This window comes from Sinohyriopsis cumingii, chromosome 11 (genome assembly GCF_028554795.1).
Source record: "Sinohyriopsis cumingii isolate HCF-2022 chromosome 11, ASM2855479v2, whole genome shotgun sequence".
Taxonomy (NCBI): Eukaryota; Metazoa; Mollusca; class Bivalvia; order Unionida; family Unionidae; genus Sinohyriopsis; species Sinohyriopsis cumingii.
Window position 1 is genome coordinate 63,528,632 of NC_142971.1, and position 72,089 is coordinate 63,600,720.

Consider the following 72,089-nt stretch of genomic DNA (forward strand, 5'->3'; position numbering starts at 1 on the left):
TTTGGTCATGCAAGGCATGATCCATGATCCTTTCCAGGAAAATGTTGAAGAGTGTATGTGACAGTATACATCCCTGTCTGACCTGATCTGTTGTTTGAAACCAATCTCCTCTGCTGACATTGATGAGGACAGCACCGGTGGCTTTGACATAGAGGTGCTCAACAACCTGCTCCAGGTCTGAGATGATGTTTAACTTCCTCATAGTTGCCCATAAGGCTGCATGCCATACCCTATCAAAGGCCTTTTTGATATCTATAAAGACGGGGTATAGATTTTGCTGATGCTGAAGATATTTCTCGCACAGGAATCTGAGATTGAAGATTTGTTATGTGGTGTTCCTTCCTGCTCGGAAGCCTGTCTGCTCTTCAGCAATAATTTGTTTCTGCTTGAGGCTTTAATCTGTTGAGAAATATCTTCAGCATGACTTTGCTCGTGTGATTGATCAGACTCAAGGTTCTGTAGTTTTGGCATAGCTGTAGGTTCCATTTCTTGGGGAGCAAGATGACCAAGGATTGAGTCCATGTGGTGGGTTATTATGCCATATCTTGTTGCAGATAGTTATCAGTACTGTGGCTATCTCTTCTCCTCCTGCTTGAATTAGCTCTGCTGGTATGTTTTCAACGCCAGCTGACTTTCCTTTCTTTAAGGATCTAACTGCAATTTCTACGTCTTTACGAAGAATGGCGTTATCATCAATTTCTTCTGCCTGAGTGCAATTTAGTACTGCTGGATCTTCTTAGGTCTTATGATTGTACAATTCTGAGCATCATCCTGTACATCGCTTGTGGATCTCTTGATCTTCTGTGAGGCATTGGCCTGATTTGACTAAGATGGTGGTCACAGTTTTCCATTCTTTATGGGTTGTGAGATCTTTCACCAGTTGATATGCCATTTTGTTACCATCTCTACTGAAACTGTCTTCGATTTTTCAGCATTGTCTTTCTATCCAGGATTATTTTGCCTTGTTCATGCTTTTCCTGATCATGTTATTTGTCTCTCTGTATTTTCTAGCTCCTTCATGATCTTTTATTTCCATTATTCAGTTCTCTTCATAGATCACTGACATCTGTTGTGACCCAAGGTTTCTATGCCATTTTGCTATCATTTCTACTGAGACTGTCTTCAATTTTGCAGCATTGTCTGTATCATGCTTTTCCTGATCATGTTGTTTATCTCTCTGTATTTTCTAGCTCCTTCATGGTCTATTTTTCCTTTTTACAGTTCTCTTCTTTTGTTGCATAATTCAAGGACATCTGTTGTGACCCAAGGTTTCTTTGTTCGATGATATTTGCCAATGATCTCTCTAGCTGTGCTAGACACAGCTGTGTTGAATGTGGTTGTTAAGGACTCGAGGTCGGTGTCTTGGCTGTCCAGGGTTATCAAAGGTGCACATTTACCAAATATCATTGCTTAGAAGTCTTCCTAGACTTCTTTTGAATTTTTTCAATTTTGCAAGGTCAAATCTGATTATTGGGTTGTTAAGCTTTTTGATAATTTTCAGATGGTTCCGAAACGTTGTCATTAATAAATCATGGTCACTTCCAATATCTGCTCCTGGGAAACTTCATGTTCTGGCGATATTCAGTTCTGTGCAGAATCGTTTTTTCACCAAGATGATGTCCATCTGATTGTAATGTTTCTATCTGGACTACGCCAGGTCCATCTTCTAAATGCTTTGTAAGGGCAGAATGTGTCTGATAGCATAGATTGTTGTAGGCAGCAAATTCCAACAGTATGAGTCCTCTTTGAATTTTTTGCATTGCAGAAAAATGCACATGTTCTTTGCCAGTTTGTGGATAAACTCACACCTTTGCATTCCAGTCTCCTTGTCCAAACATAATGTCTTTCTTGGGTGAGTTGTGAATGACATCTTGCAGTTGGTTTTAAAATTTCTCCAGTTTGTTGTCATCATATGTAGATGTGGTTGCATAGGTCTGTAATATTGTGATGTTGACTGGAGTCGTTAGACTTTTACTGGAGTCCAGTAGAACCACAACTGCCAAAACGGCGGATCTCACCCCTATTTATAGGTTTTGGGAACACACTCGGGAAATTCATGACAAAGTTTTCACGAATATGACTAAATATGGAAGAATTCGGAAAGATCAACCTGAGCACCTCCTAGTGGAAATCCGAGCGCCCAATACACACAGTAGTAAAAATGGCGCCCGATTTCAAATGACAAAAATGGTAATTATTTCACGATAAATTATTCAAAGATTCAATACTGATGATGAACAGTTTCATCACACTGGTGACTAAAAATTATGAACTTACATGAGTCTTACCTTAATCCTGGAGAAAAATGGATACAATTGCCTATTTCTCTCTCGAAATAGAAGGTAAGTTATAACAGTTTACAATCCTGTCAAGTACACACTGGACTTCAAAGATCTTTACCCACATTATACATATTTAAACAAATCATTGTTGTATGATTTACATATTGTATCAAATTACTTTTCCTTTGTGCAAGTGTCATCGATCAAAAACTGTTCCTACATTTAATGTTATTTGCAGACAAACAGAGGTACGACTTTCCAACATGAAGGGAATGTAAACAATAAATGGAGATTATAAATTATCTGCAACATTAATGATATGTGCAAATGCACTTTATAAGAATACAAGTTGACAGGTAGTCAGGATTGTTTCAATAAATTGATGTTGAATGGAGTCGCCCTCACGTGGATGGTAATGAGACAGATTGACACTGGGCAGCAGCCCATAATGCTGTTCACAATGCCCTTGTGGACAAGAAAACCAACGCATGGACTGTGTTTATTTCCTCCTCCGCTGAAGTAGAGTTTATGCCCTTCATCTGATGTTATTTTGCGCGCACTTCGTATACGCCAAAAATGTTCCAATTGTTCCACTCCAATTCATGTGTAAGTTCTTTCAACTTACCCACTACCCTCAGTGTTCTAACGTTCCATGTATCGATGATGATGTTGTCACTCCCATGGATCTTGGTAGTGGGGGCACCAGTAGCATAATTGTCACTTCCGTTCTGGTGTTGAGCGGAAGACGCGGTCATTGTTGACCCGGGCTGCGACCGATCCGGTATGGAAGAATTGTTAGTTGTCTTCATGTCAAAGGCAAAATACTACCTGACGGAGCCCATCCCTCTCCAGACTGGATGATCACCGCCGAATTCCACTGATATAATGTGACACGCCCTGGCCCTGAGCACATGGTCGTTGGGAAGTATCCTTTAATTCCTCAAAGACTGAATCCCTGACAAATCTAAAACAATTAACAAACCATTACTCTGCGTCTGTATGTCTAATCGTTAATGAGAAGAGGTAGATTCGCCTAAACTTCCTGGAGTTTTCCTTTTCAGTAACTGCACAAGTACAAAGCCTAGAGACTAAGTAAAGGAGACATTTTGGTCACGAATAAATGTAAACATATATTTCAGCTATAGAGACAATCCTTTAAATCATATACACAACTTTTATAAGCAGTATTTCAATATACGGAAATGTGGTTTGGGATAACTGCACACAATATGAAAGAGTGAACCCGACAATATTCAAAATGAAGGAACCAGAATCGTGAGCAGTGCCAACTAACTAATGTCCAGTTTCACCAGAACACTTGAATGACCTTGTAAATTCAAATGAACATAAACCTGCGTACCGCAGCAAACAGTGAGTTTGAGAAGGACTATTTCAAATTCATGAAGAACAAAATGCAAGTTAAAAGTGTAACTGTATTCGATCTTGGTCGGACCACAGAGTGGTCTCGCCTTCCAAAAGAATAAAGAAGGCAAAAAGAGTTACATGCGCGTTTGTGCAAAAGGGTGTTCGGAACAGAATGCATGTAGAATGTTTGCATCAACAACGCCATTTCTCACACTCAGCAAATTTGATCCGGTAGCCATAGCGCTTGTTTGTGTAACGTTTACTCGAGCAATTCCTTGGGTGACTTTTTCCGCAACCGCTAACGTGTCAATGGCACCTTCACTTTTCCAATACTGGCGGAAACTGTTGTAGGTTGTATCGATGTTTATTACATCAGACATCAGTATGCTAACTTTATCCATGAGTTGCCTCCTAGTGCAATATTTGTCTTCATACCTCCGGTGACTATCCATCTGACAATTAAATCTCTTATAAGCGAAGAAGCACAGCTCTCTAATCGCATTTAAGTCATGAAGGAGATCTATATCAGCACGTTGGCACACACGGTCACCACTGATGCTTGGTACGCGAGTACATCCAGCATCAACACGATTTTTAGGCGCTTCTCCAAGCTTTTGGTTGGATTTTAAACTGAAGTTTGGGACCATGGTGTGCCATTCCCGACTCGATGCCAGCTTACAATTATTACATTAGAATCTGAATACACCAGACAACAAGAGACGTCGCTGTTAGTCGTAAAATCAACCAAAGACTCTTTCAAGAATCATGAAGTGAAATTCACCGCTGAATTTACTGAAATTATATTTTTACATTTCTCCACAACTATGTTCAGCATACATTGACTCAACAAATAAGAGAAAGATGTTAAGAAAGACGGTCTTGTCCGCATTTAAGCTCTCTTAGATGAAAATGATCATTTGAAGTAAAATGCAATGCGTATTTCTAAATGAATGTGGTGTCAGACCCAAGACGCACAATTAAGTATTCATCCAGGAGATGTGTATATGATTGTATGACGGTTGTACAGGTAAGAGAAACTGCTTGGTTGGATGTGTATACACATATTACCACTGAACATGGTCAACATATTGAGTATTTAGTCTCCATGATGACAATTTTAATAGACAAACTAATATAGACCCTCAAAGCTACCGACTCGAGAAAACGATCGAAGAAGAACGACATCTGCGAGATGAAATCGACAAGAGAACCGCGATACTTGTAAAATATAAACGCGTGTTTGTGGTCGTATAATCTATATGCAGAATCGCCCCGGAAAAGACCGTTGACAATGGTATGGCGGGAATATTGTCATCGTTAAATATTACAGGCACACCAAGCAGAATTGTTGCTGGAGCCGTATCAAAAGAAACCTGGTGGCACCGGTAAAATAATGTTGGTATGGTTGCATTTGGTAATACGTGTCTGTTAGGAACATCTCGTGGCTGCACAAATCAGTCTCAATAAGATTAATAAGCTTTACCCCATGTTAACTGAGGATAAAGCGATTACGGCTGAGTTCGACACCATGTTGTCGGAAATGGAAAATTACCGGCAATCTCCGAACTCGGATAAGGATGTGGATTTCTGGGCAGTAAAAGTAGAGTAATATCCTTTTGACACACACACACACACACACACACACACACACACCTGAAACTTTAGATTATTGCGGAAATACAACGCCTGTTTGGTTCTATATCAGATGTGGAATGCTCTCGGCCATATGTAAAAATATATGGTATCAATCAGAAAGATTTATAGCCTATGATTCATAAGACAATACTCAAGGCTTTGATTTGATGATATCTAAGGCTTTGATTTGATGATATCTAAGGCTTGGATTTGATGATATCTGAGGCTTGGATTGATGATATCTAAGGCTTGGAATTGATGATACTGAACTAAAACTATCAGATCTAGATTAAGGAATATCATAAAATGGAAGACTGTCTTTCAGAGCCATTAAATAATCTAGCAAAACTTGCGAACATTTCAGCAGTATACCGACGTTGTATTGAAAAACGCATAGTATTTTATATAACAAAGATATGGAAAGGATGGCAAACAGATATCAAGAGACGTTGTAAATGAAATCCAGGAAGAGAAGGAATTTGAAGAGCCAAGTCAATGACTGGTCAATCCAACAATTGTATTCTGCCGAGTCTTTGTGTCTGTAATACAATTCCAAAACTATCAGTTCGTTTACCTCGCGATCTCTGATGTAAATGATGGCAATTATCTGTGGATGTACTCGCGTTGTATCTGCGCTGCCTCTACGCTTGTATTTGTACTAGTGCATTATACTTCTGCAACCGCAAAAAGTACTTGTCACATCGACGGATAATCTCAGAGACATGAGTAGTATGATATCAGTTGTTTTGTTCGTTACTGTATCAAGGTTGAAGTCTTCTACCCTGCATGATTATCCTCTTGTATAGGTGCCTCAGGGTACCGTACGCGGATTACAAATATTAATTTAAATAAGACACAAATCATGTGATAAATGATGATAGAAATTAGTTTTTCTTGTGTGCGAGTTCGGATGTTGTAGTACTTTACATAGCGATTGCTATGGAACTTATATCTTGTTAGAAAGATGTACTTGCCAATAACTTGTCAACACAATGGCTAGACGAAGGAGGTGCAGGACAAGTTTTACCCCTAAACACTTTCAAACAACGGTGGTTGTGAAAAACATTTTGTTCCTAATGTCAGCTGTCAAACCCAGTTGTGAGAGCATACTCTGGAATCACATTTGGTTCATTACTGAATTTGTTGAGACAAAACGAAAGAAAACAAAAACATAAATCCATTTGTACCCAAATGCCATCGAAAGAGTCAATCATAATCTTTTTATTTTACAGCGGTACGGATTAATATACCATTTAACATCTTGCTGAATTTATATTATGCATTATTCAATAATTTGAGGACTGGCTTTTTTATTACTATCACTTGTACTATGACAACATTACATGTGTTATTATAAAAGTTTTCCTATGCCAACTACATGTTCAATTATACTATTTTGGAAAACCTAATTTATCATACTTTAATAGTTATCAACCTTAATTTTATATAGCAGAAAAGCAAATTTATATCGAGTTTCATTCAGATTGTTTCCTATTGATTCTCATACCTTGTTTTGTAATCGGAACGTCCTCGACCCTATCTTTCACATAATAAACAAATATCAGATGTGATTACTGGCTATTTTAACTGCCATCACGCATGAGGTTGCCATTACACCATAATTACTTGGTGATGTGTAATTACTACCAGTAAGGTAGCAATATTTTCAGGCTATTAAAACCTAATGATTTCATAATTTTACATTTCATTCAAAAAAGATGCAGGAATGAGATTAATTTTAAGTGCAAGTATTTCATGGATTGTCGCTGATGTCTTGTGTTTCACGCGCCGTTTCAGCACATGATAAGTTATACATAGAGGCCAGTATATCTGGTGGAGAAGAAATCCGAACGAATCCGGGAAGAGCCATGGACTAACGGGAAGATACTGGCAAAATTTCTCACATCGATACTCTGGCCGAGCCTGAGATTAGAACGCACACAGACCGAGGTGTGATGTCGGTGATCTGTAAAGGCGGGAGAATTAGACCATTCGGCCACCCGATGCCCTCATTCATTGCTGAAACCTCGGCGAGTATCTTTTATTTTAAGTACCTGTTCTTCGCACATGTAACTGGATGTTCGTCCGTTAAAACTTACAAATCTAGGAAGTATCAATACAATTACTTTCAAGTATCTTTCAGAAAGTCGAAGTTAATCGACTCGCACAGTAGAGAGAGAATTATCCATTTTCTTTATTTGATTGTTTACAACATTTTACATGGAAAAAAGATGTTAATTATTTGTGGCATAAAGATAAATGGACGAAGTGAATAAAAGGTGCAACGCCAAAATTCAACATTAATGTCGTTCTGTCTTTCGATGACCTCTCCTTCAACTACAAAATAAACAAAAATATATCAGGCAACAACGTCGTTGTCCCACATAGACAAGACTTGTTGATACGCAACAACTTATGTGGTAGGGTTCAAGACTGATTCATGTTGTTGTTCATCTTTGTCAACCAGGTGCAACACTACAACGTTTGTATCATCAGAGCTAGAACGGAACGTTTCGTCAGGCAACACTACAACGTTTGTATCGTCAGTGATACAACGGAACGTTTCATCCGGCAACACTACAGCGCTTGTATTGTCAGTGCTACAAAAGAACGTTTCATCAGGCAACACTACAACGTTTATAACGTCAGTGCTACAACGGGACGTTTTGTCAGGCAAAACTACAACGCTTGTATCGTCAGTGCAACAACGGAACGTTTCATCAGGCAACACTACAAAGCTTGTATCGTCAGTGCTACAACGGAACGTTTCATCAGGCAACACTACAAAGCTTGTATCGTCAGTGCTACAACGTAACGTTTCATCAGGCAACATTACAACGCTTGTATTGTCAGTGCTACAACGGAACGTTTCATCAGGCAACATTACAACCCTTGTATCGTCAGTGCTACAACGGAACGTTTCATCAGGCAACACTCTAATGGTACTTAGTTACTTCAGATAAACAACAGGAACAGTTAATTTAAAAAGTCATCAAAATTTAACTTCAAGGTTCGTCCTATTCTTAAACCTACAATTTTTGTACAACATCATACTGTCAGACACAATGAAACCTGGATAGGATTGTACATATTTTGAATGAGGCTACGTTCATATTTAACGAGATCCGTTATGTCGGTGACTAAAGCTGCGCATTAATACAGTTAACCCTCGAACTTCAAGTGACTATATTATATGAACATCAAATGTTATAATTTCCATGTTCGGACAGAAGGTGGGTGGGTTGGTTCATTCAGTGGGATAGTACACATTTTTTGTCCTTTAATTTTGTCTCTTTCGTCTAGAATGCAGCCTTTTCCAAACTGGTTTCAAAATAGAATATTGCCTACAAGTGTATTTTGAAAGTTCTATTACTATTATTGCCGCTACGAGCAGTCGTTTTTCAAATTTTACTGAATGTGTCAATAACCATTCTTCCCAGACTATGTGTGCATATTTCAGAATGGCCATGATATAAGTCAATCACAGTTTAGATAAATATTTGTCTACTAAGTTTGTCTTTTAGTTTTAGAAGGTTGACTGTTAGGACGTTATCGATATATAGACCATCCAAAATTTTATGAAAGTATCAGTCTAAGATAACAACTACAATTCACACACTTAAGATCAATATTGTCAGCAAATTCGGGAACATTTTCGTGCTTATTTTGTTTCTTTTGTGCGGGTTGGGTTGGCGGATTGGGTTGTTATTATTAAACCTTAAGAGTAATTGCTTGGACCATTTATGCAGTTTAGTTAGATCATTAGTCATGAGTAATTCTATTTGAGTACAATAAGGTCATGAAAAAGGCATATAAGAATTATCTGCACAGATAATTGGGAGAGCACTCGTATAGGTAGATTAGAAACAAGAGGCCCAAGATCCCAAAGCTTTTGTATTTTCACTCAACATATACATGTTGCCGATTGCAGGGTCATATGTTTTGTGTGCGGCCCGGAAAAAGGATACATATAACAACACACGAAAACGTGGTTGCAAGGTGAAATTCGATACTGATATACTGTTGCGACCAGACAGCTGAACTTCGTTCAACACTGCTGAGCACTCATTTTTGTATCTAAGAAATTTTAACTTCTTTTCATGTATTAACTTAAATAACTAGTTTATAACCAATTCAAGTCTGTGTAAATATATGTCTCTTTTTCTCTTTCCAAAAGTTAAAATTTTGATTGTTTTTATTATTTGTAAAATGTATTCAAACCGAATTTGCACTTGCAAGAAACTTCTAACTGAATCTGGGAAACCATTTGCCATTTTTCATTTAAACGTATTTTATTTCATAATTTTCAATTTTGAGATCACAAGAAGGACAATATGGACTGTACTAGATTAGAACCAAAACCAAATAGCTTATAGTGCTTAAATAAAATCTTTGTGAGGTTTGAATACGAATATTTGCTTCAAATGAAAAATTTGCATCACCAATGGTTTTTGTTTTACCGAATTGTTGCAAGTCATAGACAAGTAAAGAAGATTTTGAAAATGGTGTTGGCATGCTTAAACTTAAAAAAAAATGAAAAACAACGATCTAGAAAGCACATGGATATAACAGTGGGAGGTGCTTGGTTTGCATAATTATTAGATGTAGTGCTAAATAGATAATAATTTTTGAAATACCCAAAACAGTTTTCCCATCATGCATCTGGCCAAGTAGGTATAATACAAAACCAGAAATGTTCATCCCAATTTTTTCTTTCCCTGTCGTTAGTGAACGGAATTAATGAAAAGAGAATGTTTCTGAAGACACATTCAATATTCGTGCCGACATATGCTGCACATATAATTTTATTAAAGATTTGTCTACATTTAATGTTAGACTCATGAAAAGAAATTAATATGACATGCCTTTTAAAGTGTTGGTGTAATCCAAACTGATACACCTTTACTACCGGTATTTCAATGGTGATTCAGTGTTGGTGTAATCCAAACTGATATAACTTTACTACTGGAATTTCATCTCTCTCTCTCTCTCTCTCTCATGCCATAAGGGATAACCTTACGTGGACCTCTTTGGAGGTACAGAGATAAAAGAAATTTGAGATATAAAGGTATCTGTATGAGATGTTTCTACACCTTAGCTAATGATACAAAGTAACTGTAGACTCTCAAGATTAAATGGTCGTGCTGTGAATATTTAGACTATTGTTGATTTTTAAATAATAACACGTCTGAAGGTCTCCATAATGTTTTAATTATGAGTGTGCCCTGTCAAGATCCCATTGATGTATAGTCAGGCATAGTAGACCAATTTATAAGTCATTTTTTATATGCAATAATCGAATTAGACTTCCTTTTTCAAACAAGGCAGCAACATATTAACGTTTTAAGTGAAACTTGAACTACGATAGTTTAAGTGGATGCATGGATTTTATATATGGTATCACGGTACCAATTGTTTATCCATATACCTCAATGATAATGTTTTGTGAAATAAATATACTTTCTGTCCTACTTGGGCATGCATGTCACACACTGTCATATAGAACAATGCTAGATTGTCAATTTGACAATGACGTTTGCTAGATTGTCAATTTGACAATGACGTATCCAGGTAATCCATTGCATTTAAGAGAGATAACTCTACTGGAACTAGACAGGGGTAAGAGTTATCTAGTCACAACAAGCACATTTTCAGCCATGTGTACCATATTTTAAAAAAATCATAAAAAATACAAAATATGATCTAGATAGAAATTAACAGAAACTCACATGTTGCCAAGAGGCTCAACTTTTTTTTAAGCCAAACAGAAAGTACAACTCTTACATAATGCACCAATCACAGCTAGTGTTGTTCTTTAATTCTGAATACAATGTTCCATACACCTTAAGCTCCGCCCACCTGGACTTGAGCAATTGGTACCGTTATACCATATAGTTAGAAAGAATGGTTCATGTACACAGCATTTGAAACGTGGAGAATAACCTCGTTGTTACTTCATTTTCAAAACTTCCTGGTACATTTATCCAAGTACTTCTTTTCAAAAACTTCCTGGTACATTTATAAATGTGCACCAATCCGAAATTACAGGTAGAGCTTTCAGGTCATTAACTCACAATTTGTGCAGAAAATATTCATGATTCATACGTATTCTCTCGCCAAGGTTTTTGTTTTAGTTTGTTTGTTTGGAGACGGGTTAACATCCTAGTGTGGACAATAATGACGTAAAACATCTGCGATTACTTGGACCTACGCGTACGTTTGTCGAGTCTCAAATACTAGCTACACGCAAGGTTTATTGTCGTCTGGTTGAAAGATCAATCAACTGTAAATACCGCCCTTTGATTTTGAAAACATAAGTTGAATAATAAGAAACCGTAACTATCCATCTCGTGTTTTTCTACAATAACTAAAAGAAATATTAATAACACAACTATACGTACATTGATGGTTTTATGTCAGTCCCTCCACACCCACCTCTCTCTCTCTCTCTCTCTCTCTCTCTCTCTCTCTCTCTCTCTGGGGCCCTGAGTGGCCGAGTGGTCTAAAGCGCTCTCCGTTACGGATCACTGCCATCTCACCTCTGTCTGCATGGGTTCGAGTCTCAGATTCAGCCAGTGTGGGTATGTGAGAAAGCTTGCCAGTAGCTTCTCGTGGGTCGGTGGTTCTTTCTGGGGTTTTCCCGGGTTCTTCCTCCACCATTAATACTGGCCGCCATGTATAGCCTATCGTGTGCTGAAAAATGGCGTTAAACCCTACAACAACAACAACAACTCTCTCTCTCTCTCTCTCTTTCTCTCTCTCTTGGTTGGTCAGCAAGCATGTCACTTGTACCCCCAATGAATTAGATCACTCTCTCTCCATCGATCGCTATGTCGCAAGCCACTGGCTATAATCTGTGAAAATAGATCATAGCGGATTTTTGGTCGTGGCATGCGATGATGCCTCTGGACCTGTGAAGTTAAATCTCAATGGCAAACTGAAAATGAGAGGGTGACAGACAGACAGACAGACATATACTGAAATACAAAGGGAGACAGACATGGCTACATGTACAACATTTCTATTCGTCAGGAGAATGTGGTTGTCTTCAGTTTTCAATGAAGCATATGAAATCGTCATTGAGAGAGTATTTTACCAGACCGCTTTGCCTTTTACCCGATTTGTCAGTAATGACATGCTTAGTCATCATGGAGAAAACTACGTTTTTAAAACCCCTTTTTGTCTTGTACGCAGTTTGTCAGAAACGCTTATGTTTTCATCATTAACAGAGTAATTTTTGAGTTCGCGTCGTCACTGACAGAGTAATTGACCGTTATACTTTGTATCGGATTTACATCAAGAATGGAGTGAATTGCAACTTGGTTGACATGCGGGCTCCATGTTATATACACAAGTGACCATTGTCCATATTAACACATTTGCAAAAATTAAAAAAATAAAAGCACACACATTCGTATATATTAGAACTGAAGAATGAATGCGATATTCATATTTATATTTCAGACATGATGGGCTTTTTGATGCATGCATTTTCAAATGTATAGCTTATATATCACGCACGCATGGAGAAGACACGGTGTTTCATTCACGTTTGAATAACCTGCCTATTCACATACCTGAGATAATTGAATATGTTTATGTGAGACGACAATTTTAAAGGGTAAATCGACGATGAATGAGTAACCTCTATTATTATGGAGAAAGAGTGTCTCAGAGAGAGAGAGAGAGAGAGAGAGAGAGAGAGAGAACTACGAGGGTTCAGAGACCTGCCACTTCATGAGGATACACTTTTGACATGTATATAGAATTCAAGCTTATTAACCAAATTGACAAGTGCGTGTAAAATCACCAAATTTCTTTCTATTTGTATAACATGGACTCAGTCAACGAAATATGTGCTATCATTTGGTGAATTTTGTTATTTCTTCTCCACAGTAACAAAATACAATGAACACGATTTTAAATATGCACTATTGTTAATTTCAGAGAGGAGATTTGATTGAAATGAGTGAATAACGGATATTTTTCATCGAGTGGGTAAGAAACTCATTGATTTCACGAGTGCGAACTTAAGTTTTTCACCCACGAAACTTATTGGCTAGCACTATGTATAACAAATTGAAGTAATATATTTCTTACTGGATCCCGCGCGATGTCAGCGAGTGATTGTTTATGTTCTGCTGTGTTTTGTAATTATTCGCAAAGAAAATGTTAACTATAAGATGATTCTCCTTCACAATTCATAAAAGTAGCACATGACGTAAAAATAAAATCTGCGCCTTCCTGCAGTTGAAGTCGGTTCGTCTTTAATTTAAAGAGGTCTTACTTGCATATCAACCATATAAGAATAACCTCAAATTTCTTGTTGACAATTGTATTGGTGTCTATTGATGGGCAGTGAGAACAAATATAATATTATGCCATTCTGGGGAAATTAACAAGACTATTTCCCTCAGTAAATCAAGTGTATAACGGCCTAGCAGAATTACAAATATATGTCTAATGAAAAATAAATGAATTTATATAAATAATAGCATTCATTATTAAACTAAGGATCACTCATTTTGTTATTCCTCATGTCTCCCGTAATCCTGCTGATCGTAGGGGCGCCACTGATAACTTTGCGACAATCTCTCTCCATTTATCCCTGTCTACAATGCTCTTTGGGACTTGCCTAGTCCAGGCCTGTGCACTCTTTGATGTTATTTTCCCATATATTCTGCCTGTCCAATTTTCACTTTCTTCTCACTGTGATCAGTAGGATTCTCTTTGACAGGCCGAATGAGCATGAAACGTGACCATCTTAGCATGCATTTCTTTACGGTGGGGAGCAGATCTTCATATGGTCTAATTACACCTTGAATTCTAAGGTTCCTCTTATCGTTAAAGACAAGGTTTAAGTATGAATTTTCAGGATCCCTCGAAAAATATCTCGGTTATAAAGCATGGATTCTTCACTCTAGGTCTGCTATCAGGGTCTATGTCTCACATGCATACAGGAACATGGACATGACGAAGGAATGCATTAGCTTTATCTTTGACCCAAGCGTAATGCTTCTGTTCTTCCGAATAAGCTTGCTCGTAGCCAGGACAGATGTCTACGCTATCCTAAACTGAACCTCAGGTTGTAGACCTTTATCAGAGGCGATAGCACCTCGATTATTGAAGCTTGTTACTGTGCCAAGCTACTGTCCATTCTTATTTCCTTTTGGATTTCACTCAGTTCGTTTGTCATTAGCTTGGTCCTTTCAGCGCTGATCTCCATCCCATACCTTAGTGATGCCTGATTGAAACGGTTCACTAAGGTTTCCAGTTTTTGTTCATCTCCTGCTAAGCCATCGATATCATCAGCGGAAGCGCCGGCTTATGAATATTCAGCCTCAAACACTAACATTGCCCTCGTGGTCTTTCAAGGCATCGGAACTTCTGCTGTTATATTTTCTACCCCAGATGACATCTCTTTCTTAAAGTAGCATGACTTTACCGTCACTCTAGTTAAGGCTTTCCTTGATTTCCTTACACTGTTTCTCTAAAATTCTTTCCTTCACTCTCTTTAGGAACTTGTTAACAACCCAGCTGTTAATCTCTCTGCATTTGACTACTATTTCAAGGTCTCCCCGCTTCCTCCTGAGTCTTCTCCTCACATCACAGAGGTCGAGGATATCTTTAGGGCTTCTTTATCCTACGATTCTGGCAAAGGATCTCGCTGGCTGTGCCTATTACTGCCATGTTAAAGGTGGTGATCAAGGTGTCTAGGTTTATGTCTTCAGCACCCAGAATTGTGAGTAGTGCAACTTTTCCGCCTAATGATGCCTCATATGTTTGTGCCATTAATGAATCTTTAAGTTTTTCAAGTTCAAACCTGATCTTCTAACTTGTCTTGACTTCGTGGTTTCGCTCAGACGAAGTTTGAGTCATCATCAGCAAGTCATGGTTATTTCAAATGTCAGCTCCTTGGAAGCTACGTGTTCTGGCAGTGCTGACCCGGATCGGAAGCGCATCCTTACCAAGATGTAGTCAGAATGATCACGATGTTTACAGGCTGAACAATGGAAAGTCCACCTTCTAGATGGTTTGTGGGGAGCCAATGGTGTTCTTCAGCACTAGGTTATTGTAGGTGGCGATGTCCAGGAGCCTCTCTCATTGGTATGCTCATTAGATTATAGACCATAGACTTCCCACCAGTCTCCCTGTGCGTCTTCTCCTACTTTGGCATATTCCAGTCTCTTGAATAAACAGAATATCCTTCTTGGATGTCTGGTCAATGAGAGTTTGAAGCTGGTCGTAGCACGCATTCACATCTTTGTCAGCATGGTTAGATGCTGTGGCATAAACCTTTATGATTGTGATGTTGAACGGACATGCCCATAAACGGATGGTAATCATCCTGTTAGACACTGGTCTGCACTCACTCACAATGTCCTTATGTACAATAAATCAGACTTTTCTACCAGACCGTTATACATGGAATGGTATGGTGTCGTATTCTTTTGTTTTATGGATAACAGCATACTAACTTCAACCATGAAGTCGGAAGTGAATTGGCTCCGCAAGCCATTAAAAAACTTTCTGGCACTCCTACCCTACTGAATATATCCACTAGCGCTTCGGCTGCCCTCTATGTTTCGATATTAGGCAGTACTACGGCTTCAGGGTACCTGGTAGCATAATCCACGAGTGTAAGGATATACCTGTTTTTCGGTTATAGATTGTATGGGCCCGACAACATCCATCGCCATTCGTTTGAAAGGTGTGTCGATCAAGTGCATTTGGCCTAGAGGAACTCGTGAAACTCTCGCCTTAGACAGTTTTCTGACATTCTGACATTCGTCACGCGAGATTCCTTCAATTCGGGGACAATTAACTTCCGAAACATCCACTTCTCCCGCCGAGATTGCTCTCGCGTTTCAACGGCTAGAGCTGGGGGTGTTTGAAAATCTTACATAGTCGGCAGACGAAAACTTCAACGTTGCCGATTTCAAGTCGTAAATTGGATTATCCATACAGAGCGCATCAACTGTTCCGGTCAAGAAAAGAGTTTTAATCTTGACTTTTGAAACAGGTACGCGATCGATCGTCTGATCGAGTAGAATGCAGGGAGTCTCTATCCCCAGCATTTGGTTACCCTTCACGAGACTACGTTTGATAACCACACCTGTGCAACCAGTATCACGTAAAACTGTGCACCCCTGAACGTTAACAGTACCGTTCGCTGTTGGTACCCGCGCTACACGTACCGAATAAAGGAATATCGTCATGAACCGATTGATCGGAACCGTTTTTGTTATGTATTGCTACGGCTGCCTTATGTATGGGTCCTTTTCTTTTCAGACAATTTGCTTTTACATGACCCCATTCGTTATATTTATAGCATTGTACACCTTGACTTTTCGTTTCTCTACCATATGTATCTATGTCAGTTGGTTTCACTGGTTTCTCTTGGAATCGAACCCTTAGACTGATTCCCAGTCTTATCTTTCGAAACCACGTTTTGAGTTCCACCATGTGACTCAGCGAAACGATCTGCTTGCTGAGTCATGTCTTGAACATCTATGAACGCGTTTTCCTTAAGAAATTGGTTCAAATACCGCCATACTATACTTAATAACTGATCGCTGAGCAAGTAATCCACTAAACCCTCAAATGTCTTGTTCACCTTAGCACATTCAATCACCCGTTGGAAGTAATTATCTATTCTAGCGATAAATTGCCCAATGTTTTCCCGCTTCTCAGATTTACTATACCTAAACTTTTTCCGGAAACCTTGCTTTGTCCATTCATACCGTTTTAGTAGTGCTGCTTTCAGAGCGTCGTAGTTAAACCCCTCGCTACTAGGAAGTCACGCGTATACGTCGAGAGCCTTACCTTTTAAAAAAAGCACTGAGATGAAGAGCCCAATCATCTCACTTCCATTTCTGGTTATCGGCATATCGCTCGAACGGACTCAGTCATTTGTACAGCCCGTATGATTCACAGCCACATATGAGTCATAAATACTTGTAAAAGCTGAAAGCAAAACATGTTGACCCGGTTCACGTGTCCATTTGTCAAAGCACACAGTTCTCCTGAATTCTTGGGTTGGCCCACACTTGTATAGTTATTATCCATGTTATCTTTTTCATCGTCAAAGAAAGGTAATTTAGAGCCTTATAATTTGCTAGAGGCAGAATCTCGCTCTCTTTTTCTAGCATTTGCTAAATCTAATTATCTTTCATATTCTTTGTTTATTTCTTTCTTCTAACTCTATAACCTCTTACCTTGCCCTTCTTTCTAATTCCAATCTTTCCTTTTTCGATTCCCTTTTTCTTTCTTTGAATTGTTGTTTCCTTTCCAATCATTCCCGTTCTAGTTGTCGTTCCCTTTCCAATCTTTCCTCTCCCGATTCCCTTTTCTCCCTTTCGAGTTGGTGTTCCCTTTCCAATTTTTCCTTTTCCAATTCCCTTTCTAATACCAATCTTTCCCTTTCCAACTCCCTTTATATTTCCCGTTCATCCCTTTCTTTTGCTTGTTCTTCTTTTATGAATTTCCTAAGATTTTCACCTTCATAACCCAGTTGTTTCCCAATTCAGCTAGATCCTTTAGCGAAGCCATGATCGTTTGGTGATAATATCTAAGTAAAGTTGTTTAAAGGTTGTCAAACTGCCATTAACAAACTTAGTTATCAAGGCAACAAAAACGAAACAAATGTGTACATATAAGGAACCCGTCACCTACTAAATATTAACTTGTCAAAAAGTCCACGACTTACAGCCTGTCTATGGTTTAAATACAGTGCATTTGTAGTTCATTCAATCCAACGTATCCCACGTCTGACACCAAATCTAACAGGATTGCTATGAATGGATGCTTGTATTAAATGATAACACAATACAATGCGATGAAAGATGGAAGTTTATGAAATGAATTAATACAAATATGTATATACTCTACAAATACGGTGTGATTCTTTCCCACTCTAAACATACGACTCATTCAATTACTTCACACAAACATTCACAAATGGGAAAACAAAAATGTAATTCATATATTCAAAAATGAAGGTAAGATTCATGCAACTTCATGCAATGAAAGTAAGATTTAAATAATGTCATGTAATGAAAGTAAGATTCATATAATCTCATGGAATGAAACTGAGATTCAAATAATCTCATGACATGAAAGTGAGATTCAGATAATCTCATGTAATGAAATTGAGATTCAAATAATCTCATGTAATGAAAGTAACTCAATTGTACTCAAGAGAAACAACATCAATTGAAATAAATATGTTCAACTGTAATCATCGTAATAATTGTACCAACTAGATGACTCCTGACTCAGTCATTTGTACAGCCCGTATGATTCACAGCCACATATGACTCATAAATACTTGTAAAAGCTGCAAACAAAACATTTTGACCCGGTTCACGTATCCATTTGTCAAAGCACACATTTCTCCTGAATTCTTGGGTTGGCCCACACTTATATTGGCCACACACACCCTTCATGGATCCACCATGCGCACAAGTTTACGAATCAGCAGTTCCGTCCTTGTATGGTCTTGATGGTCACACTTGCTTCCATCCCCATACTGACATACAGACGACCAGACCCACAGCCTGGTATACCCGCACACACATACACACATACACACCGACAGCTAAACTAAAACCATAAAATCACAATAACAGGTAAGACTTAAAATCTATAGATAAATGCTACTACATTAAACTCTTAATAGCAAATTGCAACATTTCAAAAGTTTACAACTTTTCGAATCCGCGTAGTGGTAAAGGCAACATTTCACGTTACGACATGAAAAATGAATATGCTTCACATACCAACTAAAATAAAAATGTAAAACTTACCCCTATGGCTGTAGAATGAAAATGGTGAACGTACATTCCTTGAAGATATCCAAAAGACCAGTGTGTCAATAAGAGAAGGAACTTGCCTAAAATCTAACGGACAATAAGCATTAATAAGGGTAAAATACCCGTGCATACCGTCCATTTTGTGTCTCTCGCAGCAAGCGACCTACGACGAGATACATGCTGTTTCAGTCGCTTAACTAGATTAACAAGTATCCACCCTAAGTAAAGTTGTACGCATGTACGACGAAAAGGATCAAATCGTTCTAAGGCGAAACCATGTTATTTATTGCCTTATTCTGTGACACCCATACTTGTCCTCATGTCCACTGAAGTAAATCATGTGTCCTTCATCCGTTGACCTCACTCCAAAGTTCTTGCAGCGCATCGCACAAAGTCCAGCATACAAATTGATAATAGTATTTATGTTTATCCAACAGCATCAACAGAAAGACACAAGGATAAAGGGTTTTCTGGATGTGGTTAAAGATTGTATTCCTTTATCTAAAACTCGGGTAAATCCGACGATTTTACTGGCAGGGCTAGTGTTGGATTAATGAGAATAGACTGTACCCTGTACTCTCTTATCGATAGATATTTCGTATAACCAAGACAGTCTCGTCGAGTCATAACATTTTCTCTTGGAAGGCATCAGATCAACCAAGCTGTCCGGCAAATTTTGCAAGACTGTGAAACACGTGCAATAAAATTAGTTGCACCTTAGCGTCATAAAGCCGTTGTTTTCAGATAGGGACAATTCTGATAAACGGAACAAAACTACAGCTTTATTCTTTTCTCTACGGTATTGTTTTCTTTTCATCTAGGAAACACCCAAATCATTTATAATGGCGGTAGTTTTCAATATCACCAATATCTAAATTGATTAAAAGCAGGCCATGTGAACTTCCGGAACGACTCCTTGTCCATTCTATGTAGTGCTTTATTTATCATCCTTGCTACGAAGATATCTGTTTTCCACAGTCGCTCAGTATGCAAACAATTGATTTCGATAATTGTTTTAGCCCTCAGAACAACAAAAGTTCACTAGATAAGATCCCTGTCGTCAAGACATATACTTGTTCTACTCCAGTGCTTCCCAACCTTTTCGAGTACACTGATCCCTTTTTAAGCTTAAAAACTGCGCTGATCCCAACATGATAATTGTTGTACTTTTAGTGTGTGTGTGTGTGTGTGTGTGTGTGTGTGTGTGTTTACGATTCTTAACGTCTTTTTACTAATTTTTCAGTCATATCGCTACGATGTCAGTTTATAGTGATGTCAAACACGGGCATCATGCCCCATACATGGAGCATGACGTCCCAATCAGTTACATTATACTGACACCAGGCCGACCAGTCCTAACACTTGCCTTTTAATAATGAGCGCCAAGCGAGTCAGCTGCTAGTACCATTTATAAGTCTTTGGTATGATTCAGCCGGGGTTAGAACCCGCGACATTCCGGATCGGAGGCGGCCGCTCTAACCACAAGGCCACCGGAGCAGTCATTGTACTATTAGACTCCGAAGCTATGTGAAAACTATTATAAATTCGCGGACCCATGGAATAACCCAGCGCCCACCTCCACGGGGAGGGGGACGGTAATCTGTCCACTAGTTGGGAACCACTGTTCTACGATATTCAAGAATGTTTTGCAACGTCAGCATGAAAATATTATTGGAAAAATATAACATCCACATGGAAGCAGTGTTTTAAAAAATCGTACATGACTAGTAAAATGTGTAACTTCATAAGCTGGGTTACAAGTAATTGTGTGGCCCTGAGTGGCCGAGTGGTCTAAAGCGCTCTCCGTTACGGATCACTGCCATCTCACCTCTGTCTGCTTGGGTTCGAGTCTCGGATTCGGCCAATGTGGGTAAGTGAGAAAGCTTGCCAGTAGCTTTTCGAGGGTCTGTGGTTCTCTCCGGGGATTTCCCGGGTTTCTCCTCCACCATTAATACTGGCCGCCATGTATAGCCTATCGTGTGCTGAAAAATGGCGTTAAACTCTACAACAACAAGTAATTGTGCGCAGCGTATTTCATTTTGGGTAAGATATATATTGTATAGATGTAAGTTAAATGATCACAAAACCAGTACGCGGATAGAATATTGATTTTACATTGATGTTTCAAGTGCGCAGGACAGTAGTCTTTACAAAGTTTAATTGAATAAATAGCGCGTCAGGAAAATGTACATCTCGCTATGCGCTCGTCTTTGACGGACATAGGTTGCCATAGAGTAAATTTTATTGTGTATGTAATCTGTGTTCAAACAGGTACTTTTTTCTTTCAGGTAAATTGTATGATGTTACTGGAGAGCAAGGGAGTGGAAACGTCGTGTTGATTGTATTTATTCTCGGATAACCATCAAAATGTTGAAGTTTTTCTTTATCATAGCTTGTACGCTTTTTCTTGAAGGTAGGTATATTAAGTATGTGCGTGTTAGTGTGTGCATGTGTGTGTCTTAATTTTGTACAAAGGAATATATATATCAGACCGTATATTGACACTTATTTTCCTCTTTAGATTCATGACTGACCTACTGGAAGATTGAGATCTGTAGATGATGCAACACAGTCAGAAATGTATAGATGAAGTGGAATCAAATTAATTCCGATATTGAATACTGGGGAAAACATAACAGAAGGACAATAAATAAAGATACAAAATACATGTTGATATGTGCATCAAATAAACACAGTAGACAAACACAATAAACCAATGAAGATAGCTCTCTCTCTCTCTCTCTCTCTCTCTCTCTCTCTCTCTATATATATATATATATATATATATATATGCAAATTTTTTTCATCTAAGAGAGCATTGTCTACCCTATTAAAGAATAATAAAAAAGGTATCAAGTCAAAAGAAAAACAATTTTTACTGTCACAGTTTGCAGATGACACTATTTTAGCTCTTGATAGTTCCAAAAAAATAAAGATTACATTATATTCAAACCATTTCCTATAGAAAATTGGTACCTTGTTCACCCTTATAATGGAGTTCATCCATACCCTTGTTTTCTTAACATCTGTCCAATTTTCTATAGGAAACGGTTTGAATATAATGTAATCAGTATTAGTGATTTGCTTACAAATCAGGGAACTATGACTGACATTGATAGGTGTAAAGCTAGATAGGGTCTCAGTATGAATTGTACTGCATTTCAATGAATAATTCAATGTGTAAAGTCATTTTGTAAAAAATTAGATAAAACATTACTGGTATGACCATTTATCCCTTTCCATGTAGAAACTGTATTTAAAGACTATTACAATTTACTTTTAAAAAAGGATGTTAACCCGACTGGTGAAGAGAAATGGAATGGCAGTTTCAATCTGTATATGGATATAAAGCTTGAGATATAGCCTAACGTTTTTAAATTAAAAAGAAACTCAAAATTACAATGGGTTTAATTTTGTGTTACTCTTTTCAGTTTACTAATGAATTCTTTTCTGTATCAAATAAAATCGTCCAATAATGATTAATGTACTTTTTATTTAAAAAAAATTCAATGGAAACAATATTTGCATTTCGTTTGGGAATATAATATGATAATCAAGCTGTGAAATGATGCATCCCATTGGATTCAGAATGAAGTGAATATAGATACTGTACCAAGTGCAACAACTGTTGTATATTGGAAGATACAAGTCCAGGTGGAATATATGAACAACCTTTTTATTTATGTTTCCATTTAGTCAAAAAATATGTAGTTTCTCAAAGACCGCTATAATCTGGAAAAAATATATTGCAGTCACATCTGAAAGGAAATAAGTATGTGTGTTGATTTGGGAACAAAGGGAATCATTATTCCACCAGTAACTAAGAGTGATGTGTAATAGCATCATAGTATAGTATACAGTACATCAACCTCGACGCTGTATGTGTGTCATTGTCTTAAAATAGATTGTGCACTATGTGAATGTGAGCACGTGTTCTTGCAGATGTGTATGTGTGTGTGTGTGTGTGTTATTTCTCCTACGCTATATTTAATGTTAGCTGTAAGATGACCTGGGGATGGTTCCGCCACCCAAAGGTCAACATATTATGGGGACAATAAAAAGGTCTACTAACCTGCCAAAAATGGCAAGGTCTCGTTTATTTTATATTTCTAGTGCAGCTATCCTGGCAATACGTTCTCTGTCGATTAAAGGAAAGGTCAATATCAATTCATTAGAATTTAATGGGTGGATATACTTTAACTTTCAGTAGGTATAGATGTTTTTCAGTAATTCCTGTTTTTTAGAAAGGTTCTGTGTTGATCATACATAAAAATTGCTCAAAATCTCGGGAACAACATTAACAGAAGGTGTTGAAATAGATCAACTTCGCAATGAGAGATAATCGCCGTAGTTTCCGGTGCAAACGCTCCAGAGCCGACAATTTCCGAATTACCATGGACGTAAAAATAAATTTACAATCGACATGTTAAAAAACAAAACAGTTCGTGTCCTCAATGACTGGTGGGAAACAAAACTTAATTATATCCAACGAAAGTGAAATGTTCCCTAAATCCTGTTTTTTTTAAGGTTAATTTCTCTGTTTGCCAATGATTGTAAAAGCCGTCTTGTTGGTAAGACGACAATGATCACTATATTAGTTCCACTGGTTCAAACCACTACTAATCGAAAATAACTAATAAAGTCTCCCAGAGGGCCTCCCATCGATGTCTAAATGACTATAACTATCTCGAACTTCGAATAAAAGCCGTCCGTACACTTTGGATTTTATCGATCTTCGAATAAGGCCTTATGAATTTTTTCGATTTTATCGAAAATAGAATAAGGTCATCAGTTTGCTTTGGATTCTAAATCTCATTACCACTAAACTGAACAAAGTTCTTTCATTCAGAGGAATCAAAACTGAAATAATTTAAACAAAGGCTCTTCAAATCACATTTCCCCATTTTAAAGAACGAATTCTAATTTTTCCGAAAGTTATTAACTTTTATTCGTTCAGATGGTCCTATTACATAGACGATAATATGCGTCCACTTGCTACTTCAGGAAAATAAATGCTCATTATAATCGTGTTTATCAAACATTAGATAATGCCATTAATCCCTACACAGGTCTAACAAGTATACATCTACAGCTTTGGTGGCACATTGACCTAAAACTGATATTGGATGCTTCCGAATAGAATCTGTACCATCAATGCAACATTTTACAAAGAAGTTTAATAAGATATGAAATTGTTGTTTGATGATGTTAATTTTTTAAGATACCGGTTACCAACAAAGTTGATACTAAATAGTCCCGATCACAAAACGTTCGGCAAAGTCGACAGGGTTTGGCTGTGGATGAATTTCTCGCACTTCTTTTACAACTACATTCGTTTCTTGAGTCTTATTACGATGACTCTTATCTGACAAATATGTTTGCTTTGTTTTTGTTTTTGTTTTGCCTTTCTATGAAAACTGTTTTTCCTCCTAGTACTCTCTCCCCTGCCTATTTATCTCTGTCAGCACATATTCTCTCTCTCTCTATCTCACACACACACAGACACTATACACACACACACACACACAGATACTACACACACAAACACACACACACACAGACACTATACACACACACAGACACTATATACACACACACACAGACACTACACACACACACATACACTATACACACACACACACATATATATATATATATATATATATATATATATATATATATATATATATATATATATATATATATATATATATATATATATATATATATTCAGTGATCGATGGTTCCTTTTCAGCCATACCGGTGGAGGCTGGCGAATATTGTCAGTACGGCTACAGTTCCTATTATGGTAGCTACTACTCAGCATACTGTGAATATGGGTGTTGTGGCAGTAAATACAGCACCTACAACGACGTCTGTTGTGTGTAAGTAATAAAGAGTGATTGGTTGATTGATTGGTTGATTGCATGATTACATGATTGATTGATTACATGATTACATGATTGAATGATTACATGATTGATTGATTACATCTATTTTTGTCAGTTGTTGTTGCTGTAGGGTTTTAACGCCATTTTCAGAACAAGATAGGCTATACATGGCGGCCATGATCAATGGTGGAGGAAGAATCCGGAAAAAAAACCGGTAAAGAACCACCGACCTACGAGAAGCTGCTTACAAACTTTCTCATGTACCCACATTGGTCGAGCCCCAGACTCGAACCCACGCAGACAGAGGTGAGACGGCAGTTATCCATAACTGTGAGGGCTTTAGACAACTCGGCCACTCGGAGCCCTTATTTTTGTCAGTAAAAAGCATTAGTTGAACAAAACATATATTCCTAAAACAATTGCTACCAATCGGTCTTTGCATTCCAGCCAAAATCTTGCCGGTATCATAGCGGGGGCAGTGATTGGGAGTCTAGTTGGGCTTGCTATCCTGATTGGCCTCATCGTATTCTGTTGTGTTGCAGCAAACAATACAAAACGACGTACAGGTACCGTGATCCAACCGCCGAACCCTACCGCACAGACGTTTGTTGGTAAGTAATCGAATAATTAAGTAATTGCTAGTGATAAATGGAGAAATGTATGTAGCAAGAACAATATTGATCTGGATTGAAATCAAATCGCAGTTAAAACAATCTTATGCTGCGTTGAAATCAAATAGCAGTCGAATGAATTATCTGCTGCATTGAAATCAGTATATTAAATATCGTGAGATAAATCAGTATATTAGATATCGTGAGATAAATCAGTATATTAGATATCGTGAGATAAAATGGGCTGCTACAGATCTATCAAAACATTTTTTTGTAGCGCAGCAAATTGTCTCCCTTTTTCATGTTCATGACATAATTATGAATAACACAATAACCGCAATTAATACCTTAAGTATCGTTAGCAATTGATACCGAACGTAATACTCGGAGATCCAGCCTTTAGAAATTAATACCGAACGTAATACTTGGAGATCCAATCTTTAGCAATTAATATGGAATAAAATACTTTGAAATCCAACGTTTAGAAATTAATACCGAACTTAATACATTGGCATCCAACATATAGCGATTAATACCGAATATTAATAATAAGATATCCAGCCTTTATATAGAATTTCATTGTGCAATTACTTAGTTTCAAAACTGGTTGACTATCTTATAAATACTCTTGATTTATATTCAGTTTCTTCTATTTGCGTTTGCGTGGATTATATGACTTTCAGACAGATAAACGTATCCTGTTTTTGTCCATTAAAGTTGTCACAGGTGTTGTAGAGAATTGGGGAATTCTATACCTCTTGTTGCTGTTTCTAAATTTCTACTTTTTTGGGATAGGGGTGAGGATGCTCTCTTTTACCATAATACATTTATTACAAGTTAATGACGTCTTTGGAATAATACCGTTGTGTTTCAATTGGTTATCCACAGTACAAGTCACAATAAATAAATGAAACAATGATCACTTGAAAAATTGCACTTACAAGAAGAAAACTACAGCTTTTGAAATATTTGTTTATCCTCTACAGGTAATGAACTAAAACATAAATCACACATAAATAGTTATTGATTATTTACTACTCTTGATTGAAAATATTACAATGACAGGAGGAAGCAATAGTTATTCATTCAGAACATCCACAGATCGATACTTTGCTGAATGCTTACAAGGTCACTTGTGGCGCATTGATACCATGTACGTTTTAGGGTGACTTAGACATTCGATGGTATTATGGTTGTACTTCCAGCAGCTCTCTACCTTACAAACGTACAGACAAGATTAATTGTCCTAGCTTTAAAAGGTAAATTAACAATTCGTCCTAGAAATTCTTTGTTCTGAAGGACATGGTTTGTTGCTGAGCATAATATGCATATTATAAGTCATAAAATAGTTCAAAATGGCGTAGCTTTCACATTGATTTAATATAGGAGGAATGCATGCCCATGTTTCGTCACCAACCGGTTTGCTTCAAGTATGAGTTTTTTTATTTACATATAATTTAATATTGAACGTCTTCCTTCCGCATTGATGAGGTTGCGAAATTTGCCGACGGTGGGCCTGAAGTAAAATCAGCTAAAGATTCTTTCAACAAAAATGAAGCCGAATTCAAAGCTGAATTCATACCAATTACATTTTTACTTTCCCCGGTGAATATGTTAATCCAACATTGACTCAACTAAGAAGAGAAAGAGCTCGACTGTATTTAACAACGACCATCTTGTCTGCATAAACGCTCTCGGATTAAAACGATCGTTAGAGTTAAGAAGCAAAGGTATATTTCTAAATGACCCCGGGAGTGCACAATTACCAAAGATTAAATTTTCCTCCTGGAGATATTTTCTATGGTTCTTGGACGGTTGAACAGGTCGAGAACAGTTGGATGTTTGAAAACTTAAAGCACTTGAACAAGGTCAACCTGTTGAACAATTCGTTTCCTGTATGACAATATTAATAAAAGAACAATGATAGATCCTCAAAGCTACCTACGCAAGAAAACAATAGAAGCCTAACAACATCTGCGAGACGAATTCGCCAAGTGAACCGCGCTACTTGAAAAACACAAACTCATGTATTTCCGGAATCGCCGCGGCAAAGACCGTTGGACGTGGTGTTGCAGGAATCTTTACTCCATTAAATATTATAGGCATATCATGTAACAGAATTGTAACCAAGTGGGTTTTGGATTAAATGAATCAAGCAAACACAATGTGATGGCTGATGGAAATTTATAAAATGAATTATATATATATATATATATATATATATATATATATATATATATATATATATATATATATATATATATATATACATTGATTCTTTCACGCTCTCAACATACGATTGATCCAATCATTCTACACAAACATTTACAAATTGAAAAGCGAAATATCTCACGTATGGAATACGATTAAGATTCAAAAAATCTCAAAGAATTCAAATACGTTTCAAATAATATTATGTACAGCAAGTGAGATTCACATAATCTCATAGATTATGCAATGTAAGCGAGATTTCACAAATGTACTCAATTGAACTATCACTTGGAACAAACATGCCTCTTGACACTTGTACAGTCGTATGATTCATAAACTGATGAAACACACAGTTTTACCGAATCCTTGGGTTGACCCACGCTTTTATCGGCCGCTCACACCCTTCACGGATCCACCACATGTACAGACATGCGTATACACATACGTAAAGACAGCATACGTCACCCTTGTATTGGCTACGTCTACATTCGTGGCTCCACCACGTGTACAGACGCACGTATACACATACCTACAGACAGCACGCAGCACTAAACAGCTACAGTCAGCCCTAAACAGCTACCTTCAGCCCTACAAAGCCCTGAAAAGGTACAATAAAACCAAACTGGCTATAATAATGGGTTCTGAAAAGTCTTTAGATATATGCTAATAAATTAAACTCTAATAGCAACTTGTAATTCAAAGTTCACAATGTTTCAAATCTGCGTAGTAGTAAATGCTTCATTACACGATATGACATTACAAACTGAATAAGCATCACATATCAAATAAAATATAAATTTAATACTTACCCCTATGGCTGGAGAACACAATGGAGAACTTTCACTCCTTGACAAGATCCAAAACGACCAGTGTAGGTTAGAAATGGATTATACCTTAAATCCATAGGAGAGTGAGTAATAGTCAGGGTATGTATCTCGTCGCAAGTAATTTTCGACGAAATACATGCTAGTACAGTCGCTTACCTAGAAAAACAATTATTGACCCTAGGTAACGTTGTACGCATGTACAACGAAAAATGGTCATATCACTCTAAGGCAAAACCAAGTTATTTATTGCCATATTCTGTGAACATCAATCAAAATTGTTGTGGAAATCCATATCACTAGTAACGGTGCTCCTGGAGGTGCTGTTAGAATTATCTCATTATGGCTACATTTGCGAATATGCATCTATTTAGAACTTAACTTCTCGCGGCGGCACAAAATAGTCTCAATATAATTACAAAGCTGTAGTCAATTGTCATTAAAGATAAAGCAATTACTATGAATGGGTTTGACATTGCGCTGGCTGAAATTCAAACACAGATTGGGAACCTGGGGAAGGAGTAGTGAATTTACAGGCAGTAATTGTGTAAGAAATATCCTTTTAAAGCATACATAAACCCAAGAAAACATACAGATCTTACACATAATACATCACCTGCGTATTTTCATTCCAGAAAAAGAAGTCCAGTAAATGCATGGTATCAGCTCAGCTGGATTGTATCAGATATGAAATGCTTTGAAATAAGTAAAACCATCTGGTCTCAATCAGAAAGATATGCAGTCTATAACTGAGATTATTAAGCCCATAAAAAACATCTGGTGTCGAGCAAAAAGCTTTCCATGCCCATAAGTGAAAGTATACAGTCAGTGACGCCTGGATTTGATGATATGATCTAAAACTATCAAATCATGATTAAAGAATATCATTAATAGAAGATAATATTTAAGAGCCATTAAATATGCTGGTTATACTTGCTACAGTTTCAGCAGTATGCGTACACTGTACCGGAAAACTCGGAGTATTTCATATAACAACGATATGGAAAAGACATTAAATAGACGGCAGACGACGTTTGTAATTGAAATCCAGGAAGAAATGGAATTGGAAGAATGTGACTTTGTTCGTGGCAGAAATTTAATTCACACAGACCCGAGAACAAGAATGTTTTATCTAGACAGACTGACATATATATAGATATATAGCTGGATGGGTGAAGTCATAATATATTTTTGGTTTATGTCCTTCATTGTGAATAATATATATCACAATAGCTACACATTAACTAGTATGATCTGCTATCCTAACAGTGATAACTTTGTACAACAGATCTAACAATATTTTCTTTCCATTTCAGTGAATAACACGACTGTTACTCAAGGACTATCAACCAACCCTCCCCCCTACGGACCTGTCGGTTATGGATATCCCGGTGGTTTTCCCCCACCAGCATATTCCCAGTATAATAATATGCCTCAGGGAGGCACCAACCCGGCCTATCCACCACCACCGGCAGCGAACTATTAGGAGTTACTATCTCCTTTAGGCTTGTTTTCAGTTTCCTGCGACTCACACTTATTACATTTCGGTCATATTACACGGGAGAGAGAGAGAGAGAGAGAGAGGATGCAGTTTGCCTCATTCACTTTGACGACTGGAACGTTGTCCAGGAAAACTAGATTTTATTTGGCATGCGCTGTTACTGCTAACGTTTCACCGATAGGTTAAAAACTCAAACATTTCCAACTTAGAATCATTTGCTTGTTATATAAAATAGCTTATTTCTCCTAGATTTGTGTATTAAACGTAAATAAAATAGATAATTTTCATATAAATGGTATTGAACATTAAAGAGAAAAGTGAGTGATGTATGCACTTTTACTTACAATTACATTTTTTCAATAAAGCTATTTTTATAATCCACCCTAGACAAAAAGAGTTACGATTTTATCTGACCACCTCATAGTTCTTACACTTCAAGAAAGAGAAAGATTTTGAATATCTTTGAACATAATGATGGAGAGACGTGTGTTGTTTTAAGGCACATCTTTTGTAAAAACACCATTATTTCTCAATCTCATTTAAAGTGTTCCACATTTCAAACACCATTGTATGTCAAACGTGTTTAAAATATTTTAGATTTATAACACATTCTTCTGTCAGACTTATTTAATTTATTCTAGATTAGAAACGCCATTGTTTCTCAAACTGATTGAATGTATTTCAGATTTCAAAAAGCATTGACTCTCAAAACATTAAACATTAAAAGATCATTGTCTGTCCAACTCTAGTAAGATAATCCAGATTTTAAACACTATTGTCTCTCAAATAATCAAAACATTCCAGATTAAATACACCGTTTTCTCTCAAATCCATTGAAAATATTCAAGATTTCGAACATCATTATCCCAAACTCGCTTAAGATATTGCGGATTAAAAGCACCATTTTCTCTCAAACTGATTTAAAATATTTCTGATTAAAAACACTATTGTCTTTCAAACAAATTCAAAATATTTCAGATTTTAAAAGACCGTTGTCTCTGAAACACGTCAAAAATATTCAACATTTAAACATAATTGTCACTCAAACTCGTGTTTGATAATCCATGTTTAAAACACCATTGTCTCTCAAATCATAAAAATATTTCAGATCAAAGCCAAACAACCGTAATGACGTCATCAGCGTTAGAAATTGTGCTACTTGCAAATTAAACAGAGGCTATTCAACATTTAAACATAATTGTCACTCAAACTCGTGTTTGATAATCCATGTTTAAAACACCATTGTCTCTCAAATCATAAAATATTTCAGATCAAAGCCAAACAACCATAATGACGTCATCAGTGTTCGAAATTGTGCTACTTGCAAATTAAACAGAGGCTATAACTGGAATAGCCAAGCTGTTGTATTCCAATAAGAAATTATAAATATTTAAATCCAATTCAACCACTTTTAAAGACTGAAGGTTACCCCTGAAGTCATGTATTTGGCATCTGATACAATTTCCATTCCATATCTCAAATACAACGGTTTATTGATTAAATTGAAAATTACAAAATTATTAAATTTGCCAGTTAGTTTATTGATTAATCAGTAGTTCATGGAACAAGCATTCACCTACCAACAATACCCTCACAGGCATATGGAAATAGTCTAACCTCAATGGTACGTACATCCGATGAAATGCATGACGTCCTTAAAAGCATTGCTTTGGGAAAGGCTTTGGGTCTAGACGGTGTATGTTGCCGTATCCTACTCGAATTAGCTAACGACATCTTTCAAGTACTTTGCTACTTCAGAACCAACCTCTTACAGAAGTTAAATTTCCTAACACTTCCAAAGAAATAAATATTTTCTCGAACCTAAAGAACGGGGATTACTCCATAGTCAGCAACAAAAAAATACAGACAATATCTCTTCTGAATAGTATCACCAAAGGTTTTGTCCAGTTTTCAAAACATGCATTCAACTACTTTAGAGACATATCACATCATTGCAATCCGGCATTTCAGAGTGGGACCCTACGATGAATTATCTAACATATCTCCTGAATACTTTTTCTCACGCAATAGATTCCGATAAAAAAATATCAGAGTTGTTGTTTGATGATACACATAAGGCTTTCGATCGCCTTGGCCCAAAGACATGCAAGCAGATTGAAAGCAAATGGAAACTCATGCAGTCTCTCAAAATGGTTTCAATTATCTCTGTAATAGGATCCAATGAGTGGTACTTCCAAGAATACGATCAGAATGAATTTTATTAGAATTGGAGTCCGTGAAGGGTCCGTCTTAGTTCCCCTACTGTTATAAATAAATAACATTGTGCAGGATATACACTCTGATATAATCTAATTCCGTGATGATACCAATCTTTTTCTTATCGTGGGTAACCCATCAATAATAGCTGAAAGTCTTAACTATGCGTTCATCACTTTCTCTCACAAATGGTCAGTATTCTTATATTACTTAAAGACTGAATTGATGGCAATTAACAAACCATTCCATCTGCGTCTCTATATGCCTAATTGTTAAGAAGAAGAGATAGATTCGCCTAAACGTCTTGGAGTTTTCCTTTTCAGTGACTGCACATGTAATAAACCTAGAGACTAAGTAAAGGAGACATTTTGGTCACGAACAAATGTAAACATATATTTCAACTATAGAGAAATTCCAATAAATCATATATACAACTTTTATAAGCAGTATTTCGAAATACGGGAATGTGGTTTGGGATAATTGCACATAATATGAAAGAGTGAACCCAACAATATTGATCATGAAGGAGCCAGAAATGTGAGCAGTGCTAACAAACTAATGTCCTTTGAGGCGCTATACCGAGCTATAGGATTGGAAACCATTCATTCCAAGTGAGCACAGGCTTCATCTCTTTTACAAAATATCTGAATCCTTTCCATCTTTATCTCTTATTACTTCAGTGACATTGCTCTCTATCACTTACAGTACATAAAATAAATAACTTCCATAAAAAACATGCTAGGCTTAATCTTTATTTCAATTCCCTTACCTCCACTTTTAATCGAGAATAGTACAATCTACTATTAACTGAGAATAGTACAATCTACTATTAACTGAGAATAGTACAATCTACTATTACCTGAGAATAGTACAATCTACTATTAACTGAGAATAGTACAATCTACGTATCGAAACTCGTAATCTGATTTCATTGACAACTTTCAAATATTATTGAATAATACTGATCTATATATTCTCATCTATTATTAACTGAGAATAGTACAATCTACTATTAACTGAGAATAGTACAATCTACTATTAATTGGGCACTAGAAAACTCCATTTATTTCGCTCTCGACTATGGACAAAAACAAATTGTAGTCCTCTTAATCAGAACTTACTGCTAAAAGAATGTAACAGAGTGACCCTGATTTTATAGAAGCCACTCAACACGTTTTCTTTTCTTGCTAGTACTACGGTCTTGAAATGTTTGAAATGCAAATATTTCCGTGGAACCCAGATCTAGGTGCTCACTTGTATGTTTCATTATCATATGAAGTTAATATTTTTAATTTTGATGCCGTTCATTCAGTTTGTTTTAATGTGTATTAATTAAAAAACAATCTGATTTATTTGCTTGCATTGCGCTATAAGGCAAGGCAAAAAACGTTCACCCAGATTTTGCAAGGAACAGATTTTAATAGCTTGAATTTTGAATATCAAAAACAGAATGTATGCTGTACCGAACGCATAATCCTTTAAGCTGACGATACTGTTATTCTTGCCGATAACGATCTTTGGAAAATAAAAATGAATGAATTGTATATATAGATGCTGATAAAAGTTATGTTGGCTTCAAGGCAATCTTTTCTATTTAATAACACATCACTGAAAATAGTTCATCTGTATTTATATTAAGGGCTAATTTTAAACATTATGGTTTATTGTATTCTGCAAAATAAGGAATTACTGAACAAACTAAAAACTATATTTTTGCGATATTGCTATATGGATGTGACATCTGGAGTTTTACTGATAATTTTCTGTTATTGAACATGTACACAATGATGTCTTACGAACCGTTCTTTTTTAATAAACACGTTGTACAGTGTGACCAGTATGTTTGTACAGTGTGACCAGTATGTTTGTACAGTGTGACCAGTATGTTTCCTACAAGCATTTTTGTCAGTATTGCAGCCGTTACATACTGTTCTATAATTGTCACTGGGAAAACGATTAAAATTTCAAAAAGTATTCTATGATATTATGTTGAGCGATGCTGTTGCAACGTGTACTATTTAAAATATCTGTTCTTTATCTAACAGACATTATGTGATTTTGTTCTGAATAATTTATGGTCATCTCAAGCGTTTCGTTCTGTTCACTGGCTTGGTAGAACAGCTACAGAGAGACCGAAACTTTTAATACATACTTACTTAGAATTCTAGTATCTTGTATTCCTCTAAAAGCAGAACGTATTTAATATTTGAAAATATATTTGATATCTGAACTATTATTATTAGGTATACGTCAAAGCATAAAACAATTTTGAAACAAATTCCGTAAAACAAATCATAGGTTTCCCATAAAAAAGAAGGTAGCAGAATGTGCGAATATCTACAGGAAAATACGAATTAAATGCTTAGCAAGGTCGTGAATTTCGCAATGTCAGTATTTTGCTGAAATAAAAAATAACTATACAGGTAGAATTATCTGAAAAATACAACATATTCACTGAGTAGCAAAATAATACCGATTTTAACGTAGTGATTAGATTAGGTAACTTTATGCAACTGACACTTAAATCATTCTGACTTCCGTGTAAACTATGATTAGCAAGGAATATTATCTTTTCGTCTCATTGTGTCATTTATATCAAAAGAAATAAATCAGAATATTTCTCCATCTACACTTGTCTTTTCTGCATTTTTAAATCCCCAAAACCACCATCATTAATCACTGAATTTGCACTTACGAGATTCGTATGCACAAGTTGGCAATACAGTTTTGTTCTGTTGTTTTGTTATAATCCGAATGGCTGTATGTTCGGATTTGTATTTCTTAATCCTGATTAGCACATGGAACTGTGCCTATTGGATCGGAACGGTTCAATTTAATTCAATAAAAAATGCGAAAGTTTCATCTTTTCATATGCTTAAATCATGCATGAATATGAATCTATTCAGATACTCAATACAGCATATTGTATATTGAAATATCCATGAGAGTGAACTAAATATGACGAGATACAATTGTCATATCATTCTACTTCTACTTTCTATTTACACACATGCTTAAATGGTGTTATTTTAACATTTCCTCTGGGTGAATATGAAAATATCTTTAAGGAAAAACTATGTGTACATTCTCTCTCTGTATCGCAAATAAGATAAAGATGTGAATATGCTACCAGAGATTATGTTAATGTTTTATAATAATAATAAATAGTAATAATAATAAAGACTTTATTTAGAGAAGGTAACTCATTTACAGAACCAATCTACCTTGAGGCCTTCTATCTATTATGTACAATATATGCAGTATATGCAACATGATGTGAAGAGTCTGGCTTGACACTAAATAATTAGGTAATTTTAAAATTCAAAGTATCAAGCCCGGAACACATACACAGGTATCAGTGAAAACATAAACATATATAAAACATAAAATATCATCCTGCCTTGAAAAATTAAGTATATGTATCCGGTCCATATTCATCATCTACACTGAGCTATTAGTCAAAACTTATTGATATACTTTGAAAATTAGTCAAATAACGGAGATATCATTAAAATCATCAGTTGTCACATTTGCATATATATATATATATATATATATATATATATATATATATATATATATATATATATATATATATATATATATATGACTTGGCATCCATTGTCTACAGACGATGTATTATTTTAGGCAATGGTTAGGTGAACGTGTAACTCTGAACGCAGCCAACATGTGCAAGCTTTTCCTACGAAAACATTCGATTGGTCATATCCATATAACCAATCAAGTATGGTGTACCGTTTTCATTTAGACCAGATATAAACAAAAAACAAAGTTGACGTCAGCATAAAATACATAATTTGGCTGACGAACTTTGTACTACATGGAAATGAAGATATTTGTTATGTATATCGTGCAAGTTGCGTTGTGTCTACCATGCAAAGGACTTAGGCGGCGGTATTTAATAATCTAATAGTATGGATAGTCTGATAGTATGGATAATCTGATAGTATGGATAAATATTTTTAGATAATATATGATGCGACACGACATGCACATTTTAAACAAAAATGCTAAAATTACACACTACAAAATGAATTAACATTAAATCTTTATACCACGTACAACACCATAGCATTTTAACCAAATATGACATATTTCTGTTTGAACTTATTTTAATGTCCTCTCCCATGCTTTTATATACTGCTTCTTTCAAGCTTGATCGGTTGTCCCCCACCCTACGTTTTATTGTTCGGAAAAGAGAGATAGCTGTTTCAGGATCCATATAAATACTCCCTGTTTGCCTTCTTGTAGTTAAACATGTTAGAATGCGAGAATCGCATGGTCACTCATGCCGGGGGGAGGGAGGGGGGCAGGGGGGAAGGAGGGCTAATATAATATTTCTCAGTAAATCCTGAATGAGAAGTAATTCGTAGGTCTAAACTCGTAAGTGTCTTGTCAGTAATTGATTTATCTGTTCCGATTTGCAACATTTAATAATGTTTGTTTATTAATCATTATGTAACTTATTTTTTAGGGATCACGATACTTATGTCACAGTTTATATCACCGAGATTGAAATATCCCTCAAAAGATAATCTTAACATTCTTGGATTTTGGAATCGACCATTAGATAGAGATGCAGTCAGCTGATCCAGACCATCTGTTTAGACTTTGTTTCCGATAATATGTTCTTATTAAGATATTATCCTTTTCTTATAGTCATAAATTAACCCATTTAATTTTACAATCTGCGTCTCAACACTTGCAAGCTTCCATGAAGGGTTCCACCATAATTATAACACTATTACCTCATTTGGGATGATTTCTTTATATCCGTATCAATTTCGTTTACGAGATTTCATTTGGGATGATTTCTTTATATCCGTATCAATTTCGTTGATGAGATTTCATTTGTGGATAGATTTCTTTATATCCGTATCAATTTCGTTTATGAGATTTCATTTGGGATGATTTCTTTATATCCGTATCAATTTCGTTTATGAGATTTCATTTGGGATGATTTCTTTATATCCGTATCAATTTCGTTTATGAGATTTCATTTGGGATGATTTCTTTATATCCGTATCAATTTCGTTTATGAGATTTCATTTGGGATGATTTCTGCTTGTTGATACAAATGGTACAGGTGTGTTCCAGTTCCAGTGTTAACATCCGGTAACATATTTGTAACTATATTATCGAATTTAACCGTTTTGTTTTTCGTAATTTGGATGTTTATAATTAAATAATTGCAGTAATTTTTAGCGATTATAACCTGTTCTGAGAATGAGTCAGTATTACTGGAAATTGTCGCAGCCAAAACTTTTTCCATCGTGCTCAGCACCCAAGTAAGATGAATTTGGTTCACTCCGCGTGCTATTTGCTTGGGATGACATCACACTTCTAAGCTGAGAGTCATTTAAAGAGAATGATGGCAGCAATCTACCCGGGTGCTTACATGGAGGTAACGTGTAACGATTTGTTGTACGAATCGGAATATTCCTGTCTTTATTGACAAGCACACTTAGAGAGTGGTTTCATAACACAGAATACTAATTTTCTAATTTAAACTATCAATGTCTGCACATTAGCCTGATGACAAATTTTGCAATCCACACTGGATACAGATCCAACTTAAATTTTAAAACCTAATGATATCATGCACCCGGACTTCTGCTGACAAATCTACCATTACAAAAGGTAATACAACCATTGTATTGCTTGACTTTAGGAAGAAAACATCCGACCAAGATTTTTAAAACAGATAGGGCATGTGTTGACTTAAGACTCTCCTGCCTGAAAGAGCAGCAGAAAGATGAATGTCACTGACCCGTTGTTTCCAGGTAATCTGCAGAGTTTATGCCTCACATCTGTTATTAGCCTTTGTTCAAAATCATGCATAAACGTACTTACACGTTTTGCTGACGCTGGTAACTCGACATTTACGACCTGACTACAAAGAACACCCTCGCTACAGTAGCTTCAAATGTGTGTGTGTGTGTGTGTGTGTGTGTGTGTGTGTGTGTTTGATTAGAATTTTTAACGTAGCTTTAACAATTTTTCAGTCATATCGCTACGATGTCTGCAGTGTGGCAGTTTATAGTGATGTCTAGCACTGGGGCATCACACCGCAGACATGTAGCATGATATCCCACCCAGTCACATTATCCTGACACCAGGCGGACCAGTCCTAACACTAACCTCTTAGTGTTGAGCGCCAAGCGAGGCAGCTGTTAGTACCATTTTTTTGTAAGTCTTTGGTATGACTTGGCCGGGAAGTGAACCCACGACCTCCCGCTTCCGAGGCGGACGCTCTAACCACAAGGCCACCGGAGCGGTAGCTTGAAATGTTATGAGCGACAAGGAACACTCTCGCTACAGTAGCTTGAAATGCTACGAGCTACAAATAACACTCTCGCTACAGTAGCTTGAAATGTTATGAGCTACAAATAACACTCTCGCTACAGTAGCTTGAAATGTTATGAGCTACAAATAACGCTCTCGCTACAGTAGCTTGAAATGTTATGAGCTACAAATAACACTCTCGCTACAGAAGCTTGAAATGGGTTTAAATTTTAATCTCCATCTAATATGCAGATTCACTTCGTACTAACCGTAAAATGGTTGCAGCTGTGTTTAAACGTACCTAGGAAGCCGCGGTAGTTTAGCTTGTAGAGAGTCGGATTCGTAATGCAAGGGTTCGATACCGGTCTGGGTCAGTCTGCTGCATGTGTGTCATTGGGAAAGGTACTTAGCTCCAATTTCATCGGAGTGATATAGACACTAATGTATTGAAATGGTCGTTTTAAAGAAAATAAGTGGCAAAAGAAAGACAAAACTTAAATCACACTATCCTTGTTTTACTGCACTTGGGACAAGAGTTAACGACTCTATGGTCATAAACGAATTACAGCACTTTAGTCTTGATTTAGTAAGAAACACGTGAGAAAGACAACAAGCACAGCATAAACAGCAGCAGAGAGGGCGAACAGACTCTAATTGACTCACCCTTGAATTGCAAATATAAGCCTTCCTGAAAATCGAAAAAAAAAATCGCAAAAAAGGGTTGCGGTGACTATGTGCCGAGTATGAGACTTCGCCCTCTCTGCTGCTATTAATTAAATAAAATTATAACAAAGAATGCCGCCAGCGCAGGAATCTTACACAGCTAGATTAGCTCTAGAGCGACTAGAAGCAATTAAGAAATATATTCCGTTGAGAGATGCTGTTAAACAAAAACTACAAGCGCGTCAAGAATCCCAAGTTGAATTCGCAACGGGTACAGAACAATTATTTAAGCCAATCACAACAGTTACTGAAAGAGTCGCAACGGCTACTGAAGGTCTACTTGCGCCAGTAAAACAAACCGCTGAACAAACTGAAAAAAAGCGGCGAGAACTAAACAAACAAAAAGGATTTTACGAAAACTTCCAACTGGAATAACCGCAGCTCAGCCTCGTGCAGTTGTAAAAACACCTATCGCCGGCGTAGAACAAGAACTTGCTCCTAAATCCAAAGTAAAAAAAAGAAAATATTAAATTGATTAAAAAATTTAAGGATGGGGTTGTTGAAGATATTAAAAATACTAAAGAACGTGAATTGCCTGGACAAATACTAACTGGTGTGTATGATAAATCTAGAATATTAAAACCTGGTCATGAAACCGTAAATGATGACAATTTTATTAAATGGATATATCGTGTACATTACAACGACAAAAAAATAAGTCGGATATGATGATGATAAATACGATGCACTTGTTGAAGGAATAAGAAGACTTGAGAAACAACTTAAACAACGACCTTCTGTAACTTCTTCTCCACCACCACCACCGTATCAACCTCCTCCACCGCAGCAAAAAATAAAACAACAACAAATAAAACAACAACAACAACAAAAAACAAAAAAAAAAAAAAAAACAACCGTCGGGCATAGAAGGTAGCCGACCTAAAGTTATATTTACCGATGAAGCTCTTAATGAATTTAAAAATCCGGATGATTTAATCGATATTGCTGCAACTGGATATGAAACACGTCGAGATTGCTTAAAAAGTGATAAACCAGCAGCACCTGGTAATTGGATTCCTGTCGTATATTTTGCTGCTAAAAATTTGCCGATTAAATTACAAGATCCGGATGACATCAAATTTAAAGAGCGAGTAGAAGAAAGAAGAAAAGAAATAAAACAACAACCTTCTCGACCGCAATCTCCAGAACAATTTTACGATGCACGTACTGGTAGCGGTTTTACGGGAAGTGGTCTTATTGTTTGTCCTAACAACATCATCAATGACGTGCAACGACTAGAAGTTATCATATGAGGAAAACGAGCTGGTAATAATTCTCCGGAAATAATCAATGAAGCAGCTGATATTTGTCGACGATTATTTCAAGGCGGTATCATGGATATTGATGTTTAACGTGGTCTTATTGATGACATTGTGGACGGCTACTACAGCGATTAAACGAATAACTAACAAATAAGATGATCATACATGACTCTCACCGCGGACCCATGATGGTCAGAGTAGTAAATTCACGATTACCTGTTTACAGCGCGTATTACGGGGATGGACTTGACGATGTTGTTCAGGGATTATTTACAAAGGTAGCTCCAAAAGCAGGGTCAATCGCAAAACAATTATCAATCAAAGCCATTGACGTTATTCGTGAAAAAGCTCCTTGTGCAATCAGCGACGTTGATGGTAAAGCGTTCACGGCAATCAAAGACAGAATAGCACGATTAATACGCAGACGAAAGGTAGTTCAGCAACAACCAGCAAAATTACCAAGCACCGAAGTTATGTCAGCGGATGTCAGTAAAATAATAAATCAGGCCGCAAATCAAAAACTAGCAGAGTTGGCTAGTGTACCTTCCTCCAAAGAAATATAAAAAATATAACTGCAATTCTGATAGCAGGAAGTGGTCTTCTTGTTAGACGAGAACTGCTATCATACAAATGTTCAAGCGTATATCCGACACAGCATTTGACATGGGCGCACCAGTTCCCAAAGATGAGTCTATGCGTGATTATCAGTATTATTCTTATGATGTACGCACACCAGACGCACGTGGAAGAATTGAATTACAAGTTCAGGATACAAGCAGATATTTTCTACCTTCTGAAGCATTTATCGAAGTTGAAGGTAGACTTTTAAAAGCAGATGATACACCATACGGAGATAATGATCGAGTTGGTTTTGTTAACAACGGCATAATGTCGTTATTTAACAGAGCCACATACTCGATTGATGGAAAGGATATTGAATCATGTCTTGAACACGTTGACCTTGCCACGACGATACTTGGTCTTGCAAGATACTCCGATGACTATACGAGATCGACTGGTCAAACAGTGATGTTTGCGAAAGACACAAATGATCATCCAGAGCACAGAAACGCAACCATGGATGGTGTGAGAAACGCGGCTGGAAACGCTGAAACACCTGCAGTAATAACAATGAATGCAAATTATAACCTTGGTTTTGCTACACGCAGAGGAATGTTGAACGGCGATGAAGAGTTCTCATGCACAGTTCCACTGACTTATATTTTTGGATTTTGCAGAGATGTTAGAAAAGTTATATTTGGCGCCGAGTACACAGTAGTACTTGTCAGAAAACCCACCGATAACGATGTGATATGGCATTCTGATGAAGTTGATGATTGTTGTTGTTGTTGTTGTTGTAGGGTTTAACGCCATTTTTCAGCACACGATAGGCTATACATGGCGGCCAGTATTAATGGTGGAGGAAGAACCCGGGAAAACCCCCAGAAAGAACCACCGACCCACGAGAAGCTACTGGCAAGCTTTCTCACATACCCACATAGGCCGAATCCGAGATTCGAACCCACGCAGACACAGGTGTTGATGATGATGGTAAAGTAACACTAACAAAACTGTCGCTGTGGATGCCAGTAATGACTTCATCGATCGCTGAGGAACAGCGATTACTTTCTTGTATGAACACAGGCGGTAAGTCGTTGTTATCATGGTTTACAATGACCACAGATAGTGCCCCCGTTAACGCCGCTGAGATGTTTACGTGGCAAATAGCATCACAGCAGGGAGTGACAGCGCCTCGACATATATTTATCGCGCTTCAGGCAAATGCAAGAGTAAACAATCAACAAAGAAACCCAATGGTATTTGACACACCTGGAGTTTCTGAAGTTGCTTTAAGGATACACGGACATCAAGAACCATCTGAAGAAATACTGCTGAATTTTGAGAATAATCATATTGCACGTGCATATCATCAATTAATGTCGTATATGGGACGTGTTTAAAACATCGATACTGGTTTACAGATATCTCGCGCGATTTTTCAACACTGTATCCGATTTATTACTTCTCACTGGAACATCGGGATTTATTCAGGCAATCTGTCGTTGATATACACTTCCGAGCTCGTATTGGAGCTATTGGTGCTGGAGGGGGGGGGTTAGAGCAATCGCGGTTATACTTAGCGACAAGGCAATGTTGCTTGAAGGCGCTGGTGGTCAAATGAAAGTCGTTGATGCACCAATGAAAAATATGTAACGATTTAAAAGCACGAGTATTTTATAAAAATGTCTTACCATCACGTTAGTGTTAGTCTGATTCCTGGTTAAATTAAAAAAAACTACAATCCACGTTAGTGATAAAAAGACATGAACCACGGTAACGCTAAAGCACAATCAAATCACAGGCGGTGAAAATAAAATGTTGACAGCGCGTCAACTTAAACACCTCGATAAAGCCAGACAAACCAAAACCGGAATACGACTTAAACTTTCCACTGGTGCCATCAGCGACACCACTAAGAACGGATGTATCTTTCCGTTACTCGCGCCAATACCAGCGCTGATAGCCGCTGAAGCCACAGCCGTTGCAAATGCGGAGGGTTAGGTGCCTTTGGAACCGTTGCTGGAATTGCATTAAAAAAACAACGGGAAAGGACTAAAGGCTTCCAGGAACTCATCGAGGAAAGAGTCTGAGACTTCCAGGAACACTACGTTAATTTCGCCGATGTCAAATTTTTATTTACTTGATGCTGCCAAGCAACTAAAAATAAAAAATTTTAGAGGTGTTTTTATGCGCGATCAGTTACCGCAACGATCAAACAACACCGAGACGGGTATTATTAATCTCGATAATAGTACCGGTGTAGGAACTCATTGGGTAGCACACGCAATTGATCCCCGTAGAATTGTTCATTTTGACTCGTACGGGTTAGCTCCATCGCAGCAATGTATGCACTATGTCATGCCGTATAAAGTCGGACACAGAGTGCCAATCTGGTCCTCAACGCTACCAACACAGACATTAACCGATCCACCAATATGCGGCCTTGAAGCAATTGCTGTACTTGACGCTGTATCATTGCTACCTCAGAAAGTCGTATCTAATTATACAAGTCAACAGTTTGAGAAATCATTGACTTAGATCAGAAAGAAAAGAATAATGGTAGATATTTACGGAAGATCCCGCGGTGATACTACTAAGAGTAAAAAAAATGTTCGACGAAATAGATTTGTTAAATTACGCGACTAAAGACGAGCTCGCTGATATCATGAACCTCTCTGGGGTTGACCGAGATGAAGTTGTTGTTTTTCTGGATAAATACAGCGTTTTGAAAACGAGCAATATCAAATGGAATGATATACTTCGTAGAGTTCTCGGTGCTACCACCGATAACATCCCTGTGTTCACTGACGGCGGTTGAATCAGAGACTCAAATATATCATTTATAACCATCAGAGATGAAATTGCAAGAAGCGTTGCTAATCATTTGAAGAATACCGGTGGCACAATGACAGGTGAACTCAGCATGAACGGAAATAAAATAGTCGTGCTAAGAGATCCAACATCCGACGACGATGCCGCAACAAAAAAAAAATATGTAGGCGTTAACTACAGCGCCGTAGATGGTAAATTATCCACGTTGCGGGCCGAGTATGATGTTCACGTGGGTGCGTTTACAAATCTCCGTAGAAACTTTAGAAAACTTAATGAAATCGCAGATGATTTCTTTGGCACCCCGTTGACCGCTGGCGTGAAACTCCCTGATGTCAAGACGAGCATTGAAACGATTAAAAAAAAAACCACTAGAAGATGTCGTAGATGGAATTCCTGATATCGTTAACAAAATTAATCTGATTAAAATTCCTCACAAACAGATTACCAACTTGGTATACACTGTGTCATCATGATTCTCAACATAGTCATAGCAGAATAATATTATCAAACATACCGTGAAGGTCACTGGTGTGTACAGGCTGTCTGTGTTTAGCGCTGCAAAATTTAGTATAAACACTACATATCCCTGGCGGCATTCAACCTATAAGTTTTCCGGGCTTGTGTCTGTTGTGTTAAATGGCAACGACGAAGAAACATTTATACTGGAAGCAGCTGATAAGAAATTAACTGCAACATCTTACTGGTGGTGTCTGGAATTTGTTGCTGAAACGCCTCAATTGGTAACTGTGTAAAGTTTAATGGACGTTCAAAAATTTAGATATGATCAAGTACGTGAATGGCAAACAGCGCTAAAAACCATCGTTGACAAGTATACAACGAAAGTAAAAAAATACCGAAGACGTGTAGTTGCCATCGATGTCATTGTATACTCGGTATCTACACTAGTTGCATCTACCGGCGCGGTGTTATCAGCGCTAACACCATTAACGTTAGCAGTAGCACCGATATGTGTTTCATCATCAGCAACAATTGCTGGGGGTTTTAATATTATCGCGAAAAAGATATCCACATGCACGAGCACAAAAATTGCATGATTGTGCTGTAAAATTAAACACGGCAACAAACGCGTACTCTAAATTGTCGTCTCTGATATCATCAAGCCCTGACGATAAGACGATATCAGATTCTGAATTTGATATAATGGTTAAGACATACAATGAAGTAATTGATTTAGATAACCGCCATTTGGAAAATGGAAATTTAAATAATGACAGAACTACTTCAGCGGATAGTTGCAAATACAACCCCGTTGAAAACCACAGTGATATCAACAAGTTCAACCAGCCCTGAATTTACCGTTGTTTTTCCAACCGCGATTCCAGTAAAAGAAATCGCCCTTGCGAAGGTGCGAGTATACTACAGCTGGCCAAATATCAGGTCAAGAGCTTTTGGTGGATTACAATCGAATAATTCGTTGGTATTTGCAAATAAAACTAAACCAGATGGAGCACCTGACTGGCAGGTCATCGGAATACCCACAGGGAATTATCAGATCGAACAGATTAATGATGAATTTCAACGTAGAATAAAAAATATGATGGGGAAAGAATCCAAGATAGCCATAACAATACACAAACCAACACTGCCCGCCGCGATTGAAATAAATTCTCAAGATTACACAGTTCATGTATATCAGTCATCAATCAGATCAGTGCTAGAATGGCCTGATGTTGCTCCTGAATATTAAGGACCACCTGAACCTACACGGGCTGATTTTACTTCAGACAAACTCTCGTATTGGGGAACTGTTCCAGAATATTACATAAAACGTTTTTATGACTCAATAATTAATGATTCTGCTGGTAACGATAAATTATTGTTCAGTTATGGGAATTTTTATTGGGCGTACAGTTATTTTGTCACTTGTGGTAGCACCAATGGTCCGGGGGATAATATAATAGATTTAAACACGTTACTCTGTAAAATTAAAGAAAAACACAAACAATATCAAGAAATAATACGACAGAGTTTTACAGAATATCTTCTTGATTTGTCTTCGCCCATCAAAGAAATCATCAAACAGATAGAAATATCAAATCAAATTGCATTTGATGTTGAATTTATTCATCAAAATCTTATACAGGAGTTAATCGCGTCATGAAACAGATTTAAGAAATTATTCCTTGATAAATATCCAATAACAGAAGGTGATCTACCGACATTTAAATTTCCCGGGTATAACCCAGACGAGTTAAAAAAAATCGGTCAATGATATCATCGATGAATATTCCACTAAAATACTTGAACAATTCTCAGATACAACAATGGACAACACGGACAAGGCCGTCATATTTCTCCGGGAATTGTAAATATAACCTCAATGATCGCGGTCAATCTTGTATGTGACGTAATTGATGGAAGCTATCAGATAAACACAGAAATATCAAATCAAGCACAGCAAGGATATATCTTGTATACTTTTACACCGCAAGTCCCAACCGGATATCTGATTGTGCCAGAACCAATTAACCCGGTCTATCTACGATGTCATTATCCGCTATTATCAAGAATACATTTCAAACTAACTAACAAGTCCGGCAACTTGCTTGACCTTCGTGGAGCAGTTTTAAGTCTGAATTTATATGTGAAATCTTAATGATTTTTAATCTTAAAAGTCTACGATTTTCAAGGACTTTTAATCGTAGATTGTTGTTTCCCCTTATCAAGGACAGAGTCAAGAGAACAAGTACATACCTGAAAAATGCCACTAACGCGTGATACACATTAAAAATAGTAATAAAAAAATAATCCCCGTCCATGATTTTTAGCCCCCAGATTTTATCCTTGATAAAATCAACGGGAGGGGGGATATTTTTTTACTGACAAATCGACTAAAGTCAGTATAAGAAAGACTAAAATCTAACATACTTTCACTTTCATTTCCACGAATGAGTCTAACTTTCATTTTCATTACCACTGACAGTTTCTGACATAATTTTTCTTAATTGTCTTATGCGAGTATTGACTGTATTTTTACCTCATATTCACGCGACAGTTTTAATCTAATTTTTTCTAATGCGAGAGAGAGAGAGGGACGAATTTCCTCACTTCACTTTCTTTTATTGTGGCCAGCGATTTAAACATCCCCGTTTGAATTTGCTTTACAAGCCTGTATTCTGATGGTAGTACGTATCCCCCTTCCCCCCTACGTTCTTGTAATGTTTCAAAATCAGGTATACTTTTTTCAGGATTAAGTTCATCAGATACATTCATGCCGTCTTTTTCCAATTTTTTAATAGCAGAAATAATATGATTGATATTGTCATAGTTCATTATATCCTAAATATAACTTTAAAATAAAAATGGGGGTCATTGCTGACCCTTTATTGTTTTGGACGGCACAACATACAATCTTAATTAACTTAATTAAATGGACGGCACAGTACATATATCAGCATATTTACAGCATTGTATTTACAGTATATACAAACCTAATTATATCGACGGCACAACATGCAATCTTAATTAACTTAATTTTAAGGGCGGCACAATACATAAATCTTATCAAAGGACAGCACAACATACACCGGAGTCATGCTCTAGGCTCAACAAATTTTTGCACACCTCCCCGTAATCACCCCCGAGAGAGTGCAAAAAGGTTTCCACCACGTGGTGACATGGTGGAGAGGTGTGTTTGTCTGTTGAGTTTCGAGCAATCGGGAGAAAAACCCCAATAATAAAACGGGTCGTATAGTATATAAGGTAACCAATACTTGGAACTTCGAAAATAGCTTACGCGATGGGCGTGGCTTATTTGCTGTTGGTATATTTATGTTTTCTTAAATATAATCGCAGAAAAAATACAGATGAACCAGGAAACCGGACGGATTCAGAAAAACGAGAATATTGTCTCTTTAAAAAAAAATCCATTTATCTTAAATAAACGATTACACCTACCTGTACTGACAGTCCTTGATAAAACCATTGATGAAAATAATGGAGACTACTGTCAACGCTTTAAGTTTGTACTTCTTTGTGTAACACGCCGCTCTCGACAGACCGTATTTATTTACTTCCGCGTTTGTCGAATTAACATTACAGTATTACAGATTGTTTTTACATCTGTTAGATTTTGTGACTTTAGGAATACGTGACCCCCGGAGTGTAACTCTGGAGAGGGACTCTTGGGGGCTAAGCGCCGAAGAGAGAATTAACCACCACAAAAAATCTAGCTATATAATCTTCAGGGTTTCTTATAACCTTTTTATCAATGGCGGAGTCCTTGACGTTGTCCTTGACAGAGCCAACGTTGTATTTTTTATATCAAAATACCGCTTTAGTTCTCTATATTTTTTACCACCACATTGCACACACAACTGCGTTTTCCTTCTAACTCCAACACCACACCGTAAACACGGTTTTGGACCAATACTTCCTCTCCTTACGCTTTGCAAATGCTGTCCGCAGAATTTATTTACACAGGATTTGTTACAAGGAGTTGAAGACCCTATCACCAACCACTTGCATCGATTCTTTATTTGAGTCATTGTATATATAATATTTTTTTATTTAAATACTTGTTTTAAATATAATATGAAAGAGTTTGGGAGATTATCTACAATCAAGCCTTGAAAAACTTCGTTTCCTGAATCCAGATTCGATCTTGACAGAATAACTCCTGACTTGAGGCGGCGAGCTCTGGCTGATCCGACGAATAATCTGATTAATATTATTCGGGATGCTAAAAATGAATTTCGCGATGATGGGGCATCTCACGTATTGTCAACATTCAAACATATAGGCGGCGACGCAGTCATTGAGGCTACATTGTACGATGAGCGAGTAAAAATAATTATCGATTATCTCAGCGATCAACAATATTTTTTCAGAATAAAATTTGTTGTATTATCAGAAACAGATTATCTGAGTGGATTATCAGTGACAAACGTGACCATGTGCTTGCTAATGGAAAACCCGCTGTGCTAAGTAAACATTTCAAGCCAGAAATGCTGACAGGTATTGATAAACCATATTACGCTCGAGCGTATCTTATGACCGCGGTTATTTATGGAATTTATCAGCTAAATGATAACCCCAACATTAATGATCTTGCGCCAATGAGATTTTCAAAGCTGAACTGTGTAGCCGAACGAGTAATCGAACATTTTACAAGCTCGATGCGTGGAAATGGATTAATGGAACTAAGCCGTGAAAAAATAAACAAATGGGCCGAATCGGTCATGGATACCGGAGCTACAATAAATGATGTCGCCGAGTTAGGAAATAAATTAAAATTTCCAATGATAACAGAAGAGATTTTATACGAATCAAATAATGAATCGAGAAGAGTTCCAATAAATACCGTTAATCATAATGCAGACGACTGGACCAGCACAGTCACACTCTTTCCACGATATGGAACCGTACAATTTTACCGTGGAGACATGTTTGATTTTATTCACGAAACAAGTAAAAACGATCCTGTATCAATATTGCCATTTAAGAATTCCGATGATGAAAAATATGATCAATTTGTACGACCTAACGGCGAAATATATCGTAAAGAATCTCTCCACGAAGAAATGAAAAATCTTGCGCAGAAATTTTCAAAAGAGAATATTGAGCAATTACTAAACAATTGTTTCGCCGTTTTGTAAGTTGCTGCTCACTTTGCAAGAGAAAAATATTTGTGGAAGCCAACACGATTTGAATTTCTCGAAGACGTACAACTAAGTTGCTGTGAATGCAGACACGGTGGATTGTGGAATACCAAGTATGACCACAACGACGTTATCTCAGTTGATGAGTTCGCGTGTTATCCGGGAAGTTTTCTTGATTACGGAGAGTGTTCTTGATATTTTTAAAGATTTGGACACCCCACACACGAGATGACTAGAGTATCGATAAATGGGCCACTATCTGATTTTGATCTAACTGGATTGGCTCGTATTGTACCATTCGAGTTTCCAAAGGGTCTTCGTCCGATCTGATATGTTTGGTTTGGTAGGCATTTTTCAGAAAAACGTTGGGTACCAATACTTTTATTACGATATATGCTCGATGTAGCAATATTAATATCGTTGCTTGTAAGTGAGGCACTTATATCATACCGTCCTCAGAAAGAAATTTGGTTACCACCACCTTGTGATAATAAAATCGCAAAGGATGTTGGTAGAAGAATAATAAGTAAATTCACTCAAGGCGGAGCATATGATCATAAACGACATTATGCACGATTGATCATCGATGATATTGAATATGATTTTATAATCGCCGATGCAACAAGGAGAGACATATTTGTAAGTCGAGAAAACGCTTACTTGTCTAACAGAACACGGTTAGGTACAATTCTTGGTTATATTGATGGTGAGTCACCTCACTTTGCTCATTGAAGATCATCAATGCTCGCTTACGTTTCTATAAATGTATCATCGATGATAAATATATTTCCTTGTACCGCGGTTAGAGTTGCAGAATTACTGACTCAATTTACAAACACTGATGAATCATGAGGCGAATGGGGAATAAAACAAGAAATGCTATATAATTATTCTGAATCCGCAGATGTTGAAATCAAAGATATTTATTAGAAAAATAATCAGGTATCACAATTATCGTCTGCGTCATCTGTGTATGATCCAGTATCCAGACACAAGACGGTCTATCTAAACGGACCGGGGAGTTGTGGTACTACAATGCGAGTTATTGAATTAGTTCGGCAGAGTTCAGATGATATGGCTTTTTTAATACCTACACACAGACTAGCAAGAGAAATGAAACGACGAGGAGTGCGATCATGTACTTATCGTAGTTTTTTCTGATACAATGGTGACACATGGACTCCTAATCGAATGGGAGAGAAATATATTCCAAGGTTCATCATTTGGGATGAATTATGTACAGTGTCGCTAGATACATTCAAAATGTTTCTCGATTGGCTGTTATTGAAAAATACAGATGTGGTCATGTGCAGCGATCATGGTCAATTGTTGGGTTATCTCCACACGAATGGCTAAAGAATTGTGTAGATTATTACGAGGAGATAACTGATGATCATAGATCTCTTGATCCAGAATGAAAAGAGTTTAAAAAAATTAATCAGATTACAACCAAATAAAATTCATTGTGAAATAATGCGTAACATGATCTCAGAAACTTCTATGAACGACTTTCTGCAACCGTGGAGACCACACGATTTAAAAATAGTGGCAAGTAGAAAGATAGTTCGTGATACACTTCAACAGCAGTTATTTCTGTTGCATAAAGAAAAGTTATCAGATCTACGTGTACCATCGTGTTATAGACCAGCTGATACACGACGACAGAATATCGACGTTGGAGTTAAATTACAGGACATACTGAGAAACATAATCTCGTATTAAATGATGCTGTTTTCGTTGATGTCAGTGTTGTTGAGGATGCGCTGAGCGCGGATAAGACTCCATGGACACTGGGATAAGCAATGACAATTCACTCATCTCAGGGGTTAACCGTCTCTGATACGCGAGTTTGGATCATCGACGATCGTGTCGAATGGTCAAAGTTAATTTATCTCGCAGTGTCTCGAGTCAGAAGAATATCTCAGCTGCGGAGAATTGTCATAGACGTTACAGAAACCATCAATGAAGTTATTGACAGCTATATAGTAAGAAACAAATTAAGTGGTTTTAAACAATGTGACAAAAAAACGAGACTTTGATCTAGATGTTGAATTTATCATAGAGTTGAAACAACAACAGAATAATCATTGTGCGAGCTTTAATTGTATAATGTTGTGGCAGTACTCGAGTAATAATCCAAGACAATTTACCGTAGATAGAAAAGATAGTAGTCTTGGTCATACACGCGAAAATGTGATGCTGACCTGTCTTGAATGTAATCGAGGTAAGGGCGCTAGTTAAGTTGTTGTTGTTGATGTTGTGGGGTTTAACGCCATGTTTCAGCACACGATAGGCTATACATGGCGGACAGCATTAATGGTGGAGGAAGAATCCGGGAAAACAGCGGAAAGAACAACCGACCCACGAGAGGCTACTGGCAAGCTTTCTCACACACTCACATTGGCCGAATCCAACGCTAGTTAAGTGATCGCGGTGGTAATTGTGTGTCTTCAGGAATTACTTGTAATTGTTCACGTGTAAATCCACGTTGAGGAGCAGTTGAATTTAGTCTGTATATTGCGGGTCTACCCGTAGATGTAACCACACTGGAAATTGTATGTGACGTAATGCTCCAGATAGGATCAGTTGCTCTTGGGATAAGTTGTATTTGATAGCTCCGTCAGTTGATGATCAACAATGTTACAATGTACTTGAAGACTTTAATGAAAGCGCGAGGATGATAAACGACGAGGATGTTATTGATTTTATTACTGATATTGATGAAGCGCCATCCGTGGATGACCTTGATGGGTCTATTAACAATTTAGTCGTGTACGATGATGTGATGCTGTACAAACAATCAAATCCATCTCGGATATTCTCGGGGGAAGACATAAAAACACAGACGTGATCTATGTTATTCAGTGGTATACACAAATACCAAATGTGATCAGAGATAATTGTAATATTTTTGCTGTGTTTCATAGTGTTGATGCACATACTCAGCGAAATATTCATCAAACTTGGTGTAATGGTGATTAGGACATAAATAAATTTAAAAACTTCTTTAGTCGAGTTTAACCAACCTCGCATTGGTTTGTGACGATACATTTACAAGATCCTTGATCACGATACCGAGTCGGTCTTGATAAAAAATTTAATTAATAGAAGCAGAGAGGGCGAAGTCTCATACTCGGCACATAGTCACCGCGATCCCTTTTTTACTTTTTTGCGATTTTCAGGAAGGCTTAATTTTGCAATTCAAGGGTGAGTCATTTCAAGTCAGTTCGCCCTCTCTGCTGCTTAAACAAACACACACACACTTGTGATCTAACAACCTCTTGTTCCCTTGCAAGCAAGTATAAAAGACACAGGAGTGGGTAGGCATGTTACTACTTTGTTCTTCAAGCTGAATCAATTATACGGGAACACATCATGCGTACTAGCAGGCACACGTAAACGAGGTGACGAAAATGTTAGCGTACCGTATGCAACTCTAAACAGCCCACAGTAGTTAACAGTAGAGTTTGGCAAAGCGTGTTTAGAACACGTACTTACACTGTCCCAGTATCATTATGACAATGTCTGCGTAGCTCAAACCCTGTTAACACATCAAAACGTGCATTAGACCCAACCAGAAACTGAAATAATCATCTGAACACATTTTCTGTGTGCCAGAAAAATTAGGGTTTCCCAAAAACTAAACAAGTTGAACTAACGATCTGGGTGGACCTGTGTGGTCATACACCAGTTTTATATGAGCTACAAGGAAGACTCGCTACAGTAGCATGAAATGTTATGAGCTACAAATGACACTCTCGCTACAGTGGCTTGGAATGTTATGAGCTGCAAGGAATAATCTCGCTACAGAAGCTTGAAATATTATGAGCTACAAATAACACTCTCGCTACAGTAGCTTGATATGAGTTTTAATTTTAATCTCCATCAAATATGCAGATTCACTTCGTACTAACCGTAAAATGGTTGCAGCTGTGTTTAAAAGTACCTAGGAAGCCGCGGTAGTTTAGCTTGTAGAGAGTCGGATTCGTAATGCAAGGGTTCCATACCGGTTCGGGTCAGTCTGCTGTATCAGTGTGTCATTGGGAAAGGCACTTAGCTCCAATTTCATCGACATGATAGACATCACTACTTAATTCCGCATTTCATAATATCTACCCACGTGACATACGTCGCAGTATTCAACTAAATGAGTTTTCCTAGCCAATCATAAATAATCCCAAACTCGTAAACATCTTTATTGTTAGAAACTTGTCAACATCTATTTATATATCCTATGCAATATGCACGCCAAAAGTGAAACAGATAAATTAGATACAGCTATGTACCATATAATACACAAAATACGGATAGTAGGGGCTGTGTACGGAAAACGGGAAAATACATTACAGACCCACATTGGGCAGTATACGGACAAGATTTTTACGGACCCCTTGGTAAGTATACGGACAATGGGAATTTAACATAGGGAATATTGGGCCTGCACACGGACAAGGGAAAGTTGGGTTTAATAGGAATGGAACAGGTAGGGTGACGTCACGTTACTGGACATTGGCAACACTGTTGCAAGTGACTCACCTGGATCGGGCGGAACATCAGGGAGTGACTTGAATATGAGTGACTTTAGAACACATAGAAACATGTATAGAGACATGGACATAGGCACATACATGCATGCATGCATACATACATTCACACATACATACATACATACATACATACATACATACATACATACATACATACATACATACATACATACATACAGATTTGCTGGTATAGTAATTGGGGGTAAGTATATGGAGGGCCAATTTTCTTTAGCGAGCTAGTTAGTTATTTTCTTGGCTCTCCTTATCTCGGGCATATGTTGAATACGTGCCAGAAATCTTCGTCATCAATGCAATTGGGACATTTGGCTCCATTGTCTGTATTAGTCAGAACATATTTCCTCATACTACCTGCAAGTGGGATTTTTCCTGTTTTGATTCGGTTTATGATTTGTTAATGATGTTTGTTGTTTGTTGACGGTGCTTTGATCTTGCGACTCACTGTTTTATGAATCTTGTACAGCGTGCGCCCTTTGGGGCATGTGTCCCATTCGGTTTGCCATTTAGAGTTGATTTTTTTGGATATCATGCTGAATAATTCCGGGACGCTGTAATCGATTTGGGCCAGGTTTGGTTCGTTGAGTTGGTTCTTTGCTGCTAAGTCGGCCCTGTCATTGCCGAGGATGCTGATATGGGACGGTACCCTCACGAATTCTACAATTTGGTCTTGTTCTTTTCATATTGGTAAGGAACAAGCTTGTTTCTTTTAGGTTTTCTCACCCCTTTGAGCTGCCAGTTTCCAAGGTTTTTAGTACACTAAGTGAATCGCTGATTATTAATGTTTTCCGGAAATTTTGTTGGCTTGCAATCTTCAGAGCTTCAAAATTCTGCTGTATATATTGAACAATTATCCGTGAGTGTGCTTCCTATTTTCTTATTTAGTTCTGTCTGGGTTGTTTGATTTTGAATCGTCTGTGTATATTTTGACGAATTCCTTATAAGATTTGTCTTGTACAGTCAGGATCTTTGATCTTATTTCTAATGGTTGGTCTTCTTTGGAGCCGAAAGTTGTTGCTAAGGTGATGATGTTGGGGGTTTTCTTGCTTGTCATGGTGTGGGGTCTGGGTATCGAGTGGGTTCTGCATTAAGACAGTCGATTTGTAATTCTTTTACATAGTTTATGGAACTTTTTTCCGGATGGTGGATAGGGGACGAGTCTTGGGCTAAATGGGATGTTGTATTTGTTAATGATGCCCCTTGTGGGATGGCTAGTGTTGTGTATGGAGATTCTGGATGCATATTTTAATGCTAATTCTTCTCTTTTCAATGCTAACCATGTTTCGCCTGTAAGAATCTGAAGTTCTTCTTTGGAGGTGTTTTTAAGTGTACCTTTACATATACGTATCGCATTAGCTTGGATTATGTCGTGGCGTTTGAGGAGTGAGGGTTTGGCTGAGGCGCAAATCTGGCATCCATAATCCAGCTTGGACATAATTAAGGCCCAATAGAGCGTTACGAGTGTGTCCTGGTCTGCACCCCACTTTAGACCTTTTATGTTTTTCAGAAGGTTTAGGTATCCATTACATTTGCGTCTTAGCTCAGTGATGTGGTGTTTCCATGAGAGATGCTGGTCGTAATACATACCTAAAAGTTTTGCTACTTTTTCAAATTTGATGGGTTCGCCTTGTATGTACAGGGTTGGGGATTCTATAGTGTACCCTTTATGAGGAGAAAATAGAATTCGAGTTGTTTTCCCTTTTGATAGTTTGAACCCCCATTAGTCAGCCCATTTGCCAAGGTTAGTTAAATTGGCTTGCAGTTCAGTAATGAACTGTTGGCTGCGTGGGTTGCCTGCTTTCCATATGCTGTTGTCGTCAGCCAATTGCGATAGATCGATTTTACTGAGGTCGACAGAGCGTTCTAGGCCATTAATCATGATATTGAATAGGTTCGGGCTTAATACACTTCCTTGGGGATGCCATTTTCTAATAAGTATTCTTCTGAATATTGATCACCTATTCTACTTCTTATATGTCTATCTTTTAAGAAGGGTTTGATCCATTTATGCATCTGGCCGTTGATTCCACAGTGGTTCAATTTGGCGATGAGACCATCAGTCCAAACTAATTCAAAGGCTTTCTCAGGTTCTAGAAAAAACCGCTATGAGATGTCTATCGCATTTTTGTTTAGCATTGAAAATTAGTTTAATGCGCGACTCAAGCCTCATTAGTTGGTCTAATGTTGATATTTTGTTGCGGAAGCCACTTTGGTTTTTTGAGAGAAGATTGTTACGTTCGAGGTGATGTTTAAGTCTGTTGTTTATCATTACATATAGTGTCGGTGAGGGAGATTGGTCCGTAAGATGATAATTATGTTGGGTCTTTACCAGCTTCTGGAATCGGAATAACTATAGCATGTTTCCATATTTTGCGTATTTGTCCTGTCTGCCATGCTTGATTAATCATGTCTAGTATGATTTCTTCAATATTGGGTGGAACATTTTTTTATATTTTATATCCTAGTTTGTCTTCTCCTGGAGAGGTTGATTTCTTGTTTCTGAGGGCAGATTTCCATTCATCTAAGGTTACAGGGTCGTTATGAGGGGAAATCCTGGAATCAAGGTCAGAAAAAAGATGGGGATATTTACTCTCTACTGTTGCTCTGTGTGCTTGGAATTGAGCAGAGTGGGTATCATTTTTGCTAGTTCCAGCGATGTATTTTGCTTGTGTTCAGCTTTTTCCTTGTTGGTTGATGCACCATTGATATTTGGGATACTTTACTACTGTTGCCTCTAATTGCTTTTATTTTGTTCCAGGCCTGGTGGAGCATTATTATTCCCAAGATGTTTCCTTAGCTCTTTTGATAATAGGTTTCGCTTGTTTTTCTTTTGGTTTTGTATTCAATGTAGTCTAGTTATTGTCCTGTATGACGAAATTTAATGAGGGCTTTCTTTTTCTCCTTGATTATATTTTTGCAGTCGCCTTTTCACCATGGAATGGGTTGTTTTGTATTTTATCTATTTTCAGTTCCATTAATGGGGATGCTTTGTGTGGCGGCTGCATTTATCGCTTCAAGGATATTTTGGTTGAATCTGTCGATGTCGTAAATTGGAGAACCATCCTCTGGTGAGATTTTCGTTTTGGTACAGTATGACTAGGTTGTTATTAAGGATTCATTCTTCAATCAATAAGGCAAGGGGGAGGGTCCCTTTTTCCGCTGGGAGATTGGGTTGCATGTAGGTAGGGCCGGGTTAGGTTGGGGATAGCTGAGCGTTGTAACGTTGGTTCCGTTTCGCGATGTATTTTGCAGGTGCATAAAAAGCTTTTGCTTTTGGGTATGATAGTATCTGTTCAGTCATAAATAGGACTATTTCATTTTCTCTCCTGGTGTATGGGCAGTCCTTGGAGATGGGGTGATGGGGTCCTTTGAAATTTTCACATTTCTGGCCTGTGAATGTGCATTTGCTACTGTGGCTACCGCCCCAGATATCACAACGGTTCCTAGTCTTATACTTGTTAGTGTAGTTTTCCCGTGCTTTGCAATTACTGTAAAAGCGAGGTTTATTTATGTACTCTAGGAGAGGGTAAGAGTAACCATCGAATTAGGCGATGTCATCATTGCTTAGTGAGTTATACTTCGCATGCAATTATATGACCATTTTGTAGGCTTAAGTTGGTTTCGATACATTTGTTTGGGATGCTCTGGTCTTTGTTGTTGAGATTGTATCAGATTTTTGCTTCTTTTCTTTTCTATTGGTCGTACCCTGCTAGATCTTGCTCGAAGGGCTTGTTGTGAGCCATTATGTCTTGTTACTTTTACTTGTATTGGTACAATTTGTTGGATTTCCATGTATTTTGTCACCCGTCTGAGGGTACTGCGCCTGACTATTTTATAATTAGTTCTTGGTCTGATGATTTCAAAGGCTCTTGAATATGTTTTCGTCAAGATCGATGCTATGCTTTTGTTGCTGATGTTGATGTTTTTAGAGCTGCCGCAGGTGATAAATATCGTGTGTTCTTTACTGTGGTATTGACTTTGTTCTGTAGGTGTCCTCTTGTAGTTTAGACGTCCCTTTCCGTCGTTTGCTTGGTTCCTTCTTTCGTAGACTTTGCTGCTTGTGGTTTGGGGTGGGGCGTTCTATTGTTGATTCCTGCAATTTTTGGTTCGCTGTTTTGGAATTGTCTGTTTTCGTCTTCTTCCATTTGGATATTCCATTCATTGGTGTTTAGCCATTTCTTTGGTATGTTTTCTCCTCTGGTGACGTAGTCTTCTTCTTAGCAGGTGATAGCATATGTATGAGTTTGCTCTTTTGCTCTTCTTCTGGTCGTAATAGTTCTGGTGTGTCTTCTATATATATTTCCTTGGAAGGGCTTGGTATTTGGCTAGAGTGGATTACTTTTGCCTTGGAGTTGGTTTTGCACTTTGTTTTGGAGTTGTTTGCCTGTCCGTTCTGGTTTTTCCATTGTGGTAATGGTGGTAAGTGAGACATTTGATTTGGTTCGTCATTCCTACCCTGGTTATTGGTGGTAGTGGGACGGTTTGGGGCGTCTGTCATATAGCTTACCTGTTGGCTTTGGTGATTTGGAGGGTGATGGGTTGTTGGTGAGGGGGTAATGGAGATAAGCATTGCAGAGGATAATTAATTGGTGATGGAATAGAAGGTGATGGCGGGTGTAGGTTGGACGTTGAAAAAGGGGTGAGAATAGGTGGTTAAGTTGAGTGAGAAAGTCGTGCCGGTGTTGATTGGGTTCCTGGTACGTCTGGGAAGTCTGACAGTGTTTTATTCTCTCTCATATTGTTTGGCGATCCGATATCTATGGTAAAAGGGGTGAATATTTATGGTATAGCCCCTTCTTTGGTTGCCATTGAATTATAATTGAAAGAGAGTTTGAATTTTCCTGTTAGGAGACGAGTTTAGCATTTCCAGGCTGCTTGGGGTTGACATGGTTCTTTGGAATGTGTTTTTTGCTGCTGTTCCCCGATTAGTCAATCCTGGGCTGCATTGTATGGGTGAGGCCATTTTAAAAGTTTTGATAATCCCTTCTTCTGTTTCCGAAAATGTGTCATGGCCTGTAGTAGTAGCCGTATTAGTAGCTGTAAGATCGTCGCATGATATGTGTGAGATTACGTTCAATGGTCGTCGGATGACTAAGCATGAGGTGGGCTGGATGTAAATTGACCAAAGATGGTATGAAAGTTAAGGGGGCTATCCGGTTTGACATTCGGAATTCCTGTTACTGTTGTCATTGCTAGTTGTGTTTTCACCAATCTTACATGTAGCAGTTGGGCTTTCTGAGGGGTTTATAATGGAACTGTTGAGTCTGTTAGCCATACTGAGGATGTTGTTAGTTTTTCTGACGGCATATCTATTGGTATTCATCCTGACTTGGGATCTGAAAAAAGGCGCCAAGATCTGAATAAATAGAACTAGGTCAGGGGTTGGTATTCTCTATATGTCAACTATTAATTAGTTGATTAAGGATAAAATAATGTTAGTTATTGAGCAAAAGGAGAAGTATGAAATAGAAAGTATAATATTCCAAACAGCACAAATAGATAGGTACCCGAACGTGTAATTCCTAATGTATAAAATTTACTTTTGAATTCCCTTCCTGAACAGATTTGAAAAAATGGCGGTGTTAGCGTATTTTTGGATATCCGTGGGCAGGCAGCTACGCCTCTTCTGCAGGTCGAAACTGCTTGGCGGGCTGCGAAATCAAATGTTGTTGTTGTTGTTGTTGTTGTAGATCGATGGTTGATTCGGCGGCTAATGTAGCTTGATGATCAAACACTTCCAGCAAAACATTTTGACTTGTGGATCCGACGCTTCTTACAAGTGACAATACCCAATACGTCTGCTCTGCTCGGCGTCCAGTCCAGGTATGGAGTGATGGAGTCAATCGTAGTAGTAACGTGGTTTTGTTGTTGTTGTTGGGGTTTAACGCCATTTTTCAGTATACGGTAGGCTATGCATGGCGACCAGTATTAATGGTTGAGGAATAACCTGGATAAGACCCGGGAAGAACCACCGACCCACGAGAAGCTACTGGCAAGCTTTCTCACATACCCACATTTGCCGAATCCTAGACTCGAACCGACGCAGACAGAGGTGAGATGGCAGTAATCCGTTACGGAGAGCGGTTTAGACCACTCGGACACTCAGGGCCCATTAACGTGGTTTTCGTACGGTTGTACATGTACCACGGGTTTGTGGCTGCACCGCAGCCTGGTAATTGATCCTCGCGGCAGAACGTCTGATTTGCATTGATCATATAGTAAGTCATCTTTCTACTCGAGTACCCGTTGGGAATTGGGCAAGAAAGGTTATTCTGTCGGAATATGGCCAGTTTACAACACAGGGGCTCGTTACAAAATAGCACATGGGTATCGGTTAATGGAGAGAAGGCTGAAGGGTCTAAACATGTTACTCGCTCTCCACCCCATAAGAAGCGTGCTTTAAGCGTCGATCATTGGTGTAAATAAACTAACATATCTTTTTAAAAGAATTTAGACAAATACCGATCACCCAAATGACAGAAAGTTATAAAAGCACAGCAATCTTCCAAATCATTTAATGTAGATATCCAGCCACATAAGCATCCAATGACTAAATAACTACAGTCAAGTTATTGCAAGACAGCACCAGCAAATCTCCTCGGTTATCATCAACAATTAAACACCGAGCACAGTTTCTGCATCCTGTAACACTGCCTTCACAGAAACAATAGCTGGATTTTTATTATTTCACTCTCTTTGGTTTTACATATAAGGGAAATAAGTTTATGTTGTAAACTTGAATGCTTGCAGGATTTTATCGTGTCTTGCTACATAGCATAAGCCCCTAGGACGTAATATGTGGCATATGATTGATAAGTGCTTAAAGCAATACCAAGTAGATATCAAAATTGTAATCTGAAATTGAGCACGAACCTGAGAATATTTTAAATTCCAAGGCTAAATACTGACTCATATCCAGTCATATATAGGTCTACTTAAGGCTCGCCTTCATTTTCTTGCTCCATTCTGAGTGCCGATTAGAAAACTAAAAGGTATATTGTCGTCTTATTGTCAGGTGCCCAAAATAGAGTTTACAGAAAACTTCCAAAACATAACAACCGGATTAACTTTGAGGAACATGTATCTATTGTTGTCTACTACATCCTGCATACTTTTCGAATGGTGCAATTTTTCAGGACCTATTATATTCAATATTTACTTATTTGGTCATATTTGGATCAAATTTCCATAGTTACGAGTGGAATGTAACACTTCTTTATGCATCTGCGATCATGGAAGGGGCATATAGTTTACTCTATCCGTTCATTCGTCCGTCTATTCGTCGTACCATGATTACGTTTTGTATTTAGTTCAGGAAACTGATTAATTGCGAAAGAGCTGGGTGTTTCACTGAATATTCTGCTGCGCAATTCCATGCTGATTTGTATTTTGGTTGGAACACTTTGGATCTCATAGTTCGGAAATATATTTGTCCACTGTAAAATTAAACGGTGATTATACGTTGAATTATCCGCATTTCACTTTTAAACCAGCTTTAGGGAGATAGTGTCCAATGAAATTGTTTTCACAGAGAGAGAGAGAGAGAGAGAGAGAGAGAGAGAGAATTGGATTTCTAAATTTTGTCCTTGTTATATTAGTTCCAGGAACGAACCAGTACTGACCACAGCATTCGTACAATGCATATCCAGCTCTTTCGTAACCCAGGACCAGGCTTATCCACCACCATAACCAGAAAAGCCGGGGCCAAAGCTGAATTTATTATTATTATCATTATTATTATTATTATTATTATTATTCAAAGTGAAAGATGTGATGAAGATGCTAATGACACTGAACAATATAGCACACATATATAACAAAAATGTTACAAATACCCTTTATATGAAATTACATCATAATTCATAAATTGTATTATTACCAGAAACTTTACTATGAAAGACAAAGAAGAAATTGAAATATATATTTTAAAAAAATTAAAACTCAGCTTCTGAAAATAATCCTTATGTCTATCTTTAAAAATGCAAATGTCATTTGATTCGTATTTGTTTACGCAAAGATACAAGATTTGACAGTGGAACCAAATGCAGATATCGCGGACACTAATCCTTGTATTCGAGATAAACAGATAATCATTTTGTACAAATAAATTGGTGTCAGTTGTCAAAATAACGTAAAGAAAGACTAATAATATCGCTCAACGTTAGCTGAAAATATTTACTGCAAAATCTAAGATTACTTCACGGAATTACGCTTTCTGTGAAAACAATATGCAGCCAATTTCGCCTCTGGTCATGGATCATTTGCCATGGAATTTTATGCAATTAAGTGGAGTATGCAATAAAACGGAGCAGAAAAGAATTAAGTGGAGATAACCTCCGATATGAATATATATATATATATATATATATATATATATATATATATATATATATATATATATATATATATATATATATATAGAGAGAGAGAGAGAGAGAGAGAGAGAGAGAGAGAGAGAGAGAGACACAGACAGACAGAGACAGAGAGAGACAGACAGACAGACAATCTAAATTAAGGGGAGAAAATATCAGTCAACCATGAAGGTTATAAAAACCTTAAATGATTGAACTATCGTGAAATTTTAATGTTTAAAAAGCAAATATATCATAAGCATGGAATAAGCATTCTTGTTGACTTTATTGGGGGGCTTGGGGGAGGGAATTTTTAATTTTTAATTTGTTTCACTTGCCATCAGTTTTGAGTTTAATCCAAATTCAATTCAACTGAAAGAACTATGTCATATTATGTTCATTAGCACTAATCATATGACACATAACAGTAACTACAAGAGAATGAAAATCATGAAAATCTGTACACTTATTTCCTCTATATACAAGGGAATGAAAATCATAAAAAAATCTGGACACTTTTTTCCTCTACATACAAGGGAATGAAAATCATAAAAATATGTACACTTTTGTCCTCTACATACAAGGGAATGAAAATCATAAAAATCTGTACACTTTTTTCCTCTACATACAAGGGAATGAAAATCATAAAAATCTGTACACTTATTTCCTCTACATATAAGGGAATGAAAATCATAAAAAAATCTGTACACCTTTTTCCTCTACATACAACAGAATGAAAATCATAAAAATCTGTACACTTTTTCCTCTACATTCAAGGGAATGAAAATCATAAAAATATGTGCACGTTTTTCCTCTACATACAACGGAATGAAAATCATAAAAATATGTATACTTTTTTCCTCTGCATACAAGGGAATGAAAATCATAAATATCTGTACATTTATTTCCTCTACATACAAGGGAATGACAATCATAAAAATATGTATACTTTTTTCCTCTACATACAAGGGAATGAAAATCATAAAAATCTGTACACTTATTTCCTCTACATACAAGGAAATGAAAATCATAAAAATCTGTACACTTTTTTCCTCTACAAATTTGAATATGCATCATGAAACACCAGTTACCTCAGCTAAAAACAGCATCCGTTATGTATCAATAGTCGACTTTGTCAGTCTCCTTTACATTGTCACGCGAATCCAAAATGGCGGCAACATGGTGTCACCACTAACAATCCCAAAATATTCTGCCTCGGCATCCAATGTACCAAGAATGTCAGGGTTCCCTAGGGCTGAGACGCATCAGCTCCAGTCGCAATTTTCTTTCATTTAATACCACTAAAACAGCTTGGCGCTCAGCATTAAGAGGTTAGTGTTAGGACTGGTCGGTCTGGTGTCAGGATAATGTGACTAGGTGGGACATCATGCTACGTGTCTGCGGCATGACGCCCCAGTGCTAGACATCACTATAAACTGCCACACTGCAGACATCGTAGCGATATGACTGAAAAATTGTTAAAAGCTACGTTAAAAATCCTGTGTGTTCCTTTTTTTTTTCTTTCTAGCCTTGACAATTATAATTTTCTTCTATCTGGTTCGACTCCTCCCCTGCTGTGTACTCTCTTCTGGCTGCCCATTCGCTCCAGAAAGAAACACAAAATCTGTCTCTATGCTACATGTTGTTGACCACCTCCAGTCCAACATACCAATCTAACCTCATTCATGTGTACACCCATTCTAGACACTTGCGCTCCTTATCAGAAGCTCGTATTCGCATCATTTCCACTGTGAAAATGAAGTTCAACTGACAATGTTCTTTTGCGTACCAGGGCCGGATTTATAATATAGACATGAAAAAATTACTTCGCGTTACTTCGCCTGACACGTAAAATAGGTGAATACAACCTGCGACAGAATTCTGATAAAGAGATAATTGCGTATTTCGACCCAGTTAGCAATAGTCGGTTTAACATTGTTATGATCTTCATTGCATTTAAGTAATGTTAGTGTTATGGTCTTCATTGCATTTAAGTAATGTTAGTGTTATGATCTTCACTGGATTTAAGTAATGTTAGGTGTGCAAAGAAAAGCAAGTACTTGCATACCGATAAGCAAGCATTGTATGACTTAACTGTTATCAGGGGCAGGATATAACAAAGGGATTACACACTTCAGAGAGCCGCGAAATATCAAGAGACAAGATACAAGAAATTTTCTTTAAAGTCTGTGGTCTGAGTTAAATACATAATAAACTAGCTCTACCGACATAACAATAGTTTTTCATAATCAAACAGACAGGAACGCCGATAGTACATATTTACAGGGGGTCTAAAGCGCTCTTCGTTACGGATCACTGCCATCTCACCTTTGTCTGCGGCGGTTCGAGTCTAAGATTCAGCCAATGTGGATATGTGAGAAAGCTTGCCAGTAGCTTCTCGTGGGTCGGTGGTTCTTTCCGGGGTTTTCCCGGGTTGTTCCTACACTATTAATACTGGCCGCCATATATAGCCTACCGTGTGCTGAAAAAATGGCGTTAAACCCGACAACAACAACAACATATTTACAGTGTAAGAGTACACATACAGATATTACAGTGCCAATGGTAACAGAATATTACAGATAATTCAGTATTATATCAAAGACAAGAAAACAGTATATTAAATAACAATACAGTTGTAGAAAAACTGCAAAACATAAAATTAAACTACAATATACTTGTTTGACTGTATGAATCTATATAACACATTACAGAGAGGAGTAACTCCTGTGTGATGAGGGCTTGCGTCGATATTTACTCGTTTAGCAGCAGAAAGGGTGAACAGACCCTTTGCTGAAACGGCCATTGCTTAAAATAAAAGCTCTTACGAAATGACAAAAAAAAGGTCACTAACGCTAAACCGAAGCCTCTAACTTACCGAGAGTTTCTCTAATTAGGTTAGTTTTTTGTTACTTTGTTTTTTGTCGTTTGTGTTTTCTAAATTTGTATGTGTGTTTTCGTTTACCCGCCGGACGTTTCATTGAGGTCGCACCCTCCATTCTGCTATAATTAAATCATTATTATATCAGCCAAATATGTTATCAAAACCTATACGATATCGCGATCGAGGATCATGTAAATGTATTGTTATAAATCCGTGTGGAGCAGATTGTGCTTTTGAAAAGAAATTTTTGAACTTATTCATGTCCATATCCGCACTACAACAAGTCTGATGAATATTTCGTAGAGTATGTGTATTAATTCCATTTAATACAACTAAAATATTACAGTTATCTCTAATCACCTTAGATATTTATGTATATCTCTGAGTAATATAAATCACACCAGCATTTTTACGTATACCTCTAGAAAATATCCGAACTGGATTTGTTTGTTTGTCTAGCATTACTTCGTCGTATACTACGAGATTATTAATAAATCAGTCTAATTCATGTACGGACGGTGCTTCACCAATATCAGTTATAAAATTAAAAATGTCGTCACCATCTTCATTGAACAATTGTGCATTTTCATTAAAATCTTTAGGTACATCGTAGCATATCTGATCATCAAATGATGGTGCAACTAAAATTCACTCGTCCCACTTGAGCCATCTCATTATCAAATTAAGTAGTAATTGTGTTTTACCAGACCCAGATGGACATATTAGTATCATTCTGATGGAATTCGGTAATGCTGAATTTTGTTTTACTGGCTCTTGTGTTCGTGTCGCTGAGAAATCAATGACATCCATGTTGTAGCAATATACCAAATATTATGGATCTATATTGCGTTCGATGTAGAGCATCCACCCCTACAAGTGGATTAACAACAATAATAACAAAACATAAAATGCGTGCACTTACAGGTAAATGTGTAAGATGTGGTACAAATAAATAAAAATTTCTTTCCCTGACACAGTCAGGTGACAAGTCAAGGAAAATTGGTGATGATATGGCCACTTTATTAGGAGAGTTATCAGGAACTCCGTGGAGAAAAGCATCTTCCTTGATATAATTATTGCGGTCCTTGCACAAGACTTGATATCCGACTTGATAAACAAGATCAACCAAGACCTGGAGAGTATCCTAGAAATGATATTGATCAAGCATGTAACACTCATGAATTAGCCTATAAAAGTAAAGATCTGCAACAACGACATATTGCAGACGTAAAATTAATTCATGCATTAAATTCTATAATTAAAAAACTTCTTACATAGAATCATTAGCTATTTGCTTGGTAAGATCTGCGATGAAAGGTAAATTATTACTCGGAGCCGGTGATTAATCAACCAATTATTAAAATAATGGAATCGATTTATTATAGCCCAAGAGGATATTGGAAAGGTAGAGCAGCTATTAGTAAACTCGCTGATGCAGCAAATGTCACACGTTCTGTTGCTGAAGCGTGGTTAGCACGACAGGCAATATGGCAAATGTATCTACCGCCACCTAAACTAATTCAGCATGCACATTTTGATGTCACCACTCCGAACAAGTTCATCAGGCTGATATTTTATTTTTAACACACGATACTATTAAAATTGGAAGACGTAAAATATCAATCAGCGTTAACTGTCGTTGAAATTGCAAGTAGATATAAACAAGCAGAGCGACTATCAACTAAAACAGCTGCTGAAGTTGTATCTGCTTTTGAACGAATTTATCAACGAGGACCCTTACGATGGCCACAACTATTACAGGTTGATCCTGGCAAAGAATTTCTTGGTGTAGTATCATCCCTGATGAAAAAACATAACGTGAAAATCAGACGAGGACATACTGCAATACATCGTGATCAGGTAATGTTGAACGATTTATTAGAACACTTGCTGAGCGGTTATTTGGATATCAATATGCAAAGGAAATAATTCAGAAAGATATAAGAGCTCGCGAATGGTTGCAAGATTACCAAGTGTAATAGCTGCATTAAATAATGAAGCTACTCTTGCAACTGCCATGAAACCCGTTAATGCGAGTACCAAAATAAACAAACAACACATACCAATACAACGAAATGATTTTCAAAACAACCAGTATTAGGTAATGTTACTGTCAGATATTTTTATGAACCTGGCGAACCTGAAGGCGGTAAAAAGGAGCGACTGATCCTATTTGAAGTATTACGACACATATAATTTCTAGCATGGTAAGATCTACGGGTAGACGTGCAATCTACAGACTAGATTCAACTGCTCCTTAACGTGGATTCCTACGCGAGCAATTACCACCGCATTCACTTTTGTAAACTATCACCTCAGCTTAGATTACATTCAAGACAGGTCGGCATCACATTTTTACTACTATTAATTCTATCTACGGTAAATTTTCTTGGATTATTTTTATTATGAATACTTCCACAACATTACTGTGTTACAACTCGCGCAATGATCATTCTGTTGTTGTTTTAATGTCATGATAAATTCAGCGTCAAGATCAAAGTCTAGTTTAATTTTTTTGTCACACTGTTTAAAACTAATTTTTTTTCTTACTATATCATCGCTATTGCCAGCAGTTTGATTATTATTTATCTGTGAAGTCTATGATAACCCTCCGCATTCTGATATATTTTTCTAACTCTAGGCACAGCGAGGTAAACTAAATTCGACCATTCGATACCATCATCAAAGATCCAAACATCTGTATCAGAGATGGCTAATCCTTGAGATGAATGAATCGTCATTGCGTATCCTAGCGTCCATGGAGTTTTGTAAAGTAACGTGCTCTCAACAACAATGACTACAACTAAAACATTATCATTTAACACAAGATTTTGTTTCCTCCTTGACTGTGTCAAGGGTCCTGGTATATCAACGACGATATTTTGTCGTTGTGTATCTGCTGCTCGATAACGCAATGGTACGGGTAGATTTGAATGTTTTTCTTTATGTAACAGAAATAATTGTTGTTGAAGTATATCACAAACTATCTTTCAACTTGTAACTATCAAATCATCTGGTCTCCATAAATTCCAAAAATTATTAATAGGAGTTTCTGAAATTATATTATGCATTATTTCACACTGAACTTTATTCGGTTGTAGTCTGATCAATTTCTTAAAACTCTCTTAATTCTGGATCAAGCACTTCATGATCATCGGTTATTTCTTCGTAATAATCCACAAAAATTTTCATCCATTCGTGTGGAGATAATCCAACAAAAGGTGACGATTGACCAAGAATGCTGTACATTATTACTGCAGTATTTTTGTCAAAAACCAATCAAGAAATATTTTTAATGTTTCCAACCACACTGTACATATTTGTAGATGTTAAAACGACCATATAAAAATTCTAAAATAATTCAATCACTCGAGTTGTTTTACCAGAACCTGTAGGTCCACTGAGATAAACAATCTTATTTATGGTCACAGGATCATACACTGATGGTGCAGATAACAATTTTGATATTTCATTATTTTTGTAATAAATATCTTTGATTTCAATGTCGGCGGATTCAGAATAATCGAGTATATTTTCTTGTTTGATTCTCCATTCGCCCCTTGATGTATAAGTGCCGATATTCAGTTTTTTTCAACAATCCTGAATATTTTTTATTGATATAAAACGAATCTGTAGCGACTAGATTTATCGAGACGTACGCGAGCATTGAAGATCTTAAATGAGTAAACTGCGGTGACTCATCATCAATATAACCGACAATTGTGCATAATTTAGCTCCGTCCATTAAGTTAACATTACTTCGACTTATAAAAAAAATTTTCTTCGTTGTATCAGCAATGATACAATCTAACTCAGCATCGTCTATAATCAATCTTGTACAATGTCGTTTATGATCGTATGATCCTCCTTGGGAAAAATTACCGATTATTTTTGTGCCAAGATCTTTTGCGATTTTATTCTCACAATCAGTTATATCAGGATTTTCATCATCAAAATATTTCTTTTACTGTGGTAACCAAACTTCTTTCTGCGGACGATATGACAGAATTGCTTCACTTACAATCAACATTATCAATATTTTTACATCAAGCATATATCGTAACAATACTGTTGGAGCCCAATGTTTTTCTGACACATGTTTCGCAAACCAGACAACAAATTGGATGAAGATTTTCGGCAAACTTAAATGACTCGATACGGGCGAATCCAGTCAAGTCAAAATCTGGCAATGGTCCGTTTATCGATACTCTGGTCATCTCGAGTGTTGGATGTCCAAATCTCTTAAAATATACAGAATATTCTCCCATTCCAAGAAAATTTCCGGGATAACATGCAACCATATCAACCGAGATAGCATCTTTATGATTACATTTACTATTCCATAATCCACCATGTCCGTATTCCACACAACTCGATATTATATCATTGAGAAAATCAAACCGAGTTGGTTTTCACAAATTTTTCTCTCTAGCAAAATGAGCTGAGACTGACGGAACTGAAAAACAATTACTCAGTAATTGTTCAGCATCATCGGTATATTTTAACGCAAGATTTTTCATTTCTTCGTGTAGACATTATGTGCTATAAATAACGCCATTATGTCGTGCAAACTGGTCATAGATTCTATCATCAGAACTTTGAAATAACCATACTGATACAGGATCGCTTTTAGTTATATCGTTAATAAAATCAAATATATCATCGTTATAAAATGTAACAGTTCGATTTCGTGGAAATATTGTTACTGCATTGGTCCACGCATGCATATTATGATCAATAATTTAAATCGAAGCGCCTTTTGATTTATATTTTGATTCATACAAAATCTCGCCAGTTACCGTTTTTACTCTTATTTAGAATTTTAGTTTCTTTCCTAGCTCAGCGACATCTTTTCCAGACGCTCCGGTATCCTTAACTACTTCTCAACACTCATTCATAATTTTACGTCTTTTATCCGTTAGACCATTTCCACGAATCGACACGGTAAAATGTTCCGTGACTAGTTCAGCTACACAATTTAGACTGGACAATTCCATTGGTTTTAAATTATTAACGCTGAGTTTATCATTTATCGGATATAAGGAGTACAGGATACGCTCGTTCATAATATGGTTTGTCAATACCAGTCAACGTTCCTGGTTTGGATTTTTTACTCAGTATGGCAATTTTTTCATTATGAAGGACAGGATCGTGTTGGTCACGGATAATCCAAGTATTATTGTCTGTTTCTGTTAATACAATAGATTTTACTTTAAAAAGACATTTTCGATTGTCGATATAATTAATAGTCCTTGCCGCTCGTTTGTTGTTCATCGTAGATTCGACACCTTTGGTGTTGCGTATGATTTTGAACGTTGACCACACATGAGATGCGCCATCTTTGCGAAATTCTTTCTTGGCGGCATGAATTTAATAATCAAAGTTTTATTGGTCGGATCAACCAGAGTTCTTTTCGGTAAGTCAGGGTATTATCTTGTCAAAATTAAATTTATCTTTAGAAGGCTTAATCTAAGATAATCACTACATAAAAAAAAATCTTAATTTTATAACTTAATTCTAAGGATGATAGAAATACATATAATCTTTGTTTCATATGTATTGTGCCGTCCTTAAAACAAAAATTATACGTATTTATATCATCCTTACAATTAAGTTATAAAATTAAGATTGTATATATCTAAAACGTTAACCAGACAAATCTCAGTTTGGCTATGCTCACTAGAAAAACGTCACTTTCACTATTCTCATTAGACAAACCTCACGTTTAAAACCTTAAGTTGTTAATTCCTACTAGACAAACGTCAATTTGGCAAATTAGACAAACCTCACGTTGCTTATTCTTACTAGAAAAATATCAATTTGGGTATTCTCACCAGACAAACGTCAATTTCGCTATTCTCACTAGACAAATGTCAATTTGACGTCCTTAAAATTAAGTACATATATACGCTGCAAATATATATATACAATGCTGTAAATATGCTTCTATATCTATATGTGTCGTCCTCAAAACAAAACATTATATGTTGTGCCGTCCACAAAACAAAAATTCCATGTTGTGTCGTCCTCAAAATCGGTCAATAATGACCTAATTTATGTTATTTTATATATATATATATATATATATATATATATATATATATATATATATATATATATATATATATATATATATATATATATACAATAAAATGAATTTTGAAAATATTACTTCTGTTAATTCTGCAATTAACAAATTGAAACATGACGGTATAAAAATTCAACTTGATCCTAAAAATAATTTTTTATTTTGAATCATTACAAAATCGTAAACTTGAAGGTGGATATACACTTACAGCGGAATATCGATTAATTAAGAGCATCCAGCAAAGTATGTTGCAATCTTTATCAATAAGCAAATGTGTGGTACTAAATCCTCCGCATTGGCCACTACCAAGCATTCGCGGTGGAAATACACGTCTTAAAGCAGGCAATTAAATTATATAGGGTAAGGAATGGACATATAAAAGATGATCTCAGCAGATCAGAGCATTGTGAAAAATCTTGAAACGATCGAAATTTATGACAAGTGTCTGTTCATAAAGGACAAAAACACTTCTAAGACAATCTGTATAATTTTTCAAAAGGATTTACCAAACGATGTCAGATTTCTAATCTTGGTTTTGATATTATAGT

General features: G+C 37.0%; 1 protein-coding gene across 1 annotated transcript; it reads left to right on the forward strand.

The window, feature by feature from the left end:
• The first annotated feature begins 21,286 nt into the window (after positions 1 to 21,286).
• On the forward strand, positions 21,287 to 30,528 carry LOC149788577 (uncharacterized). The gene is made up of 4 exons (XM_089974625.1): positions 21,287 to 21,509; positions 24,852 to 24,981; positions 25,435 to 25,598; positions 29,950 to 30,528. Exons 1-4 carry the CDS (start codon positions 21,464 to 21,466, stop codon positions 30,117 to 30,119), a joined length of 510 nt encoding a protein of 169 aa, XP_089830751.1. The 5' UTR covers positions 21,287 to 21,463; the 3' UTR covers positions 30,120 to 30,528.
• Positions 30,529 to 72,089: the final 41,561 nt, after the last annotated feature.

Bases quoted from the DNA above. Each gene is read 5' to 3' on its own strand.
- LOC149788577 (XM_089974625.1), top strand. From the start codon at position 21,464: ATGTTGAAGTTTTTCTTTATCATAGCTTGTACGCTTTTTCTTGAAG. The intron at 21,510-24,851 runs GTAGGTATATTA...GTTCCTTTTCAG, and splicing joins TTGTACGCTTTTTCTTGAAG to CCATACCGGTGGAGGCTGGC. The intron at 24,982-25,434 runs GTAAGTAATAAA...TTTGCATTCCAG, and splicing joins TACAACGACGTCTGTTGTGT to CCAAAATCTTGCCGGTATCA.